At 38.9% G+C, this 71148-nt stretch overlaps 6 protein-coding genes across 9 annotated transcripts in view; 2 read left to right on the forward strand and 4 right to left on the reverse strand.

The window, feature by feature from the left end:
• The window catches only part of LOC143849761 (uncharacterized), a 12026-nt gene extending 2209 nt beyond the window's left edge, over window positions 1-9817 (reverse strand). For both annotated transcript variants that reach the window (XM_077359050.1, XM_077358970.1), the window contains exons 1-5: window positions 9316-9817; window positions 8377-8591; window positions 5820-6111; window positions 5646-5731; window positions 5432-5523 (exon numbers count right to left, since the gene is read on the reverse strand). In XM_077359050.1, coding sequence (XP_077215165.1) covers window positions 5432-5523; window positions 5646-5731; window positions 5820-6111; window positions 8377-8591; window positions 9316-9597 — 967 coding nt within the window. In that variant the 5' untranslated portion in view covers window positions 9598-9817. The remainder of the gene's footprint in view (window positions 1-5431; window positions 5524-5645; window positions 5732-5819; window positions 6112-8376; window positions 8592-9315) is intronic.
• Window positions 9818-13928: 4111 nt separating this feature from the next.
• Window positions 13929-27378, forward strand: LOC143849867 (ARM repeat superfamily protein). Of its 3 annotated transcripts, none has more exons than XM_077359175.1 (7): window positions 13929-14125; window positions 17200-17328; window positions 23832-23868; window positions 25559-25632; window positions 25729-25822; window positions 25953-26035; window positions 26873-27378. In XM_077359175.1, exons 2-7 carry the CDS (start codon window positions 17257-17259, stop codon window positions 27038-27040), a joined length of 528 nt encoding a protein of 175 aa, XP_077215290.1. In that variant the 5' UTR covers window positions 13929-14125; window positions 17200-17256; the 3' UTR covers window positions 27041-27378. The 3 variants fall into 3 exon arrangements, with proteins under 3 accessions (XP_077215290.1, XP_077215363.1, XP_077215438.1); XM_077359248.1 differs by lacking the exon at window positions 13929-14125 and adding an exon at window positions 14164-14412; XM_077359323.1 differs by lacking the exon at window positions 13929-14125 and adding an exon at window positions 14439-14748.
• A 3151-nt stretch (window positions 27379-30529) lies between these two features.
• On the reverse strand, window positions 30530-40509 carry LOC143850046 (RING/U-box protein). Its single transcript, XM_077359386.1, has 3 exons — window positions 38491-40509; window positions 35154-36075; window positions 30530-31037 (listed from the first exon to the last, which is right to left on the reverse strand). Exons 1-3 carry the CDS (start codon window positions 40270-40272, stop codon window positions 30805-30807), a joined length of 2937 nt encoding a protein of 978 aa, XP_077215501.1. The 5' UTR covers window positions 40273-40509; the 3' UTR covers window positions 30530-30804.
• A 4634-nt stretch (window positions 40510-45143) lies between these two features.
• LOC143850122 (nicotinamide adenine dinucleotide transporter 1, chloroplastic-like) lies at window positions 45144-61988 on the forward strand. The gene is made up of 9 exons (XM_077359440.1): window positions 45144-45468; window positions 45952-46047; window positions 49605-49711; window positions 52326-52374; window positions 52566-52675; window positions 59833-59927; window positions 60025-60113; window positions 60195-60289; window positions 61414-61988. Exons 1-9 carry the CDS (start codon window positions 45399-45401, stop codon window positions 61657-61659), a joined length of 957 nt encoding a protein of 318 aa, XP_077215555.1. The 5' UTR covers window positions 45144-45398; the 3' UTR covers window positions 61660-61988.
• Window positions 61829-64873, reverse strand: LOC143850209 (uncharacterized). Its single transcript, XM_077359494.1, has 3 exons — window positions 64727-64873; window positions 63182-63432; window positions 61829-62401 (listed from the first exon to the last, which is right to left on the reverse strand). The coding sequence occupies exons 1-3, from the start codon at window positions 64871-64873 to the stop codon at window positions 62155-62157; spliced, it is 645 nt and encodes a 214-aa protein (XP_077215609.1). The 3' UTR covers window positions 61829-62154.
• Window positions 64874-70286: 5413 nt separating this feature from the next.
• On the reverse strand, window positions 70287-71123 carry LOC143890094 (uncharacterized). The gene has a single exon (XM_077394648.1). It carries the CDS (start codon window positions 71121-71123, stop codon window positions 70287-70289), a length of 837 nt encoding a protein of 278 aa, XP_077250763.1.
• Between the last annotated feature and the right edge of the window lie 25 nt (window positions 71124-71148).

Below are 71148 nucleotides of genomic sequence, written 5' to 3' on the forward strand. Positions count from 1 at the left end.
TACGCTAATTTATCATTCCCTCCTATTTTCATAGGGAAATGATATCCAGATTTCCTTGTTTCAATAATGGCGCTCCTCACTTCGTTAAACACTTTTTCAATTAGATATTGATGGCTTTTGGAGAATCGTAACAGCTAATATATCATTCCTATTATTTTCATGTGGAAATGATATCTAGATTCCCTTGTTTCAATAATGGCGCTCCTCAATTTTTTAAAAACCTTTTTTTTTTTTGAAAGATGATAAATTTCATTAATAATTGAAGCATAGTCGGGACCAGAGGTCCCAGCCTGCTTTTACAAATATTAGATATAGGACACCGGACATATCCGATGGTTTACAAAAGAGACAAAGCATACTTCTAGAAAAAAAGGATAGAACTATCCTTTTCGTAATGGAATACGAACATTACAGATATGAAAATATTTCAAATTCCTCCCGTTCTGCTCCTGCTTTAGCCAAAGTGTCAGCCATCTCATTTGTCGATCGCCTCCGATGTTCAAGCCGCGGATTAAGTACTCACATTAGATCCAGTATTTCCGCTACTAGCTCCTGCAATCTCCAAGGACCCTTTGATGACTCAGAAGCCCAAGCCACTAAATTTGAGGAGTCCCCTTCCACTATTAAGGGACGTTGGTCGTGTTCAGATGCCCATTGTAGACCAAAGAGTAATGCTCTAACCCCGGCCTCATTAAAGTCACATATTCCACAAGGTCCTGAATATGACATAACAACTGATCCAGAAGAGTTTCTAATGACTCCTCCAATTCCCGCTCTGCCAAGATTGCCCAAAGAGCTGTCATCGAAATTCGGTTTCAACCATCCTGTTGGCGGGCATGCCCATTTTGGTTTAGGCTTAGAACGAATAGCTCTGTCCCATATTTTTGACCACCAGTTCCTTATGAGGTCACCCATTACATAAGTAGTTTGTTTCCTGACCTTTGTCCATGAAATCATTTCAATTTTGATATCCGAGGCAATACGAGCCACAATTCTACTTTTCTCCTGGAAGATGCGTCTATTGGGTTCTTTCCAGATATTCCATACTATGGCATATGGAGCTGTTGCCCACAGATATCTACCCATTTCTCCAAAGGGTACTGTGCACCATCCAGAAAGTAAGGAGCTGATAGACTGAGGGCACACTCAAGAGACCCCAAAGGCTCCGATTGCTTTTGTCTAGATGTGATAAGCGAAAGGGCAATGAGTGCAGCATTAGGTGATCCAGGGTTTCTTCATTTTGATGACAAAGGACACACATACTAGCCATACTGAAATGTCTTTTCTTTAGGCAATCGCATGTATTGATCCTCCTGTGTATCGGTGTCCATCCAAAAGCTACTACCCGTGGTGGAGCCAGCGATTTTCAAATACGCCTTACCGGAGAAAGATGACCTTCATTTAACAAAGAAAAGAAAGACTTGGCTGAGAAGTCCCCACTCGAAGAGGGGATCCAGATTCTTTCATCCTCCTTATGTTCTGAGCAATATGCCCATTCCAGGGAAAGAAGTAATCTCTGGAACTCTTGAATTTCATCGTCCTTGAGGTCTCGACGCAAGTGAATGTCCCAAAACCCTCTTCCACCCTGACCCTCTCTCACAAAGTATTCAGCAACAGTCCCTGGATTCGAAGCAAGTCTAAAAAACTCCGGAAATTCCAAGCAAAGTTTAGATTGACCACACCAGAGGTCCAGCCAAAATCTTACCTTAGTACCCTTTCCCACTTTGTATCGGATTGACCGGTCAAATTCCACTTTAACAGAGCAGATGGATTTCCAAGCACCTGAGCCCTTTCCAAGCACCTGAGCACTTTTTCAATTAGATATTGATGGCTTTTGGGGAATTGTAATAGCTAATTTATCATTCCTCCTATTTTCAAAGGGAAATGATATCCAGATTCCATTGTTTCAATAATGGCACTCCTCACTTTGTTAACTGTCAAGTATAGGCTTCTCATACCTAAGCTTAACGACAAGTTAGACATGTCAAGTTGTGTCTATTTATTTTCCAAGATCGATCTTAAAAGTGGGTATCATCATATTAGTATATCATATGACCGGCGATGAATGCAACACCACCTTCAAGACTCGTGAGGGTCTTTATAGCGGCTGGTCATGCCATACGGTTTCCCTAACACACCCAATACTTTTATGGGTGTGATGGGTCAATTGTTACGACGCTTCATAGGGGAGTTTGTCATCGTATATTTCGATGATTTACACATTTACAATGGGGACCCCAGAGAGAATTCCTCGTCTTGGAGGAGTCTTTTAAGTCATAAGAGAGAATAAATTGTTCATGAATCTCAAGAAGTGTGAATTCATGACAGATAGCCTGACCTTCTTAGATAATCATGTCAGTAAAGGGTATTGAAGTCGGCCCGATCAAAGATGAGGCCATAAGAAGTTGCCCTGTGCCGGCATCTATCAATGATGTGCGATGCTTTCATGTGCTCGCATTTATTCACAATTTTAGCTTTGTGATCGCACCAGTCACTGAGTGCCTAAAGCATGGTATATTCCACTAGACTTCTCAAGGCTGATCGGAGTTTCAACCTCGTTAAGACTAAGATAATGAGCGCTCCAATTCTAACAATTAAGAATTTTACTTAAGTCTTAGAGGTTGATTGTGATGCCACTCGTGTATGCATTAGAGCTATCCATAGTCAGGAGGGGCGCCCCATAGCCTTCTTCAGCGAAAAGCTGAACGACCCACTGTTGAGGTACTCGACGTACGACCTCGAATTTTATGTAGTCGTTCAAGCTGTCAAGTATTTGAGGCACTATCTAATACGTGAGTTCGTGCTTAATTTCGACCATGAAGGCTTACGCTACATAAATTCCTAGCATACCTTAAACAAGCGTCATGCTAAGTGTGTCACATTTCTACAGGAGTACACATTCAATCTTAAGGCACAAAGCAGGGGCTCAAAATTGCACACTCGATGCCTTGAGTAGGAGATTGTATTTAGTATTTACTTGGGACACTAAGGCGAGTCGTCTCATTTTGATTGGTGATAAGGATGGAGCCACCTCTAAAATCACTTTTTTTTAAAGGTAAGTGGATTTCATTAAAAAAGCGATCCCGAGGAGGACTCGAAAGTACATCAAGATAGCAAGCTAGGAGAAAACATATTGCACACCTCTAAAATCATTTAACCTCTATATAAGGAGGCCAAGAGGGGAGGAGAGCCCTAATTTTGGTTTGAGGTCGCACCCCCCCTCCTATTCCAGTTGCAAGCTTGGAGTTCCCTTTTGATGCAAAAGCGAGAAAATCTCCCACGTCAATAGGTGAGTATTCTCTCTTCTTCTTCCTTCCCCTAATCTTCCTTCTCCTCTTTTCTCCTTCTCCACTTCTTTCTTATCTTTTCTTTCCTCCTCCTCTACCTATCTTCCCTCATTTTCTCTCTTCTTTCTCCTTCTTTTCTCTCCTCTCTCTCTCCCCTATACCTCTCAACTACATGTGCACATGCACACAACTAGAAAGCAGTCCTCAATAGGTGAGTATTCTCTCTTCTTCTTCCTTCTCCCTCTTTTCTCCTTCTCCCTCTTTTCTCCTTCTCCAATTCTTTCTTTTCTTTTCTTTCCTCCTCTACCTATCTTCCCTCCTTTTCTCTCTTCCTTCTCCTTCTTTTGTCTCCTCTCTCTCTCCCCTATACCTCTCAACTACATGTGCACATGCACACAACTAGAAAGCAGTCTTCCTGCTCCCTCCTTATTTTCCTTTTATTCCTCCTTTTTCCCATCCTTTCCTCACCTCCCCTCTTTTTCCTTTCTCTTCTACGTTCCTCCCTACCCTTCTTGTTATCCATATCAAGGTTGCCAAAGCGGGAATCGAAAGCGGGAATCGAAACGGGAATCTAAAGCGGGAATCGAAACGGGAATCTAAAGCGGGAATCGAAGGCTCCGGGGGAAGAATCCTACTCAAGGTTGCCAGAGCGGGAATCGAAAGCGGGAATCGAAACGGGAATCGAAGCGAGAATCGAAGGCTCCCAGGGAAGAATCCTGCTTCCTTGATCCATATAGCCCAAAGGGATGTCGGCAAGCGGTGCACATGACTGCAAAACTGATAGTCCCCTTTCCTCCACTTCTATACCGCTTTGGGACTTCCCCTAGTCCTTTTCCCTTCCAGTTGAGAATCTTGCTGGTTACAACCTTCTTCGCCACTATTTCCCCATATATCTATACTTAGTCCCTATATCCATCAAGGGACTGTTCGGTTGTTCGGTGGACTGCATCACCGGGCCGTGCACGATCATACCTCCATCTTATCCCCCTCTTAGGCTCGACCTATCGGTGACGATTGGAGATACCTTGAGCGGATCGGGTATCCTGGTTTGGTGTGATTGTTATTGCAAACATGTTTGGAAATGTTTAAGTCCATTGATGAATTTTCTTAAAAGACTAACTCAAAAGTGAAACCCTCATTCAATTCGATTAACTTACTAACTCTTAATCTAAATTTTGGGACTGGCAGTGTTACTTGAGATTGACTCATCTAGCTCCCAACAAGTTCTCTAGAATAATTCGGGTTTGCACCAGATTCCTTTCATTTCGTTTATAGTAGGGTTTTCCGTCTGTGCATCAGTTCCCATCCCTTTGTCCAATTCCTTACATCCTATAATACTTCTATTCAAGCATGATGGATGTTGAAACCATTTCTAGATCTGCTAGGACGGGGCATTCTTTACCACGGACTTCGATTCTTTAAGAATTCTTTTGAGTGAAAAAGCTATCACTTTCAGACAGGTTTTGTTTCCTACACGCTTCCCCCCCAAAAGTTAGCTCGGGCAGTAGAATGAACATCTTTGAATTTTGCACGAAAAGAACCAAAGTATTTCTTGTTTGGTTCCCCTTGTGGCCATGCCATCCTCATCTAGTTACCTCTTTCTGGCCCTAGGAAACCTTTGCACGCCTCTGTTACCTTTTGGGAGGCCTACGCCACATAGAAACTGTCTACCTGAGACTGTCCCTTGGCCCATAGGTCCTGACACAAGGTTATAATTCTAGCTCTTCCAGAATTACCTCTTTCATCTAGCCTTAACAGATCAGTCCTCTGAATGCCCATTTCCTCTTCATTTAGGTTCTTTCTTTCCTCGCTCAAAGGTGTGCGGATGGTAGATTAAAGAAGAACTGGTGGTGGTGGCAGTTTTTTTTTTGGGTGGGGGTGGCGTGGGTTCTCTTTTAATCGGCGTGAAAAGAAACAAAGTGAAGTCATTACAAGACAATTTTGTGGAAATGCTTATATGATACTTATATAATTTCATTGTATTCTTTTATTCTAATTACGTTTATCTACATCATACGTATGAACTAGTGTTTATTACACACACATGTCAATCTGTCAGGTTTCCCAGGCTCATTGTGCTTGACACTTCAACCAACACACATTTTATGTTGAAGTTATATTATGAAGAAGGAGAAAATGTGTACCTCTGAAACGTGTTGAGAGAGTGTGAAATGTCAAAAAGGAAGCCTCCAAATCGCGCAGTGTTGGACCTGTGGGTATCCTGTAGATTGGATACCTAAACCAAAGTAAACAAAAAAAATAGAATTACTATAAAAAACAAAATCAATTATAAACTGCTCAAACATCTCACATAATAGTAAAAGCTTACGAATCCAAAAAAAAATAGTAAAAGCTTACCAAGCCACAGAAATCCAACTAGCTGGCAGCAGATCACAGCTCCTGTATGTCATAAGCTCGGGAAATTGGCATGCTAGGACTGAAATCTGTGATACAAAAGTTACCAAAAGAGGTTGTTATGCCAATGAAATTGCATTCCAAGTTTGACATAATCTGACGAAATAAAGAACTTGCCTTGTCTGCTAAAGGTTCACGGCTGTAGGGAGGATCCCGTTCCAAGTATTCAAATGCCATATGCCCATGGGGGCTGCAAACCTCACCATCATCGCTGGAGAAGCATTCTTGACCCACAAGAGTTCTATCTCTCAGGGATATTCTATTGATTCTTTGTGTGTTCGACTCTGTGAGGTTATGTTGATTCCTTACCCCCTCAGCAATAATTTTGGACTGCCTTTCAACTTCACAGTCACTGCTGCCATCGCTACTCGTGTCTCGGTATGAATCATCACTCTCATCGCCAGGTCGCCTGCAACAAGGTAGAGATAAAGTAAAATCAAGAAACTTACGCGAAGTGTGGTCCCAATCTCCAATGAGAAGTTATCAATCAAACTTGCAGTTGTTCAACCTTTTCAAGAATCACAAACGTTTTTATTACAATGTTTAACATTTATTTATGTAACAGACCCCAGACTTTCTAACCTTGACAGAGAAAAGGAATGAGCTAGACCAGTAAGTAACAACAATGTCCACAGTTTAAGACATAGTAAAATAAGTAATCGGCACCTAAGAATCTCACAATTTCGAAGTGGAAGCAGCCTCCTAAGCAAATAGTGACAAGTTGTTTAGGATCCTACATAGAGTGTATTTTATTAAGCATTTTCTACTGCAAGAATCGGCATGGCTTTAGATGAGTCAAATATTATAAATCGGCAGGAGGTCGCTGAATTTCCACTTATTGAAGGCAATCATGTTATTCAATGCCAAAGGTGAGATGAAGTAGTTGAATTTCCACTTATAGAAGGCAACACTGACTCAGTTTCGCAACCAGTAAAAATACCCAAGGCATATTCGTTTTTCTCTCAACCTTCTTTGGTGATTAATAGCCATTAATCTATGCACATGGAATAAGCAGATTCACATGCTTTGGAACACTCTTCAAACATTCATCCAAATTAACAGAAATCTGGAAATGCTCTCAGGGAATTCAATTCAACAAGATGGTCATTGAAGTGTTCGAGTTTCCAGAACTCAGTTCTTTTATAATTGAAATATCAACCCAGGTCCAATTTACGATTTGTGTACTTGGATCCCTAAATGAGAGATTTAAATGCTAGGTTGTAGAATCAAGAGACGAACCCACGAACCTCTTACTAATCTTGAACCGGGGTCGTTAAATCAGGCTTCAAAACTGAAATGAGACAAAAGGAATGAATTACCTTTTCTTTATTTCAGAGATGTTCTTATTGCAGAGATTTTCTTCGAGCAGTCTTCATCATATTCCAAAACATGGGGATGCTTTGAATTCCAGCCTCTTCTTTTATAATTTCTTCACCAATAAAACTCCCATTCGGCTCTTGGATGGGAATGCAAGAAACACTATTTTTTTCCCAAAATCTTGCATGTTTACAAGGTAGAGTAGAAGAAGAAGATGGAGCTTGATCACAAGGTCGGAAGTTCCTTCTTGGACGAAAAACACCTAGAAACCCTCTTTGCAAGAGCTTTTCCTACAGAAACCCTAGTTTGATTTCTTTCCCAAAATAAAAATCAAGAGCCCCCGGCGGCAGGCGGCTAAATGAGACACGACAGAGCTTTTATAAGGAAGCCCTAATGTAATGGCATTTCTTAAACTACCCCTATTTAGGAAGAGACCATTAAAGACATACACTAAATGCAAAATGGCATGCAAAGACAACTAAAATGATAGAAAGTGATTAAATATACCACTAATGCAACTACCTATTATCGAAGCTAGCAACTACCCTAAGGAGCCAGGTAAGGACTGATGTGTTGTCAGGGGGATGCGTCTGCATCAAACTGCCATGGAGAACACAAGATAGCTAACTAAAAGGAACAGCTATAATAGATTATAGCAATTAAATTAAACAATGGCGTGCCAAAGCTCACAAACTCCTTGCATTCTTCCTCATACAAACCCACATTAAATGTAAGATCGCAGAGGCTTAGAATAGAAAATGCCCATAAAACAAATGCATTCAAAAATCAATTGCCAAAACCAAGAACTCTCTACATTCTTTCCTGAACATCCCACACTCACATTAAATGCACAACACAGAGACAAAAAGCTTCGAATTGGAAATGCCATTAGAACGACACAACCATATAATTATATTATCATTCTACTCTTGAAATTCCCAACAAAGCACATGAATTATCCTCCAACAATTAGAAAGAGACACAAAACCAGAAGAAAGCAGCAGAATACTCCCTAATTCTATCCAAAATCAGTTTAAACCTATGATTTGTGGACACGGACACAAGTGTCGTGTGTCGACACGGACGCGGCGACACACGACACGGAGTGTCGGACACGGCAAACTCCAAAAAGTTAGAAAAGGGGACACGGCTAAAATAGAAAGTGCATACATAGTACATACATATAAAGTTACTAACAAGGCTTGCAGTACATTTAAAAGTGTCTAAAGGAGTGTCGACATGTGTAGACAAAGGTATCGTGTCGTGTCAACACGACACGTGTGTTGGCAATAAATTCGGAGTGTCGACCAAATCATAGGTTTAAACAAAACCGCATACAAATTCATCGGAAAATTACCTCGATCTCAAAGAAGGCTTCGACGAGTCCACGTAGAGCTGAATACCCGACAAATATGGCACGTAATATTGAACAACAGAGTCACTCCCATTCAACAGCAGCGGCACTCCGGCACCATACGCGCTCCACTCCTTGAATGACTCCCAAAGATCGCCCAAACTGAAATACGGATTCAACTCCGCATCATCGTAATTTCTGCATCCCCTCATACTCGTCTGCAAGCCCGAAATTCCAACAACTAAATGAAAAAACTAAAATAAAACAAAACAAAACCTAGAAACCCATTTTTAAGGAACCATATGCAAAAACTGGAATATGGATAGAACTCCGCATCGCAATTTCTGCATTCCCTTAGGCCCTGTTTAAATTGCAGGACTTCTCTAGAAAAGTTTGGAAAGGAAAAAATATTTCTAAAATCTTCTACCACACGAAAAAAGATAATTTAAAGTTTTAAACCAACCCTATTCAAATTTTATTCAGAGAGGGCTTCAATTTATCATGTTATCCCTTTAAATTAACCATAATATATCATTTCTCACTGGATTGCAGAAAGAAAAAAATATCCCATAAAAAATTTTCTCCCACAAATGCTTTTCTTGCAATCCAAACAGAGAGCTTCATGCTTGCCTGCAAGCCCCAAATTCCAGTAACTAAATGAAAAAAAAGAAACAACATGATATGATCATGGCTTATTTAGAGAAATATTATCATAAATTGAAGGCTCCTCTGAGTAAAAAATTGAATAAAGTCAGTTAAAGTAATCTTTTTTTTTTGTGTCTAAAAAAAGTAGAAATATTTAGACATATTTTTTCTTCCCAAACTTTTCTACAAAATTCCTGCAATCCAAACCTAACCTAAATGAAAAGACAAAAAAACCCTAAAAACCAATTTTTAAGAAACCATGAGCAAAAAAATCCCTAATTTTCCTTCTGTTAATACCTTGGAGAAATACTGTGCTGGTACAACAGGTGTCGTCGATTCAAGGAACCGATCCAAGTTACCGGACGGAATTCTCGCCTGAGAAGAACAAACCGAGGGTTTCTCCGGAGAATCACCAAAATCCGTTCGATTCTCCGGCAACTCGCCGGACTCAACGCGATTCTCCGGCACCTTCGGCTTTTCCGGCCGGTGAAGCTTTTCCAACTGTATCTGTTTTTGCCGTCTGATCGCCGGAGAACTGTAAAACCGATCTCCGGCGTGATTTCTACCAAACCCTAACATTTTAATAAAAATACAAAGGGAAATAGAAAATTTTGAGGGAATTATAAGAAGAAAAAAGTTTGATTTGTTGTTTTTAAACGTTCTGGAATGGAGAAATTCAGTAGAATTGTATGGGAATTTCAAATGGTTTTTTTAGGGTTTGGGATCTGAAAACTGAAGGTGAGAGAGCTTTGGAGAAAAGAAACCGTGTTTTCTCTCTCCCTCTCTCTCTGTTTTCTGTCTTTTCCCTTTTTCTTTTTAGAGGAGGATTGTCGCGTACGAGTTAAATACCGGAAATGCCCTTTGGGAGGATATGAGTTTTTGTACGGTGGAAGCGCTTATAGTCCCGTATTTTTCTACGGACCTCACTATAGGTATTGCTAAAAAAAAATCATTTCCATAGGATGATCCCAACCCTCCGATTTATAGAGGAACTTCATATTATGGAAGCCGACTATAGATAGATAGGAGGGCAAGGATCATCCTATGGAAATGATTTTTGGGAATAACCCTTTTAGGTTGTGGTCCATCACATGAATGGTCTGGGTCTGGACTATAAGGGCTTACACCATATAAAATCTCAAGCTTTTATACGGAGTTAATACTGTATTTTTCAAAAAGTATTGTATGGATAATGGATTGGGATGATCTAAACCGTCCATTTAACGACGACGTACAAAGGTTGTGCTCAAAAAATTGTCTGAATCTTTTTCTGGACACAAGGTTTGGACCATGGTTTAAAATTTCGACCGAAATCCGAAATTTCAGATACCGATGGGGACCGAAACCGGAATTTTCCGAAATTCTATTTTTCGCCCTTTACCAAATTTCGGATTTCGGTCCGAAATTTCGGTTTAATGACATTATTTATTTTTTAAAAAAAGTGTTACAAAATTTCAGAATTTCATTCCGAAATTTCGGTTTTTAGTGGGGTCCGAAACGGTTACCGAAACCGAAATTTTAAACCTTGGTTTGGACCATCTATGTCGTATGGTACTTTTTTAGACAACAATGGACTGTTTGGCTTACACCATAGGATGATCTAAACTGTTCATTTGATGGGCCACAACATATATAGGGTGTGCCCAAAAAATCATGTCTACAGGATGATCCCAACCCTCCGATCTATAGATGTTTTTATAATATGCATTTCCTCTAGATCAGAGGGCTGAGATCAAACTATGGAAATTATTTTTTTGGACACAAGCTGTTTACTTTGTAGCCCATCAAATGGACGGTTTGGATCATTCTATGGTGTGGGCCATACAATACTTTTTGAAAATGCTGGAGTGCATGGGTTTACACATAATAAAAAACTCGGAAAAAAAGATTGAGGTGGGGCTATGTTTGTCATTTAAAGGAAAGATGAAGGTTAGCTAAGTAATGTGTGTGTGTTTTCTTAATGAAGAGGATGAAGTAATGACGTGGAATACTTGAATAGTAAACTGACAGGTTTCATTTGTGGGGGCAGTTTTGTCATTTTAAAAAAGGAGAGGATTATTGGATAGCGTTCGATGCCGATTCTTAGAATCTTAGGTGGCAACTGATTGAGAGTTTTTAACCTCTTCGGATTAATAAATGCCACGTGGACGGATATGGATTAACTGGAAATTGTTAATCAGGTGGGCCCTTTAATGGAATAGTTGGCAAACATATGGTGGGGCCATTAAACCAATGGGTTTTGTAACAGGTGCCCTTCACGGGTTTTTGCTCTATGGTGGGGCCCATTAAATCTATTGGAAGGGTGTAGATCTATGGTGGGGCACCTGTTAACAAAGGGAAATTTTTGCCTGGACAATTGAATGGTTGAGATCATTAGATTGATTTTCGTGCCAATACCAGTGGTGGGGCCCACTTAGACTTGGACTAAAAGGTGACGTGGCATGGAAGTTCCAGGTTGGATAGCATTGAAGCTAAGAGATAAGAAAAGGATTCTTTTTAAGGCCAGTTAAGAATTTCTTGTCTGATGTGGCATCTGATGTGGCATCTGATGTGGCATAAAAAGGAATGCTCTGAAAGGCCTAATTTGGATTGCAAAAAAAAAAAAAAAAAACCATTTCTTGTGTAAATTTGGATTGCAAATGAAATCCGGTGTTTTTTTAACCCGGAATTTATCTAGGAACCTTGGGCGGCACCTTAAATTTTATTGATAAGAAAAAACTAGTTACAAGAGGAGGACATAGAACCTTGCCTCCAACCAACAAGACACAAGAAAGGGGGAAAATAGACATAGAACCTTGCCTTCTACTAGAGGTTTTGGGGAGAGTAGCCCAATCCTAGTCAACGGAATTAATGTTGGTATCACAAGCATAATTGGCCAAGCTGTCCGCAATAAGGTTTCCTTCCTAGAAAATGTGAGGAATAACAAGATCCGTAGCGAATAATATATTTCTTATCTCTTTAAGAATATAGTAAATGTGTCATGGTGTTCTGTTTTTACGTTTGATGATGTTGATAGGGACATGACTATCAGATTCAATCCAGGTTCTATTAATCCCTAAAATAGCACGGTATCGTAGACCATCTCTCGTAGCTCTAGCTTTAGCCAACATATTAGTGTTTACATCGTAGAAAAATTAGCGAAACCCCAATTTGGAAGTGTTTCGCTTATTATAAATTGAAGGTCTGAAAAGAAAAGAAAATGAAAAAGGTATTCCTTTCCAAACTTTTTCCAAAAAAATCCTTCAATCCAAACAGGGCCTACTGGACGACCCCATTACGACATGGTGGTCCAACCATTAAATGATCTGAATCGTCCAATTGACAGGGATTTGGATATCTAAGGGCAAAAAAATAGACAAAGGGCCTAGTTGATTACACGATGATTTTTTGGGGGCATAACTTATTTGAGAATAAGATATTATTCACCATTTGTTGAAGAATCGCCCAGGAGAAAAAACAATCCAACTTCTAACTTTAACCTAGAAAATGAGTGCAATTGAAATCCTAGATGAAAGATGGAATTTCACTTACCAGGGACGAAAAATGAAAACTATAAACTAAAATTAAAAAAAATTCCAATTAAAAATGAAAAGACAAGCTGATTTAGTGCAGTTATCAAAACATGGTAATGCCAACATCGTTAGCCCATTTTTTCGATCCAAAATGCTCTTAACCCGAATAAAAAAAATAGAGGTTGTTTCACATGCGTTGCGACGAAGGCGAATACCCTTCGTCGCCCACCTCATAGCCTTTTGATATAACGAGAGGTAAAGATTAGTTGGGGTGAAAAACCTATCCAACATTTCCATCTCCCTTGTTAAAGTATAAAAGATAAGATAACACCTTCTCCAACATCTTAAGTTTTTGGAGTAACTGGTAGGTTTCAAATGGTATCAGAGCAAATGCTTGGGTTCAAACCTCCTTGATAGTAGAAATCCACATGCAGTGGAGTAGCTGGTAGATTAACACCTCTCTTTCTCTACTTCACCAAACGGAAACAAGATTTTTCTTCCTTGTTTTCCAGCAATGTTATAGGCACTCATGGGAAATACACTGGTTTGCTCCCTATCTAAAATATTTATCCTTATTCTTTAATTCCACCATCAATTAAGATAAAAGACATGATCTGGTGCTCACTCCTATATCTCTCTTTCAAATCTTAAGTAAAACAATGGGAAGGGTTTATGTGCTACCAATTTATTGTCTCTTCCTTATATGTTCTTTCAGGGGCAAAGACAAGCTTACTCCTATATCTCTTCTTCAAATATTAAGTCTCTCGTACCATGCTCTAGTAAGCGATTTAATAAAAAATGGGCATTGGAACCTTGCTCCTAGCCACAGAATGACTGGACACAGTGTCTAACGCAAGAGATTGCCCTGTATGAACTCCCGCAGCTCCCTATTGAAGACGGGATCATTTTGAAACACAGTGGTCTCTGACCAGGACCAGGATCCAATTCGAATTCAGATCTTGACATGTCGGTGGTTTTTAACCGTATCATTTTGAAACAAAGTGGTCTCTGATAAGGACCAGGGACCAATTCGAATTTGGATCTTGACATGTCCGTGGTTTTTTACCGTATCATTTTGAAACAAAGTGGTCTCTGATAAGGACTAGGAACCAATTCGAATTTGGATCTTGACATGTCGGTGGTTTTTAACCGTATCATTTTGAAACAAAGTGGTCTCTGATAAGGACTAGGAACCAATTCGAATTTGGATCTTGACTAGGGACTAGGAACCAATTCGAATTTGGATCTTGACATGTCGGTGGTTTTTAACCGTAGGCATCTCGCCAGGAAGTTGGTGGGCTCATCATGAATTACAATTGTAAGGGTGGAGCCAGGAATTTACAATTGAGGGGGCCGGATTGGTCATTGGGGGACCCACTTTCAGAAAAAAAAATAAAAAATAAAAAATAAATTTGGTTGCCACACTTATCAACCATCAAAGATTTCAGCACCCTCGGACCACAAAGACCTTTTGCAGCCAAAATCATAAAACCCCTCGCACGCTTGTCTCTGTTTCCCATTGGATCTCTTGCTTCTCCAAATAACAGCCGTTGATTCTCCCATCCGACGGTCCGATCGTCTCCCTCTAATCTAAGGTAAGCCCAAGCTCTCTACGCCTTCTCTCTTACTCTCCATCTCTATTTTACAACTAAAAGAAAAAACCCTAGTTTGAAACTCTTTAGTTCCTCTATGAATCTCTGTTCTGCAACAAAATCAGAGATCCCAAACTCCCATTTTTCCCATCCTGTCTAGGGTTTATACCTATGATTGTTTTCTCCTTCCCCTTTTCCTCATCCAAACGAAATTAGGGTTTCTGGAACCCTATTCGTTTTTTTATTCCAATATATCTCTTTGATTTATTCGTTTGAATGGAGATCAAGGGGTGAGATTTTTTTAGCAGTGTCCATAGATGCTCTAAATTTCGGAAGTAAGATTTTAAATTTCGGTTTCGGCTATAATTTTGGTCTTCATCGAAACCGAAATTTCGGGATTTTGGACGAAATGTCGTATTTTTCTCCTGAAATTTCAGCCGAAATTACCGAATTCTGTAAAGAAATGAAAAAAGAAGAAGAAGATTTTGTTGAAATTTCTACAGAAATATGAAATTTCGGTCGAAATTTAAAACCTTGGAGGGAAAGGGTTAAGGCATCTGTCCAAAAATTATTTGCAGATTACATGCAATTTATATGGAAGTCAACATTATTATTTTCAAATAATGGTAATTTCTAATTTCTTTTCCATTGCATCTTTTTCGTCTGTAATCAGATTTTCTTTCAGTTGTTCAAGGACAAAGAAACTGCATGTGGTCTTAGTCCCACATTGGTTACACTATCATGTGTCGCCAAGTTCTTAGTTAAGGAGCATAGCCTCCTTATTTATGCTAAACTCTCTTTTTTTTATCGCTTTCTGGGTCTCTTACACATGGTATGCAAATTTGGATAGGACCCTTTTTCTGTTGTAGTCTTAGTTTCAAAACTCCCCCTCCCCCCCGCATCATGGTTGACTCCCTTTTGCCTTGGCCGTGTTCCTCATCTTGCCTTGCAAAGTCAGTAAAAACTCTTTTGACTCTCCAAAGTTAGGACTCCGCGTCAACCAAGTACTCAGCCGTGTCAACCGAGTACTCGACCACATCATGCCGAGTTGACTAGGATTTTCTTTGGCCGCCGTTTGACCTGCATCCGCATTTTGAAACTAATCAATTGCAGGGATGTTCACGTATAATCTCTTTTCGAGCATTGTTTGTTAATTTTATAGGAAATGGCATCCTCCTTGTTTCATTATTGATTGGTATCAGTTATTTCATGTTCATCTTATTCCAGGCTCCAGCTTCGTCATTTCAAGAGTTTCTTGCTTGATCTGATGATGGTTCTTAACTTCATATATTTATTAGGTTAACCATTGCCATTATGTTTGTTAGGAATCCACTTGACAAAGTTTCTACAGCATACTTGTGAGTCATGTCTTCTGTGCTCTGACACATAGTTTTAAAACTCATTTGTGTCATTGTGGACTCCCATGAGTCGACTACCTTTTACCTTGGCCATGTTCCGCATTTTGCCATACATAGTCAATAAAAACTCCTTTGACTCTCATGAATTATGATTGCATCAACTGAGTACTCGACCACGTCATGGCGAGTCAACTAAGATTTTCTTCGGCCGTGTTTTGACCCGCATCCGCATTTTTTTTTGAAAGGTAATCAAAGCAAATGTATTAAGACGGGAAGACCAAGGAGGTCACCCTAGGAAGAAACAAGAGAAAGAAAAAGAAAAAGACAAAATACAAGGGCCTCAAGGAGGGAAGAACTCAAAAAACTCCAATACATCCTTATTAACACCCTCCCGAGCAAAAACATCTGCCTCACCATTCGCAGATCTTCGCACATGATTGAAAGCTATGGAAGAGCCACGAACTATATCGTGAATCTCATCGAGGATTGACCAAAATCTCCATGGAGGCGACGCAGATCCCCGAAGCCATCTGATGACATTGAGAGTCTCCTTCTACAATAAACGAGTTCAAAGAACCCGATCGATGTGTTTGAACCCTTCAAACGCCGCAAGAACCTCAACTTCACTAGAATCACAGACCCCCAGGGGATCAGAATAAAGACCGGCTCACCACTAGAAGAACGGCATAAGCCCCCCACCCCAGCCGGCCCCGGATTACCAATGCTAGAACCATCAAAATTAATTTTCAGATAGCCAGGAGGGGGTGGACTCCACTTTTGAATTACCTTGGGGCAATGGGACCCTTCCATACAAATCACGCTCCACCCTTCCGTTAAATCAAATGCAGAGACGAAACGGAAAGAGGGAAGACATCGAGCCCTTTCTATCACAGAAGCAATGATATTGATGAAAACCCTCTGAGCAGATTTATGTACACCCTAAAAAATTCTCGCATTCCTCTCCTTCCAGATTTGCCAAAATGTATAAAATACGCGCATCTTCCAAAGCATTATCCCTTTTTTCTTCCAAGGCACTCCCTCCCAGCACTTCAATGAATCCAAAATAGAACTAGAGAACACCCAGCAAAGACCAAATCTCGACAAGATTAAACCCCAAACAACTGACGCAAAGCTGCAATGGATAAAGAGGTGATTGGCCGACTCACCGGCCTTAAAGCAGAGAGGGCAATAATCAACTAGAATCATTCCCCTCTTCCTGAGAAAATTAATGGTCTGAATCCTATCCCTGCAAACTGCCCACCCGAAAAAACACACCTGAGAAGAGCATGAAGAATTCCACACCTTAGCCAAAATAGGATGAGGCGAGCCAGGGATAAGATGAGAATAGAAAGACCTAACAGAGAAAAATCCAGATTTATCCCAAATCCATACTCTCTTATCAGCCCCGGACATCTTAATATAGCAGGATTCTAACAGCTGAAAGAGACTCGCCAAAATATCCATCTCTCTCTCAAAGAAATTCCTGCGAAAAGCTGGCATCCACAACACTCCCACTTTCCCGAACGAAGCAATCTTTAACCAACACTGCCTTATCAGGAGCTATTTGAAACACTGCTCTAACATAATCATTGAGCGGTAGCCTTGTATTTGCACTCTGCATCTGTCGTCCCCATTAAATTATCCAATTATTTAAACTTTTATCATGACTTAAGAATTGGAAAATTAGACTGATTACACCATTGCTATCAATAATTGCAGAAACCCTTTCATCTAAGATTTATGGAGCAGTGGACTTGCATCTCCATATAAGCTGCCATGTTTACGAACAATCAAAGGCAAGTAGAGCGCACAGGGAAATACGGCACGCCAAGAGTGCAATACCTTCAGGTGCTATTCATCTTCCTCTCTGTTTCTCTATTATAGGAGAGTTTGTCATGGTCATTTTCTTTTTCTCACTGTTGTCATTTGACCTGCGGGTTTTCATTTTACCGGATATGAAGCTTTTCATTTCCCACTATTTGAAATATTCTTTCCAACGTATTCATGTTGGCTAATGAAATTTAATACCCATGATTACTTTAATACTTCATCTCGGTTCAAGCTCAGTTTTACTAGAAAACTGACATTCTAAAAGAGCAAATGACTTTCCAATGTTCTCATTCATGAGTTAGCTTATTAGTTATTTCATATTATTATTATTATTATTATAACAAATTGTTATTATTGGATTGGTACGCTATGTTTAAGGATACTGATAGCCTAATGATGCTTCGCATTGAGAAGATTTGAACTCAATATGCTTCCCTATTATTAGATATGGACGCAACATTTTTTTTTCTGCTTTACTGGCTGTATATATTCCAAAGTAGTCAAACTCCAAAAGGTTAAATGTTCCATTCACTGAATTTTTGGCAACATATGTCACTATAGGAAATTATCGCAGAAAAATGACATCCTCTTCAACGTACTTGTTTGCTCATAAATGATTGGGTTTCAAAGAAATTTTGATTGCACTAGCATTATCTACATGACATGGAGTTGGGGTAGAAGAGACAGCAAGATTACAACATAGTACATGTAACCAGTATTTCAGAACTCAACATTTCCTAGCCCTTCTAGATCTCCTTTACTGGTTGTGTGTATTATGTTGTAATCTCCTCGCATGCCGGGAAATGTTGTTGTGACCCTCTATCTCGTCCAAGATTTCTTCAATCTCATATGCAAATCTCCATGGGAATGGGCTCACCTTTCTTGTCCACGGTATAAAATTTAATGAATCTCCTTCTACTACCATTATATCCAGATCTATGTCGTCCACTAACCGGATCCCTTGAAGCAAGTCAAGCACTTCCACTCCATTTGGATCTTTAAACCCAATTGAGCCAGAGAAAACCCATTTAGTAACTCCAGGATTATCTCTCGAAAGGCTTCCTACTCCTACTGGGCCTGGGTTTCCAATGCTCTGAACCATCAACGTTTAGTTTCACTTGATTTGGGCTCGGAGGTCTCCATCTGGGGTTGGACCACTCCCCGCCTCTTTGCCATTGCAAACCTCTTTCCAGGACCTATGGATGGTGGACTCCGAGATGCTTCTAAAGCAAGAAAGCTCACACGTCTATCAAATGATCAAAGAGACTACACGATGATAAATGACATTTGGGATTTTTGATACACCCTTGAAAATCCGCTTGTTTCATGCTTTTCCACACGGCTAGGAGGGCAACAAAACCATAGGTTTCTTCCTTTCACAGGCCAAGGAGCAAAGAACCACCTCTGCTTGATGATAATATAATTGATTGGGAAGATCCATGACATCCCGAACAAGATTCGAATTTTGCTCCAGATTATGTTGGCCATCCTACCGTGAATAAAAATATGATCTACAGCCACACCACCTAGAGTCATAGTGCACAATGATCTACAATGAAAAAACTTACAGTTACGAAGATCATCTACGATCAGAATTTTATTGAGGATCACAGTCCATCCAAACACAACTTTTTCTTTTTCTTTTTCTTTTTCTTTGTGTGTGTGTGTGTTGTGGGGGGGGGGGGGGGGGGGGGGGGAGAGGTGGATCCTTCCAAATTTTGGCAACTGGCGAGGTCGGAAAAGCTGGTATGAGGTGGCGGTAGAAAGAATGGAGGAGCAGCTCTCATCCCAAGCCCGTAGCCAAACCTTTTGTCTTTGCTATCTCTTTTGAGGTGTGACAGAGCCCAAGGTTTCTAAGAGTGCTGCTCCTCTATCAATCTCTCTATCTAAGAAGTTACTTCAAAACTCGGTTTTCCACGGCCTTGCCGTCATACCACACAAAGAAACTGCACAAAAGAATTTTTCACACTGACCTCTCTCCTGCTAGAAGTGACAAACAGGTATTAAGAACATAGATTCCAAATGATTCTCACTGCACCAAGTAACATGCTAAAATTGAGCCATGTCTCCTTTAGACACCCTGAATCTAATTCCACAGTCAAACGTACATTTTATCTTTAGTATATCTCTCCAAAATGCTACCCCGGGTTTCCTTTACTTGTCAAGAGGAATTTATCCACCAAAACCAGCTCCATACTTAGCTACATTCACTTTTCCCCACAAGCTGTTTCTTTCCTCTCTAAATCTCCACAGCTATTTACCCCGGAGAGCTCTGTTCATGAACTTTAGGCTATGTATGCCAAGAACCCCAGTTTTCTTTGGCTACATTGTTTTAACAAATTTTGAATCTGAGACATATCTTCTGATACTATAGTAGGAATTAGATGGAAGCAATCTGTGGCCAACCATATCATTTTCTAAAGGAAACCTCTGTAAAATTACTTTATCCCATTCCATTAAGGACCAGATGTTGGTGGTGCCTTTTATGTGGAATGATGCAACTTAACAATAGTAATTTCTAGGTTATTTGTTTTCATAGATGCATACTTAAAACTAAATGTGATCCTTCCATTTCATTTTAGATGTCATCTGGTTCACATGATTCATCACTTCAAATCCTTTGGCTCACACTAATATTATGCAATAATGCATCATTGCCTGGTCATCGACACCTAATGAAATAAAAAAGCCACCAACAAAACTTTCAAAGGGATTTTTCTATGACTTAATATTTCAGATTTCTATCTGACTATCAACTTCTAGCTAAACCTAATAATCTGATTCATTATCTCTTGGTCTAAACTGTAAAGATATGCATGCATATTACTTATCTTGATTCTATATACTTGGGCCCTTCCATACATGTAAGCGTGTATACATTTTTAATCTAGGTTATTTGTTTTCATAGATGCATACTTAAAACTAAATGTGATCCTTCCATTTCATTTTAGATGTCATCTGGTTCACATGATTCATCACTTCAAATCCTCTGGCTCGCACTAATATTATGCAATAATGCATCATTGCCTGGTCATCGACACCTAATGAAATAAAAAAAAGCCACCAACAAAACTTTCAAAGGGATTTTTCTATGACTTAATATTTCAGATTTCTATCTGACTATCAACTTCTAGCTAAACCTAATAATCTGATTCATTATCTCTTGGTCTAAACTGTAAAGATATGCATGCATATTACTTATCTTGACTCTATATACTTGGGCCCTTCCATACATGTAAGCGTGTATACATTTTTAATGCATGATGCTCATTCTTTGATCTGATCCCTACGCTCTATTGGGAATTTTACCGAAGACTTGAAGGGCGCTAGAGGAACTTACCTACAGCATTTAATTAAGGGAGACTCAAACTGGACTTTTGTTGAGCACTTGGGAGGCTGAAAATGAATGAGCCAAGAGGAAGAGAGGGAAAGGAAATAAGAAATCAAGATCAATAAAAGGGAATCAAGACTAAGAGAAGAGATCAAGATCAAGAAAAGAGATTAAGATCATGAAGAGGAGAAAGACAGATAGAAAGAAGAGCGGTTTATAAACCCAACCGCGAAGGGTGAGAAAAGTGATGGGAGAAAAGAGAACATGAAGAAAGAGAGAAAGATGAGTCTAGGGATAGAAAACTGACCTAAGCATCACACTTCAAAAGACATAACATCCACATGAGAGAGAGAGAGAGAGAGAGAGAGAGAGAGAGAGACTTCAAATCTTTTTATTCCATTGCTTCGCCTTCCAGAAAAGTGCCATGAGACTACATATTTATAATAATGTAAAGAAAACTAGAAAGTTCTAAAATCCTAAACAAAAGCCTTATACTTTGGAATAAAATACTCTCTAAAGACTTAATGACTTAAAATTTTCGTAATACATATGTGGGCCCTCTTTAAAACAGTCATAACTCAAAGAACATAAGTAATTTTGATGGAAAAAGACCGTGATACACCTCCTATAACTTAAAGGACTTGAAAAACCTAAAAGACACATGAAAAATTAGAATATGGGCCCAAGGATGGTCCCCATCATTCTTATATCATGTAAATGTTTGCGTTCATGTTTTCTTTCGTGGATGTACAGTATAAGACCAAGTAATTGCTCAGCTGCTTACCCCAACTCATATAACTTGTCTTCGCTCTAGCATAGACTCGCTCTTATGTCATGACTTTCCTTGCTCCACCGCAACTATAAGCTGCCATGATGTAGGATCTTTAGGCCTCTATCCTCTATTTTCTTCTGATCTTCTAGCTAGATCTTCATTGCACTGCATGTAAGTTCAGCAATGAAGATCCCTCAAAAGCATTCAATGATGGTTTGAGTGTTTGGTAAGGAAGATGTCATACCGGTCGTTGCTGATTCTGTCAAGAATGGGCATAACCTATGGCTTAAGAACCTTTTGCTGGTTGTCGTTTTAAACTGAACCACCTCTATCCTCCAAACTCGTTGCTTGCTACTTGAGATATTATTATAGTATGAGTACGTCAACAGTTACAGGGTATCAAGTTAGAAAGTAACGTATTAAGTGGGCATGGAAGGATTTGCGTGTGTTAATTTATCTGCAAAGAATGCTTGTAGACTTCAGTTCATTTTATTAACAATTCTAGACATCTCATGAGAAACATGTATTCATGACATAGACTAAGCAACTATAGTTACAAACATTCTTTCCCATTAAACATATTGGTAAGCTGCCCCTTTAATAACTAATTTGATGACTTAACTGATTATTATCATAGTTGATGTTGCTCATTTATTTTCTTCTTCTTTTTTTTGAATGATCACCAATTTATTAAAAAGAGAGACCGAGTTGGTCAAAATACAAATGAGGGAAGTACAATAAAAATAAAATAGAAGGACACAAGGGAGAATTATGCGGGGAGAGAATCAAATAGGGCCAAAGCTTCTTTTGACACCCCGATCTAGCCAAGCTACTGGCCACCTCATTTGCCGATCTTCGAACATGCTTGAAGGATAGAGCCATAGATCTAGAGCAATCTAACATCTCATCAAAGTATGTATCAAACCTCTAAGGGTTCTTTTGGGATCCATTAAGCCACATGATAATGTTTGAGGAATCGCCCTCTACCACCACGTTGTTAACCCCTTTTCAAGCCAAGAGTATGATACCCTGATGAGCTGTTCGGACCTCAACTTCCGTAGCATCCGCTACCCCAATAGGACCCGTGAATGCCCTAACAACGTCCCCTTGATCATTTATGAGAACCCCACCTATTCCGGCCGCCCATGGATTTCCCAAGCTAGATCTATTGAAGTTTAACTTAAGATAGCCAATAGGCGGAGGTCCCAATTTTTGTTCTACCTTTTGATTCATTTCCGTGCTCATGCACACTTCCTTCCATCATTCCCAAAGGTCATACGCTGATACAAATGCAAAACTTGGAAGAGCTTTCACCCATGATATAGTAAGTGCTATCACTTTGATGAATAGAAATGCGGGGCTTTTCGCATATCCCTTAAAAATCTCACATTTCTTTCTTCCATAATACCCACATCGTGGTTTGAAGGGAGACCTCACACAAGATTTCCCCTTTTTTCCTCCAAGGGGCAAAAGACCAAGCTTGTAAGAGCTACATGAGTGTTTCAGGGATCACCCAATGGATGCCAAATCGGTTAAGTAATTTGCCCCACACCATCCTCACCACTTTACAATGGATGAGAAGATGACTCCCTCTGTTCTGCCTCAATACTTAATGCACAGTGATTGACAATAATCATCTTCCTTTTTCTCAAGAAGTCCCTCCCAAGACATGCCACCCATCCAAAAACACCAATTCTTGGAGGTGCTTGGATTGTCCACACTCTAGTGATTTTCGCAGACGCGGGGGCATACAACTAGTTGAAGATAAAAACTTTTTACAGTGAAGTCTCCTGATGAATTCAAGAACCAAGCCCTCTTGTCTTCTCCATCTTGCTTAACATATGCTTCTTCTAGAACTTCCAACAATCTGATCATAGATGCGATCTCCTATTCGTACAGATTTCTCCCTAAGAGCGGTGTCTATACTACCTGTTTTCTCTCTTTTCCATGAAGTCCTTTACTACCCCATCTCTATTCACAGCCATAGAATACAACTCCGGAAAACTATCTTTAAGATGTTGATTAAAGCACCACTTATCCAACTAAAACGAATCTTGCCCTCCTCATATACCCTAAATTTTATGCCGGCCTCAACTAGATGATTTAAATCTAGAATATCCCTCCATATTGTTCTACCCTAACATCTGAATCTGTCCTCTGACACCCAATGACCCAGCGAAGCCCCATACTTAGCCCCAATGACTTTCACCCATAGGTGGTTTTCCCCATATTTACATTTCTTACCGGTGTTATAATTAGATGATTGAAGAAATTCCATCAGACTAGTATGTGGCATGTGCTGGCCTCCTTCACTTTTGTCATTGTTTTTATGTTAAAAAAGTGCTTTGAGTGTTAGCTATTGTTTTGCAATTACTGATTGGCAATGCATTCATCTCACGCTTTCCCTTTTTAATGCAGGAACTGGTGACTGAGTTCCAAAATACAACTGATGAAGGTGTGTTTGGATTAATCCACTTTATCTGTTCTTTCGAATTCTGACCTTGCTTGTCCCGCTCAAGCTAGTGAAAGAGTTCCAAAATAAGGCAGCTTGGCCACTCAAGCTTCAATTATCATGCCTTCTTATATAGACTCTCTAATGAGTTGTCATTAGCACATAGTATGCTTAACCTTGCGCTCCAGGTGCATTTTATTAAATGAATGTCTTAGGCTGAAACGTATTTTCTTTTAAAAACTGATATACTAGTCCAATTGTTGTGCTAATATTCATGGAATTAATTGAATAACTTAACTGATTCTTTTTCATTTATTAATTAATGAGCGAAAGTCAATTTGTGAACCAAATTGGTGGCTTTTCCATGGTAGGGATAACAATCTGGCATTGGACTATTTGTAGAAGAGTTTTTCTAATGCCTGAGAAGTGTATTACGTGCAACAAGTGGGCAAAAAATTACATGTTGATTTTCATATCTATATATAGAGTTTTTATATGGTGGCCGACCGTCAAACAACAAGGGCAGAGAGAGAAAAACCCTCCCCCTTGATTTTTGATCCAAGTCAAACTCCCTTTTTTGACTTTTACCTTCTTCAAAAATCAACGTGGTTGATTTTTTTCTCTCTCCTGTATATAGCGTGCATTGACCTAGACTAAAACACTGTAGTTTATTAGTAAGGGTATTCTGTATAATGCTGCATAGTTGTGTGTTCATGGAGTCTGCCAGGATCAAGCTGTCCTTGATTGATTAAGTCATACTTATTCTATAATACTTGATCCTTATTTTATAATTGTTGATCTTTAACAATCTTGACAGGTATTGGAGTCTTATTAGGTTTCAAATGTTGGATACATAGGCAAGAACAGCATAGGCAAGAACAGTTTATTTATAAAACATATATATTATCTGCCAATTATATCTTATAATGTCAATTTATCACGATACTTTTCAAAATGATACTATCTCAATGCGCTTAATTTACTGCAGTACAATTATTATTTATTTATTTATTTTTGAATGGTATTATTATTTATTTTTTGTATTTATGATCTAACTATATTTGTTATGTCATCATAAATTCCTTTACATTCCTTTTATAATTTTTATTTACTTATTGAATTTATATATTTTAACTTTTTAGCTACTTTTATTTTCTGCAATAATTTTCTGATATTATCTGTTAAAATGTCACATTTAGAAATCATCTCAATGCATACTGTGCTTTTTCTTATATTATCTGTTCACATTTAGAAATTATCTCAATACAGACCGTGCTGATAAATTGTCTAGAATATTATATACAGTAAGATACCAGAAAATTGCATGATATGCTGATAACTCTGTAGATTATGTTATCATGCATTTGCTATGCAACTTTGTGTTGCATTTGATAGATTAAAAAAAAGAAAAAGAAAAAAAACTTTGTGTTGCATTTGAAAAAATTGGAGAAAAGAGAGGTCCTGGGAAGGGCTATTGGAAAGTGATTGCCCGCTCCCTCCATATTTGAAAAGTGATTGAGTGGTTGCCAGCTAGCATTCTGGGGTTGAAAAAGTGACTCAAACCACCATTTATTTTGTTTTTGTTTTATTCTTGGCAAGTCAAAAATCATTGCATCCTAACTTCTTAATCACTTTAATAATCACCCTTGAAATTTTATTTCTGCTTGTTGCGGACTGCTCCATCGTGTTGCAGAATCAAAGGAGAGACTTGTTGCTAATTTGGCTAACTTTGCTTATGATCCTTACAATTATACTTTCCTACGGCAGGTATTACACTGAACTTTTTTGGATATCAAACTAAGTTTTCTATATTGCATTGTTGAATACATCATAAGTACTTCAAGTTTTGGGGTTTAAACACAGCTCAACGTTTTGGAACTGTTCCTAGACTGCATAACAGAGCCAAATGAAAAACTAGTTGAATTTGGTGTTGGTGGGATCTGTAACTCTTGTGTTGGTGAGCCACGTAATCTGAATTCCTGTTTAATCCTGTAACATTCCTGAATTATTTGAGATTAATCAAAAGCAGCCATTTATATTTGTAGCTTCCATTAACTTAATAAGATATTTTGTTATGTTACTTACAGACCCGGCAAATGCTGCGATCATTACTGAGTGTGGCGGGATTCCTTTGATCATACAGTGCTTGTCTAGCCCGGTTAGAAACACTGTAAGTATTTGGATTTGCATATACATTCCAATGACTCTGAGTCTTTTTGGATGCCACCAAAGTTTTTATTTACAAATGGAACATTAAGGCATTTCTGGAAGTCATTAACCATATGATTTATAAAACTACTATAATATTTATTTGTAGATAATCATATTTAACTTCAAAACGATTTTCATATAATATTATTAGCAAATAATTTTTAGTCGTATCCAACGGGGCCCTAAATTATCTCAAAGTACACTGATTTTTGAAAAAATCAGGAACTACCTCCATTCAACTACTCAAAAGCTTCAAACTACTGTTTAAAATCTCCCGAGTTGGCTTTGTTTTACTTTGTCTGAGTTTTCGATCCAGTCCAAGTTTTGCCCTATCAAGTCGATCAAAAAACTCATTTGACTCATCCGAGTTAATCAAAAGTTGACCCGCCTCCGAGTTAATCAAAAGTTGACCCGCCTCAATCATTGACTGCCCAAGTTGACTCTTTATTATCTTGGCCCAGGTCTCAGCCGAGTCCGAGCTTTTAAACACTGCCTCAAACTTCTTGCTGCAAATTTGTAAATGCTAAATCCTGTGGTTTTTAGTTTGGACTGATTTTTCAAGATCAACACGAAAATTGAAAAGTCTACCGATGAAGCATGTGATTTGCACTGCTTGAAATATTTAAAAAACCCCAAACCCTAACCCTATCCATGTGATTTGCACTACTGCTTGCGAACCCTTTCTGGCATTCCAGAAACATTTTAAACCATTCCAAGCATCCCTCTCACAACGTTTTCCTAATTCTCCATTTATTAGTTATGATTTCACAACTCGGTCTGTATGGTTTATTGACAGGTGAATTCTGCTCTTGGAGCTCTGTACTATCTGTGTAATCCATCAACGGAACAAGAAATCTTGAAATCGGAAGTGGTAGAACTTATCAGAGAGTACGCTGCAGCCGAAGCTGTTAGTGTTAGCTTCAGCAACCTGGCCAAGGCATTTCTTGAAAAGCACACAGGCTAATCCTACATGAGGTATGAGTTTGAGGCTTTGAGCTATATATGGAACATGCAATTTGTTATTTGGAGCCCCGTATTTCACTCGCCACATTTGGTTGCGAGTATTTACCTTGGAGAGTGGTGGCTACGTTGTCAACAGAGAGGATACAGCATTGGATTTACCTGGAACTTACCTCGGAGAATAGTGGTTTGTAGTGTTTGGTTGTTAATCTCGAAGAATAGTGGTAGGGGTTGTCAATATCAGTAGAGAGAATTATCTTATTTTCCACACTGCCCACATGAAATGCAGTTTTGTATCATGATCTATTACCATAATTCAAAGCTCTAACACAAATTTTTGCACATGATTTCAAAATTAAAGCTGTCATCGGCGACCCGACTGGGCGCGACAAAAGGACAATTTGTGTCCTTTTTTCCATATTTCTACTATCTTTTCTCTTTTTATGGAATTTATTTTACACGGAATTCTGTTTCATTATTAATGCCATGGAGTCTCTCCTTTTTCAGTAATGCAAACAAGTAGGGTGTTATTAATGCAAATAATATCACCATCATCTGTCCATTTTCATTTTTCTTTCCAACAAGGGGTCTGTCTGCTTGCTTTCCTCCCTGGAAAAGTTGATATAAATTAGCTATAATTTCACACTGACTTTATTTTGGGGCATCTAGTTTCATCTTCCCTATTTTCACATTTTCTCTTGACAGCTCTTGTTGTCCTGTGGAGAGGGAAAATGAGGGAGAAAAGTGCAACTTTTCTAGGATTTCATACTCTTCACCTTTAATAACCAAGCAATATAGAAAATAGAGAGGGTGGGGTTTCAGCAAATTTGGCCCTGTTTGGATTGCAAGAAAACATTTCTGTTGGATTTTTTTTTTCTTTCTACAATTTTATTGGAAAATTATATGGTTATGGTTAATTTAGAGGGATATTTTCATAAATTGAAAGTCTTCGAAGTAAAAACTGAATAGGGTTGATTGATATTATCATAAATTGGAAGTCCTTAGGTAAAAATTCACCTGGGCTTGTGTAAGAAAGTGAGAAAAAAAAGGATGACGGTGAGAACTGCGACTAATCTCCTTCATGTCCTGTGGGCATAAAATGCCCTCCCCACCATCCCGCTACTCATCACCTTTGTTAATAACCTAAATCAATTCGCAACGTGATTGATCTTCTCAGAAGAAAGATCAGCCTCTCGACCCACTTTGAAGTAAGGGTCAGCCAGTGATTGATCTTCTTAGAGGAAAGATCAGCCTCTCGACCCAATTCGATGGAAGGGTCGAGCCTCTCTAATTTGGGTTCGTAACAATTTTCTGTCATTTGCAGTTCTCATTTTCGAAACTGTGCATTGAGGGAGATGCTGTCATGGGTGATAAGGACAAAAAGGATGTAGGGCTGAATTTGATGGCGGGGGTGGGTTTCTTGAATAAGATATGATCCAGGGATAGAGATTGATGAAAAGAAATCTTAGGTTTGATAGGATGTCCTCGTTTCAGGGTCCATTTGGATGTAACATTGTAGAAGTATAGAGATTCCCTTTTCCTTGTGATTTGAAGGAAACTTCAAACGGTGAAAAATGGCTAGCATTTGGAAATTTTGCAGCCTACATTAAGGCCACGTTTGGATACCAGCAAGATTTAGATTTAGTTGATATTTTTAACTGGATCAGATCCTTAGATTTCCAAATCAGCTACAGCAGTGCAAAAAATTCCAATTTTCAAATCTTTTCTGCGGGACATTATTTGGAAATCAATATTTGTGGCAGCTTCCGTCACCATCGCTGCTCCTCGACGTTGCTCCGGCAGCAGCGAGACATCCCTCCCTCCCTCCCTCTCTCTTAAAACATGATCATGAAGATGATTGATGTGTTTTGTATCCAAAACTCAAATCCAAATCAAAATACAAATGCATGAGGTATCCAAACTGGCCCCAAGTGTAAGTGAAAAGCATGGTTTTAAATTTCGGTTTCAGAATAATTTTCGGTGTTGACCAAAACAAAAATTTCGGCCGAAATCCAGTAATAATATAAAAAAATTATTTAACGATTTATGAAATTTCAGAATATTTCTATTTTAAAAAAACAATTCGATTTCTCGAAATTTCGGCGGAAATGCCCGAAATTCGGATTCGGTCTCAACCGAAAGATTTCGGTTTTCAGCCAGAATGTAAAACCATGGTGGAAAGTAAGTAGCAACCAAACAGCATTAGGAAAAGGAAAAATGTGCTTCTATTTTCCTATCAGAAATACAATTTTTGGTGCAACCAAACCGACCGCCCTGCTCCTTTTAGATTTTGACAATTGGTGGTGTCCAAAACCGATTATGGGACTCAAAATTAAAATGATTATGAGTCCACTCACTCCACTTCATTTCACTTTCCCTCCTAGGGAAAGAACCTAACAAATTTAATGGCTAGGACAGAAAAAAACAAGCGAGAAAAGTAGGATACTAAAAAAACCACACTGAATTTACCCTTCTGTTCTCCCTTCTCTCTTCGTGACTAACCCCATCAACGAATTTTGCCTACACCAACTAGAATCAGATTGGATTGAGGTTTTAGTGACCCCATTTAGGCCCTGTTCATTTAAGAGATTGTGACTGCCAAACCGATTATTGGACTCAAAATTACAACCGATTGTGACTGCCAAACCGACTATTGGACTCAAAATTACATTTATATTGGGGTCCAATGATCAGTTTGGCACTCACTATTGGTTGTCATAATCTTAAACACACAGGACCTTAATTTGTCGGATGAGGTTAGTATAACTTGATAATTAGAAAAATATATAGAGAAATGTGTTTCAGCTCAGTCGCCAAAAACACAATGGGCCCACATTGTTTGGATGATCCAAAGCATTCATTTGATGGCCCTGACATAGATAGGGTGTGCCAATAAAATCAAGTCCATAGGATCATCCCAACCCATCGATTTGTAGAAGTTAAAAATGGACAGATTTGTGGAGGTTAAAATCAAATCCATCGGATCATCCCGCCCATTTTAACCTCCACAAATCAAGGGTTGGGATGATCCTATGGAGTTAATTTTTTGGGCACACCCTATCTATGTCAAGGGCCCATCAAATGAATGGTTTGCATCACCCAAACAATGTGGGCCCACTATGGTTTTGGCCGACCGAGCAGATAACTGCTCGATCAAGCGGAAACACTTTTCTGTATTTATATATATACACCCAAATATCTAATAATCTTCTCGTAAACATGTATATAAAATGAATCATTAATGATTTTGATGTATTACATAATCCATAAACAAAAAAAGAGAAAGAAATAAAAATTTACCTCAACCGGAAAATCCTAAAATTTTGTAATCCAACTCTGACCCATCACTTCATGCTTCTTTGTTTATTTTTTCGTGGTTGAATCTGATACATCTATGTTGATTTTAGTCATACAATCTTAAATCAAGAAAAACTCTGAAAATGATAAAAAAAAAAAAATCAGGATATTGATAACACAATACATACTGTGTCAGTAGAGATTGAATTGGCCCTTGTATTGGTCGTATAGGCCGCGACACCATCCAGTGTGTGAATACATAAAGATACAACATTCCTCATGTTTCACAATATGATACAGAAATAAATATACCTCTTTATAAACAACATCACTAGGGTATGATATTGTTCATTCTGTATAATCTAATTATTGATTAATGCAATGTCCATGAATTTTTCGGTTTTTCCAAAAGGAAAAAACAAAAAGGAAATTGCCCAAAGAGAAATGGTTGAATAAATTTGCAGCCTAACCTTATTGTTGCAGCTTCGTCTTCATAATCTGTACCACCACATTTCTCACAAAGGATTTGAAGCAAGACCTGCAACAACTCTTCAATAGATTCGCTGGTTCCTCACCTTTTTCTAGATGGAAACAGTCGGATGGTGGCGGAATGGGAAAGGTCACACTCCTGTTGTGCTTGATTCCGCATGCTGCTAAAATGGTGTAGGTAGAATGTCTGGCGATGGATTTAAAAGTAGTTCGGTCTTCATTGAAACAATAGAGAGGAGTCAGTTTCTCTCTATATTCTCTATAACCATATTATTATTAGGCCATATTAGCTAGCAAATCAGTATGTTGGAGAACTAGTGGTTAACAAACATAGTAGTGTCAAATGAAGTAAGAGCTAAAAACAGAAAAGGAGCAAATAACAGCAAGATTTATTTGTGGATGGTGAAAACACTATACTGAATGTGAAGAACACTCTCACTTGAAAAAAAACGCCCATACTCGGTCCACATTACACACACACACACACACACACATACACTGCCATTGGTTGGAAACATCAAGTGATGCACATGATGACAGTGAACCTTAAGTGCCCATCAGGCTGCCTTTTTGTGCCTTAATCCACGCGTGGCGCCTTTTGCATTGCGTCTTAGGGCATTTTCCTTATGCCTCACCTTGAGGTGTGCCTTGAGGCATACGCCTTACATGCTTTTGAAAACATTGGGTACCGGATGTCCACTTTTGCAAATAAGGTTTCATAAATAAACTGCATAATAGTAGAAAACACACCAATGACTAAGACTAAATAAACTTACTTATTTGTTTTAATGGTCATAAATTACATCAAAATGGACCGAGATGGTCAAAATAATACAGAAGATAAAAAGATCAGCAATATGCAAACAACAACACAAATGATCAAGGAAGGAGGAAGTCGTATTGCTCCAACGATTCTAAATACACTCCACCTTTTGCTAGTCTGTCTGCCTCTCCACTAGCTGATCTTCTTACATGGCGATAAGAAACCCTACAAGAGCCAACAATGTCTTTGATTTCATTGAAAAAATCCGCAAACCGCCAAGGAAAAATGTGAGAGCCGGAAAGCCACCAAATCAAATTGAGGGAATCTCCTTCCACTACAATGCAATTGAAATCCGCTCCCCCAAATAATTTTATCCCATGATGAACCACATGAACTTCCGCATCACTAGAGTCGGCGATACCAAGAGGACCCACAAAAGCCCACCTCACCACACCATTTTCATCCCTGAGCAGACCTCCCATGACAGCCCGACCCTGATTTCTAAAGCTAGATCCGTCGAAGTTAAGCTTTAGGAAACCCTTCTCCGGCGGAGCCCGTGCTTGAACAAAGGGAATAGTAAATTCGGAACTATAACATACTTCTCTCCACCAATGCCAAAGATCAAAGGTGGATACAAAATTGAAGCTTGGAAGGGATTTTGCCCAAAAGACCGTTAGCGCCACCACCTATGAAGATAAGTAAGGTGCACTTTTCACCAACCTCTTAAAGATTCTAGCATTCCTTTGCTTCCAAAGTACCCAAATTACCGCAAGGAGAGAGATAAGCCATAAAATTTTGCCCTTCCTTCTCCAAGGGGAGAAAAACCAACCCTCCAAGGCCTGAATGAATACCCTTGGGGAAGACCCAAGAAATACCAAATCTCTTCAGCACACTACCCCATACATCCCTAGCCACCTTACAATGAATAAAAAAGTGGTTAAATGATTCACCATCCTCAAGGCATAGAGCACAGTGATTAACAATCAACATATTCCTATCCCTCAAGAAGTCCACTGTTTGAATACGCTCCTGAATGGCGGCCCATCCAAAAAGACCAACCCTAGGGGGAGCATGAATAGACCAAACTCGAGCGATCCTAGGGGAAGCAGGACAAGATACAAGGTGCAGGTAGAAAGACTTGACTGAGAACTCCCCTGAAGGATCCCAGATCCACACTCTAACATCAGAGCCGTCCCGCTTTATATAGAACCTCGAAAAGTCTGACCACCGAAGGGAGCTCCCTATCGAAGAAATGCCTCCTAAAAGCAAGTACCCAAACAACCTTGTTCTCAATGCGTAATAAACAATCTTTAACCAAAGCCTCCTTTGAAGAGGACACCACAAACGGGTCTGGAAACATCTCCTTCAGAGGGGAGTGAGCACACCATTTACCATACCAAAATTTCACGTGATCACCCGAGGGCACTCTAAATCTAAATCTAGTGCCGACACGAAACCAATGAGAGCAACTCAGAATGTCCCGCCAAACAGTACATCCGTTCTGAGCAAATCTATCCTCAGATTCCCAATGTCCTGCTGACAACTCATACTTGCCATCAATGACCTCCGCCCATTGTGCATTTTCCTTACAAGACTACCACCACTTCAAGGGAGTGACCTCCTTTAGGTATAGATTTGTCTATGCCTCACATTCTACCCCAGAACCCTTATTTATTATGTTCTAGCACCTATGATAGAAAGATCTAAAGTGATTCATATCCAAATCAATTCACCAACCAATCAAATCCCTGATCCTTATCCTAATTCAACCTCCTAATCTAATAATACTTTGTTGAATGAACTTTCCTCGGAAGGGATCATTACAACTCTCTCTCATCTTTGCAACAAACCCAAAACTATGATATATAACTAAAACTAAATCTGAATTTGTTAGTAACATAAACACGCTATTTTTCTAGGTGTGTGTTGGTATGGATTTCATTATTGGTCTTTCAATAATACATTTGATAATACAAATGGCACTATTACAGATTGCATGGGCATTATCAGAGCAGGCAACCGAGATGATTTTGGAATGTGAAAACATAAAGAACAAAAAAATGGGTGAAAATCCTCATGCTGAGAAAGAGATGGCACATTGTTAACACAGGAGGAGAATGATAAAGTGCTTAATTGAAGTGCAAAATCTAGGTCAAGCCAAACCCAAGCTGAAGGGACATGAATGTGAAAAATGGGAAAGGGGGGCTGAATTTATGAAGGAAAAAAAATTCTTATTGACCTTATGAATATAATAAATTGTAGTGATTTTTGCAGGATTTAATGGGCTCTCTTTGATCTATTTGAAAATTGCAGAATATATTCATGGAAAAAGAAGGAATAGTAACATGAGAAGTCTACATTAGATTATATTTGCTGTTTCAAGTCTGCTTAAGAAATTAATATGGGTTAATTCACCTCTCACAGGATCATTATAAAAATAAAATAAAAAAATCACCTCCCATACAGGTTGAACTTTGACTGAAGTGTATGGTTGAGAAGTAAGATTTATGGTTGTTTTGGGGGGAATATATGTTTGATTTGAGAGCTCCATAGTTGATCATATATAACACCTCCTGCTGATTCTTCTTGATCTTTTACTTTTTTGAAGTCTACTTTAGATTATATTTGCTGTTTCAAGTCTGCTTAAGTAATTAATATGGGTTAATTCACCTCTCATGGGACCATTATAAAAAAATAATAATTCACCTCTCATAGGGGTTGAACTTTGACTGAAGTGTACGGTTGAGAAGTAAGATTTATGGTTGTTTTGGGGGGAATATATGTTTGATTTGAGAGCTCCATAGTTGATCATATATAACACCTTCTGCTGATTCTTCTTGATCTTTTACTTTTTTTTCTGCCCTAGAAGCATCCAACTCTGCATTAGATTAACAAGGGCATATTTCCAATCTTCCAAAACTACTCTAAAATTGAACTAGGAAAGTAATACAGACATCGAATAAAGTTGGCATCAAGTAGTTCTGCCATGCTACAGATAACTTCTAATGTTTGATATATCAATTAACAATTTGACATATATTACTGAATTGAATATTCTAAAAATTGATAATGATTTCTGCTTGTATTTTGGGGCTAAGTGAATCATGTGATCTCATTCCGATTTCATGGATGGTTATGTGATCTCATTCCCTACATATACACAAATCATTGTGCACTAATATATGTCAGTTAATCACATCATAACTTTTCTCAAGATTTCTTTTATACTCTTTCAGTTATCTGAAATGTGGAATAAAATCTCAATGATACATCTAGAATCACAGAAATATATTCATAATTCAATACAGAAAGCAACCCATTTTCAGTTATAAATGGAGTAGCATATGCACCATCCCCTTAGTGAAAACATGATTTTAACTCCTGAAGTTAAAGATTTTAAAAAATTAGGTTCCAGCTATGAATCCTAAGAGTAAGAACCACCCATAACGGAGCTATTTGCCAATTAGCTTAAACAGAGAAAGAAAAGATAGCAAATAAGAATGTATTAACTTAGGATGGATCAGCTCATAGAAGTTGAATAAGTATACAACCACAAAGTTTGACATACCTAACTCAGTATCTCTGGACAAGCGTTTCAAATGGCTTTTCACCATTGCCCGCACTTGTTCCTTGGCACCTTCAAGCATGCTGAAACCGCACTCCTCATTTTGTGTGCGTAGAGAAATATTAGCACTAGTCCCAGCAACAGCCCCACTAGATTGGTCGTAGTCCAATACAGTAGGTGATGGATTGATCCCTTCTAGGTAGCGACTAGAAGAGGCAGTACATGGGGCCGGAATTACTTGCTTTCTTGAATAGCTCAATCTTGCATCAACAGGATCCCCATTAGGTACCGTGAAGGAGGGACTCAGTCCCAAAATAGCTGGTGACCCACCACTTTGTGTTCTAGCCTGTTGAGATGCAGTCATATCCTGGTCGACGTCAGAAACAAAAATACCACTTTCTAAACTAGCATGTGGGGGCCCACCAGTTTGGTTGGTCATTTCAAAGATAGGTCTCATTCTACTACTGGAAAGCAATCTATGTATCCTAAAACGTAACATTCGTCTCCCTGAGACTGTTGATGCTGTTGAGGAGACAAACATATTCATTTCACGGGAATTGGATTGTCCTAGTGAATCTATAGGACGGGGTGAGTGAGTAGACATATGAATATCAGAACCTTCAGCATCAATTCCCCCAGCAGAGTGCTCCATGCCTAAGCCACTATTGCTAGCACTCTGATTGGGCAAGGTATCCGGACCTAGCGGATTTGAGGGTCCAGGATCGGCAACCCTACAACCTTCACAATACCAATTACCTTCAGGTACTTCCCTCCCTAGGCCAACACAATAGGTATGTGCAGATGAATCACATATATCGCACAGTAACATAAGGCTGTCATCTCCAAGCTGTCCGCATTCTATACAAGGCATATTTGCATACGGATCAAGATAGGCCCTCAGTTCTTCTTCTGAAGGTTGATGAACCTGCATAGAACATCTGGTTCAGATCAATAGGCAGGAACAATGCTAGGAAACTGTCGGCCAGCAAGGATAAACGTAACACATTTTAAGCCTAGATTTTATATGATATGTGGACATGTAAACCCGTATTTTTCAAAAAGTACAGTACGTCCCACTCCATGGGATGATACAAACTGTCCATTTGTTGGGCCACAACATAAATAGGTTGTGCCTCAAAAGTCATTTCCATAGGATGATTCTAACCCTCCGATCTATAGAGGAACTAGGGGGGATTGCACATTATGGAAACTTCTATAGATCAGAGGGGTTAGGATCATCCTAGGGAATTGATTTTTTGGGCACAACCTATTTACGTTGTGGGCCAACAAATGGGCGGTTTGGAATTTTGGATCATCCTGTGATGTTGGATGTACCCTACTTTTTGAAAAGCACGGGTTTATACGGCCACACATCATATAAAATCTCTATTAAGCCAATATCATGCTTAGTCTAGACAAAACCATATCACTGACTTTCATTTTTCAGGACTGGAACGTCGGCATAACTAAGAACTAAAATACTTAGGGAGATGAAGCTTACAATATTAAAATTACAATTTGCATGAAAATTTCGGCACCTCATGCTTCAATGATTTCCTGTCCAGAAAAAAGTCGCTTTTTGTAGGGTAGAAAAACACGGTCAAACCTGAGCATGTCTAACATCTAAAGGGAACACGTTGCACATTTCCAAGGCGAAATGGTTATATCCAGCTAACATGGCACTTTATGGATCTTATAAACAACGTAGGAAGATCCAGGTGCAAGATTCTCCTGAAGAAGATCATTTATTGCTGCTGTGCCCATTCTCCTACAGACTTTGGCAGGCTATTATGAAGCTCTTCGGTGTATCATGGGTGTTTCAGAGATCAATAAAAAAAAAGTATTGCTTCGGTGGGTAGGGGAAACTTTTGGTGGTGGAGGATTGACCTTGTGGAAATTAGTACCATATGCACTGATTTGGCACATATGAAAGGAAAGAAATAATAGAATTTTTAAACAATAGACATCATAGCTAGGGAAGAGAACAAGTGGATTCTAGCTACAGTATGGAGATATATTAATGAATTGGAATACGGTGACGGAGAAAGAAAAATAAAGAAAAAGCTACCCCAAATTGGTCTACACCACCGGTTGGATGGCTCAAATTGAACTTTGATGGCAGCTCCAAAGGAAACCCGGGTCGAGCGGGCATTGGAGGTTTGATTCGTGATTCTAGTGATAGATTAGTGATGCCATGCTCGGGCCCTGCAGGTTTCTGTGACGCAAATGAGGCAAAAGCAAGAGCACTACTTTGGGGACTTAAATGGTTTACGTCTCATAGGTTGGATCCTTTAATAATTGAAGGGGACTCTGCAAATGCATTGGCTTGGGCCTCAAACAAAGGTAGAGAGGTCCGTGGAAACTTGAAGACATTACAGCAGAAATTAGAGATCTTGTGTGCAGAATTGGACCCGAAATTCAGCACAAGAGGAGATCAGGAAAATGAAAAAGTTGATCTCTTGGCAAAGGAAGGTGTGGAGAAGGAGGTCGTAGAAGTAGTTCAAGGCGCTATAGAAGATGGTGGTTAGCATTCGACCAGCTTTCAGATTCCATTCGGGCCATTGCTGATAATTGCCGTTGCTAGCTCCTTGGGTGAGGTTTGCAGTCAAAACGGAAAAGGAAAAACTGTGTTTTCTTCAGGTGGGTAGTTGGATGCTCCAGGGTGTTATTATGCTTGGCTGCTTATGTCTTTTACTTTCAGGGGGACCACATAAAAGAAAATCCACAAAATTTGTGAACCAAGCCATTCGTGCCCTCCTCGGAATTTGAAAGTTGATACTCATTCAAGGCAGAAGATATGGGTTGACAATATTTCTTTTTCATTATATTCTTAAAAGGATGCATATAAAACAAGCATAAAATTAAAATGAATTTTAAGGCAACTAAAATTCCTAAATGCTCAACCATAATCGTCATAGTTGCTGAAGGAAATTGTACCCAACTGCTAATTTTGATCACTAATTGATATGTGGAATTTAATACACATGCAAGCTAGCAATTTGAATATAGACCCCTCACAAGAAAGGCCGCAATCATGCATATTTTTTAGAAGGAACTCAATAATCAGTGATTGCAGCCTTTCTTGTGAGGGGTCTATATTCAAATTGCTAGCTTGAATGTGTATTAAATTCCACATATCAATTAGTGATCAAGTTTAGGAAAACATGTTATACTTCACAAATTTTCAAATGTAAACTGTATGAAGAGGAAGACAAACAATAAGCATATAGGCAGAAGCTTTGTTTGTTGGTTCTCTGACCGGGACGTGTACCTAACCATCAGCATCAAATAATGTATCTAAATGTGTCGATGGATAAGAGACACGAGTATAATGAGATACCTGGTCACGTTTTGGGATCCTTGTTACCGCCTCCCTCAGGCCAATCCCTACGTCTGATCTTGCAGGCTTACTGACAGTCACAAACCGCTGTTTGCATAACGGACAACGAGATTCCACCTTCGCCCACTCCATTATACAAGTGAAGCAGAAAAAATGCAAGCAGCAATTTAGGGTGCCACGAATAGTCCCTTTCTGTTCTTCTGACAAACAGATTCCACACACTTCCTTCCCCGAATCAAGCTTGGGGTTAATGACCTTCTCTTTTCCCTTTATTCCCAGCATTTTCTGTTGATGATGTTTCAAAGCTCCATCAACTCCCAATCCCTTAGACAATGATGAATTTCTTAAGCGATTTGTTTGGTTCCCACTATTCCCGGATTCTCTTATCAGATCTCTCTCCTCCTCAGAGATGGTGTATTCAAAATCCGAAGACTCAGAATCCACAAAATCTGAATCCAAATTCACAACTGTTCTCTTCTTTCTTCTCTTGGTATTCTTTCTAACCTTCTTTTTCACAACCCGATCCTCAACAACGAAATCTTCATCAGAGCTCATCGCCACCCGTCTCCTTGAAACTAATCTCCCTCTCCTCTTGTTCAAGCAAGTAGTTAGGTTCCCACTATTCCCAGATTCTCCTATCAGATCTCTCTCCTCCTCAGAGATGGCATATTCAAAATCCGAAGACTCAGAATCCACAAATTCTGAATCCAAATTCACTACTGTTCTCTTCTTTCTTCTCTTGGTATTCTTTCTAACCTTCTTTTTCACAACCCGATCCTCAACAACGAAATCGTCATCAGAACTCATAGCTACCCGTCTCTTCGAAACTAATCTCCCTCGCCTCTTGTTCAAGCAAGTTGTTAGGTTCCCACTATTCCCGGATTCTCCTATCAGATCTCTCTCCTCCTCAGAGATGGTGTATTCAAAATCCGAAGACTCAGAGTCCACAAAATCTGAATCCGAATTCACAACTGTTCTCTTCTTCCTTGTCTTGGTATTCTTTATAACCTTCTTTTTCACACCCCGATCCTCAACATCAAAATCTTCATCAGAGCTCATCGCTACCCGTCTCTTTGAAACTAATCTCCCTCCCCTCTTTCTCATTCCCTTTCCCAAACCATTCGATTTCCGCTTCCTCTTTCGACTCTTGATAGATCCTTTTTTCCGTACTACGCCCTTCCGCGCCCAATTCTGCTTTCGGGCTCGATTGGATCGATCTTCTTCTTCTTCATTGATACAATCATCCGCATCCGGCACGAATTCCTCATCATCATCATCATCATCCCCTTCTTCATCCGAAACCCTATCTTTCCTACGTGACCTCTTAACCCTAGATATGAATTCCTCATCATCTCCCTCTTCCTCATCACCAGAAACCCTAATTTTCCCGTGAGCCCGCTCAACCCTAGATATGAATTCCTCCTCCTCCTCATCATCAGAAACCCTAGCTTTCCTGCGCGAACGTTTAGCCCTAGATATGAATTCATCATCATTAGAAACCCTAATTTTCCTGCGTGACTGTTTAGCCCTAGATCTATTCCAATCAGAAACACGCTTCTTTGGCTTCGATCTAACAACCTTCTGATCTTCCTCATCAGATTCAAAACTCATCGAGGCAAAATCAAAGCTTTCATCAGAGGGAAACCCTAACGAGGCCTCCGAATTTTCAGATTCCTCTTCTTCTAACACATAATCATCATCAGAATCATCCGATCCCTTATCTCTCAATCGAATCCTTCTCTTTCTATCCTTTCTACACACTAATTTCCCTCCTCCAGCCATCTACCTTTAAAAAAAGGGGCAAAAAAAAAAAAAAAACCCTAGAATCTCAATAATCTCTGCATAAATGATCTCTCATAACTAAAAACATGATGAAATCCAAGAGATAGAGGGATTGTTTACAGATTACCCGATCTGAAAATGCGATTTGTAATTTGAAACCCTAAAATTCAGGTATCGAATCTCAGAAAATGACCGTTATTACTGTTTTTTAAAGGAGCTTGGTTCTTAGTTCTTACGTTGTCGGTTTTAAACGAGAAATTACCACTGCTCGTACTTTAGATGTAATACAAGTAGAGAGATTTTATATGGTGAAGGCCTTGTAGTCCCTTATTTTTCAAGAAGTATTGTACGGACCACACTAGGATGATCCAAACCGTCCATGTGATGGGCCATAACGTAAATAGGTTGTGCCCAAAAAATCATTTCCATAGGATGATCCTAGCCCTCCGATCTACAGAGGTTTATGGATCTATGGAAACACTCCGATCTATGGAAACCTCTATAGATCGGAGGGCTAGGATCATCCTATGGAGATGATTTTTTGGTCACAACCTATTTACGTTATGACCCTTCACATGGACGGTTTGGATCGTTCTATAGTGTGGTCTGTACAATACTTCTTGAAAAATAAGGGACTATAAGGGCTCACACAGTATATAATCTCGACAAGTAGATTGTCACTTCATGAGTTTTCGAAAGGCCTTATTGTCCATGATTTTTCAAAAAGTGCCAGCACGCACCATAGGATGATCCAAACCGTCCATTTGAAGGGGTTTGGTATTACCAAAATTTCAATTATATTGGAAGGTATACTGTGCTTGTCTAACATTTATTCGGTTTGGTATGGGATTTGCTAGGCAATTTCACGGAAAGCAAGCAATTTTGCGGTCTACTTTTGCAGGATAGAACAGCAATGTAGGCTCACTTTTTAGTAGATTTTGTCTTATTAATTTAATTCATCCGAGGTGGCTGTTCTCTCATGCATAATAAGTAAGCCCCAAAATGGCTTTCCGCGAAATTGCCTAGCAAATCCAGTTTGGTATAAAAACCCCAATTTGCCTCATTATGTGATCAGATCATTTGAAACAAATTGCAACTATAAATCTAGCCAATGCCAATGAGAACATAGGATGATCCAAACCGTCCATTAGATGGGCCACATTCTAAATAGGTTATTCCCCAAAAATCATTTCCATAGGTTGATCCTAACCCTCCGATCTGAATGTCAGAGGGTTGATCCTAACCCCTATAGATCGGAGGGTTAGGATCAAGCTATGGAAATGATTTTTAGGGCACTACCTATGTAGGCTGTGTCCCGCCTAATGGACTGTTTGGATCATCCTATGGTGCGGGCCATACCGTACATTTAATAAAGTGAGGAGTGCCCTCATCAAAATACAGTAGTGCTGATAACATTTCCTGTCCATTATCTTAAGCCTGTGATGCCTATTCAAGACAGGACTAACATCGTGTAAGTCACCCTATGATGCTCTCCAAAATCAACGGCCGGGATTTCACATGCGTGCTCTTACCAAGACTCTAAGACCCTGTTTGGATTACAGGAAATTTTTTTTTTTTTTTGGGAAAAGTTTGAAAAGGAAAAATATTTCCAAATTTTGCTACTTTATACATAAAAAAATCACTTGAACCAACCCTATTCAATTTTTATTTAGAGGGACCTTCAATTTATGATAGATATCCCTCAAAACTTATGACCATAGATAGCGGAGGTATTCTAAAATGAAGGCCGCCCTTGTAGCAATGGGGTGACAAGGTGCCCCATTGGCTGCAAGGAGCAATTGTGCACTTATAATGGCTGAAAGTTTAGTGTATTAAATGAATAACTGCTCCTTGCAGCAAATTGGGGCGTCCTTTCACCTCTTTTTCTGCAAGGGCGCCCTTCAGTTTAGAATAACTCTAACTCTAGTTAGCAAAACTTGATTTGGCAAAAAAATAAGATTGGAAAAATTCGAGTTTAATACGGCTTTGGTTTAAAAAGATGTAGGGCACGTCTGGCTGCCAGGAAATATTTTTCCTGACAAATCATCATCTCCAAGTGTAAATTGGAGAGAAAGCAGGAAATAAAATCCCGGATACGACGTCTCAAGTGAAGGGAAGATCTGCTACTTTTGCTGTCAACTGTATCAATTTAGTTTGCCCTCCCTCCTTGGAGGAAGTTGCCATTGATCCGAAATACTTGGAAGGATTTGAAAGACACGGATTGGAGAATCACACAGATTTGGAGAGAAGGAAATATGGTAGCGGATTACTTATCCAAAAGAGACTGCATATGCAAAGGCAAAAAGTCCCAATTTCAAAATTTCCCACTTATCTGCTGAGATTACTGGAAAGTGACAAGAGATGGATGATTTACTTTCGAAAGCCTCAGTGAATTTGCTGTCTGCACAATCATCTTTTATGTATTTCTCTGTTTAGGATTGGTGATCTCCTGTAGCTTGTATATTGTTGTTTTTCATTAGCCCTTAGTGGCTTGTAGCAGCATGCTAAGTTAGGTCCTTGGTGGCCCGTTCTCTGTATTTCTCATTTTCTTTTAATATATCTGGTGGGGGTCTTGCCTCACCCCAGCTTAATCATTAAAAAAAAAAAAAAAAAAGAGTGAAGGGAAGATGCAAAAAAATCCGGTAATTGAAATCTATACTCAAAACTGAATCAATCCGTTTCTGGTTTATAGCAACTTGTCAACGCCAGACTCATCGGTTTTGGGAATTTGTTTGCAGATTTTAAGCAACCTTCACCCTAATCTCCACTTGGAGATGGTGATTTGTCATGAAAAACATTACCTGGCAGCCATACATGCCCGTAGTGAAAAAATGAAAACACAAAAAAATGTTGTTAAAGTTTTGTCATTTACAAAATATAGCAAGGTGAAGTTGGAAAGTTGGCAAAAAAGGTGTTTAATATGTTTAAAATGCATTTTAAACTTTTTGCTTAAAGAAAAAAACTTGTAAACGTTTTAAACGGCAAACCCACAAAACGTTTTGCTAGCTATGGTTATGACCAAGGTGTCAAATTTCGGTTTCGTAATGCGTTTCGGTCCTCACCGACACCGAAATTTCAAAATTTCGATCGAAATCCAACGAAATCTTTTTCACGGCTATTTTTTCTCAAACTTTATTTCGATCGAAGTTTCCAAAATTTCAGGATAATATTAAGTAGTTATTAAAAATTCAGTTTTTTGGGTGAAAATCCCTAAAATTTCAGGATAAACGAAATTTCGACCGATTTCGGTTTCTTTATCAACCGAAACCCGAAATTTCGGATTTCGGTCGAAATTTAAAACCTTGGTTATGACTACTCTTTTACACTATAAGGGGGTGGCCTGGGGAAGCAAAAGGGGAGAATATGTCATTTCTCAAATAAAGTACTCTCTTTGCTGGACTGCAACCCACACAACATCAACTATTTTGGAAAGGGAAATGATATCAGGCAAACCATGATTTAATAAGTGAAATGATTTCAGCGCTCCAATGTTTTGATAAACATGCACTCACTTGTTTGTTGTGTAGTATTTAAAGGGCTTTAAGAGCTTTTTGAGAATCGTAACATCCTTTAAATACTACACGACAAACAAGTGGAGCGCATGTTTATCAAAACACTTGAGCGCAGAAATCATTTCCTTTTAATAATTGCACAAACCGAGCTTTTTGGGAACTGTAATAACCCTTTGAAACCTCTTTAAATAATAGAAGACAAGCTGGTTCAGTGCACTTAACCAAAGAGAATGGCTCGCTGCAAACGGGATTCCGTTTTGGGAAACAAGACAAGCTACATTTGTGCAATTATTAAAGCATTGTTGTGCTAGTTTCTCAAAAGTTAAAAATTGTAGTAGCTGAAGAAACTAGTGAAATAGCACCACACGTTTCTCTTTTTTCTATTAACAAAAGGCACCACGTGTTTCAGCCTCTTTAAATATCACCAAACCCCACTATAAGACAGTAAACAGTATAATACGCCGCGGGCTATTAGTCCAGGGCGATAATTTTTTCGCCCCCCTGTAGGATTATCCGCGCTCCTGTAACGTGATCCGACGTCAAAAAGCGTTAATGTCTGGCTGTCTGCTCACAATTGACCTTAACGAGTGGGGCGTATTATCCTACAAGGGGGCGAAAAAAATCATCTCCGTATGTCTATCACTCCTTTTCTGACATTCGACCATTTCTCTACCCAATGGTCAAAATCCATATGAGGCGTGTAGCTTAGAATGATTCCGCGTCTTTTCTCGATGTCACATATGTTAATTATAATTTTTTCGCCCCGTTGTAAGATAATGCGCCCCGCTTTTAACGTGATTTGCCGTCAAAAGCGTTAATGTCTGCCCACAATTGGCCTTAAAGAGTGGGGCGCATTATCCTACAAGGGGGCGAAAAAAAATCATTTCCCTAAGTCTATCACTCCTTTTCTGACATCCAACATGGTCAAAATGCATATGCGGCGTGTAGCTTAGAAGGATTCCGCGTCTTTTCTCGATGTCACATATGTTAATTATAATGTTTTCGCCCCGTTGTAAGATAATGCGCCTCCCTGTTAACGTGATTTGCCATAAAAAAGCGTTACAGTCTGCCCCAATTCACGTTACAAGTGGTGCGAATTATCCTACAAGGGGCGCGAATTTATCATCTCCCTAAGTCTGTCTTAGAAGGATTCCGCGTCTTGATGTCACACATACTAACGATGATTTCTTCGCCCCGAACAGGATAATGCGCCCCCTGGTAAAGTGATTTGAGGTAAAAAGCGTTCACCATTCACGTTACCAAGGGGGTGCATTATCCTACAGTGGGGCGAAAAAATCATCCCTCTTAAAAAATTCCCTTCTCGAGCCCAGTTTCGGACTTTCGGTCGTGTGATTTAGTCAACAGCGAGGAGGGAACGAAGAAAGCGAAATCCAAAACAAGTATATTTTCTCCTCCACCTGATGAAACTTCCATGGCGTTTCATCAAAACCCTAACCCTAATTTCTACTAACCTTCTCTGCTGTCAGTGAAATTCTTCACTATATCTTTTTGCCATGCGACTCTGGTTGTATTCGATCTTCCTCTCCAGAGAGGAAACCCTAGAATTCTCCAAAAATCAGTGTTTTTCTAGATTTTTCGAGTCTTTTTTCTTTAATGGCGGTCGAATCTCATCTCCTTAGCAAAAGAGGCCTTCTCTGCAATGCCGGCGCTGGCGCAGCTGCAGGTATAGTGAAATCTTTGATTTGTTTGTGGATCGTTGGGTTTAGGTCTTTAAATTTCGTGAATTTGAGTGTTTTTGTAGATACTTTTGATTTATGTGTGGATCGTTATGTTTTAGGTCTTTAATTTTCGTGAATTTGAGTGTTTTTGTAGGTACTTTTGATTTATGTGTGGATCGTTGGTTTTAGGTCTTTAATTTTCGTGAATTCGAGTGTTTTTATAGGAACTTTTCATTTATGTGTGGATCGTTGGTTTTAGGTCTTTAATTTACTAGATATTGAGTGTTTTTGTGGGAAATTTTGATGTATTTGTGGATTTTTGGTTGGAGGTCTTTAATTTTCGTGATTTTGAGTGTTTTTGTAGGCACTTTTGATTTTTGTGTGGATCTTTGGTTTTAGGTCTTTAATTTTCATGAATCTGAGTGTTTTTGAGTGGGTCGTTGGATTTAGGTCTTTAGTTTTCGTGAATTTGAGTGTTTTTTTTGTAGGCGCTATCGCAGCTACTTTTGTTTGTCCTTTGGATGTTATCAAGACAAGGTTTCAGGTCCATGGGCTGCCGAAGCTCGGTAATGACAGTGTTAAAGGTCTGGTTTATTTTGACCCTTTTGTTTTGTTTTATTTTTTCTTTTAAATTTGCTTGTTTCAATTAAGAAAATTTATCATTACTTGTTTCATGGTGATGCTTAGATGAGTGCATGGTGTCATGCTCTGTACTGGGGAGTCGTGGGTTAGAATTGCTGTGTCTTTTTAGCTGGATGATGTCTGATTTTATTTTTCTTTGTTGCTCCCTCAATGCAATTCAATAATTTATAATTTTATGCAAGAAATATGATGTTGGTTCCATTGCATGTTGGAATTCTGAAAAACTCTGTTTTACTTCATAGATTTGCCTTTTCACTTCTAGTTTTTCTTTAATTGCATGATCGGAATACCAATATTTGGAGCATGTGGCATGGAGTTGAGTGGAAATCTCCTGGATAAAAAATTGATTGGTCCATCAAAAGAAAGAAAGAAAGCGTAGTTTAAAAAATAGTGTGATTACTTGATTTAGTGACTTATACACTGGAAATTGGTTAATTAGCTTTACTTCATTGAGTTGCTATTTTATTCTACTTTTTCTTTAATTGTATGATTGGAATATGAATATCAATATTTGGACTCTGATAAAAAAAAAATTAATGGCTACTTGATTTCAGTGTTTAAAAATGCGGATTCGACGCGGAACGCGGCCGAAGAAAATCCTTGTCGACTCGGCGCGGACACGGTTGACGCGGCCAAGAACGCGGTTGACGCGGCCGAGTCGTTATTTTTTATTAAAAAATAAATGAAAAAAATACAAAAATCCAAACCCATTTAAGTAGGGCCCAACAAATGAATAGTTTAGATCATCTAACCAAGTGCAAGCCCGCTAATTTTTAAAAAAAATACATGCAAGAAAAACATTTTTGATGAGAAATTTTTCTTGGAAAATTTGAGTATAATGATATGATTATGATTTAATTGGAGGCATATTCTCATAAATTGAAGGTCCATCTAAGTAAATGTTGAATAGGTTTAGTTTAAGTTATCTTTTTGTTTTTCAGGTGTTAAAAATGTAAGAAAATTTAGAAATATTTTTTAATAACCAAAAGAAAGAGGTTATATATATCAAAAAAGGAGATTTTATATGGTGTAAGCCCTTAAAGTCCCTTATTTTTCTAGAAGTAGTGTACGGACCACACTAGAGGATGATCTAAACCGTCCATATGATCCAAACAGTCCATGGCCCATCACATGGACGGTTTGGATCATCCTCTAGTGTGGTCCGTACAGTACTTCTAGAAAAGTAAGGAACTATAAAGGCTTACACCATAAAAAAGAATTATATCCTTGTCTTCTTAAATGGCTGTCACCGACACCCAGAATGAGGTAGAGAATAAGACAAGCAAAGCTGCAAAAGTCAGGCTGGAATTGACAACTTCACTGTGTACTGCACTGCTCAAAAAAATAATAAATTATATTTGCCCCTTTGTTTTATTCAAATCAGCCCTTGGTTTTACTCGGGACAGCCCTCTCTAGTGTATTTATGACTACTATTTTACATTGGAGGGGCTGTCTCAGGTAATGAAAGGGGGCGTATTTATCATTTCACAAAATCATATAATCAGATCCAGTAAAAAACGAACTACTTCTTCTTCTTCTTCATGAGTTAGGTTATTACAGAGGGTTTTCTCTGCGGCTTTAGGTATGTTTCTCTCCTGTAAATCTGATCTTTTTTTTTTTGAATGGTTGAAGTTAGGATGGAATATGAGTTCAAAATGGCCACGACTCGGCCAGGACTCGCCGAGTCCGGGACTCCAAAACGCAGCCACCGCAAATCCGCGTCGACTCGGCCGAGTTCCGAGCCGAGTTGCCGAGTTTTAAAACACTGCTTGATTTAGTGACTCATACACTGGAAATTGGTTAATTATCTCAGACATGACATATGACCTTGTGATGATGGTTATGGAAAGAGACCCTGGCATTTAAACAGTATCCAGACAACAATAATTTGAATTTGAGAGTCATGGTTTTAAATTTCCAAGAAATGACCGAAGTATTTCCCTTTCCATCCCCACCAAAATGAAATCTACATGATTTCTTTTCACGTCATTATTTCCCCGAAAATTTGACAGAAATCCCTCAAATTTGACCGAAATTCTCGAAATTATACTGAAATGGTCGGGACGACAAAAAATAGGAAGTTGTTATTATTTGCATTCCATTCCATTTCATTAATGTAGAGAACGATATTTGGTAGGCAACATTACTCCACATCAAAGTAATTGTATTTTATGCATGGGATGTCAGATCGGAACGAGATCAATAATACCTTGAAACTTTATAGTGGGATTTACAGAGAGTTGGGGTCCTTAAAGGGGAGACTGGTCATTGTACTTTCTTATACTTCTTTACATTGTTCTTCTTTATTGACTTCACTCTTTTATACATGCTCGACAACTCATGTCACTAGTTGTTCGATATGATTTAGCTATTATGGATGGTTTTTTTTGCTTATGTGATGGTTTATAAGTATGTAGTGTTTATTCTAGCATTTCCCAAAGTTTCATCTTAAAAATTTGTCATTTGCACATGTTTTTTGAAAAGATTAAAAAATTTCATCATTTGCAACTGTTTCCATACTTTTTTGTGATTTTACAAGATTTCCACCGAAACCGAAATGTTTCCGTTTCTGTGCGACCGAAACTGAAATAAGAGACGTACTCGATGGTCACTGCTAACCGTTTTTGGTACCAAATCTTTGCATCCAAAGGTGCATGTGCGGTTCCTAAGGGATACAATTTTGTCCCAATCGACCGACTTCATCAAGATTACCTTTTTTAGGACAAGAGGTTGATAGCGAGATCTTGAATCGACTTATGGGAGTTCATGGGGTTAAATCTGCAAATATGGCTTTCCTATCTTGTAAAAAGATTTCCTTGCAGGGATTCCCACTACCGCTGGCACGCATGCCAGGCCGTGAGCGAAGTGGGAACGGGCTTCCCAAAAAGCCAGCCCGAGCCGGGGTCAGCATAGAAAGAAGGGGACAGCCCTAATGTTGTGTTGGCAAAGCCAACAAGCATAACTTACTAATAGGGCGTTTAGGAGCCTCCCATTAGCCCTATTAGTAAGTGAACAAGTCAAGTCCCCTAAACTGAAATTTAAAACCTTGTTGAGAGTTTATGATCAGTTCAGGTGCTATTGTGATTTGAACACAGGTTGTTAGATATAAATCATAGCAATTAAAAAAGCACGGGTTGTCAAATAGCGTGGAGGTTGTCAGGGTCTTACATTAAATCTGTAAATTTGAGAGTGGCCTTTACAGTGTTTCTATTGCTTCACGTGTGTGAGCTTCTTGAGATCATGGATATTCATGCAACTTGATGCTGAAAACAGGGGGATGCATCCCTTCAAACAATCATATTGTTTATGTAACCTAGCATCATTTTGCTAAATAAAGAAGATTAAAAGAAAAATCACTTGTTTCTTACTCTTGGCACAATTGGCTTGAACAATAATAATATGCACAGCTTTGTAGATGTGTAATTGTATCGATTTTGATTTTCCTTTCCAAACTTGGAAGTTGTATTTATATGATTTATAATTATCTATATCTAACTAGGTAGTCTCATAGTTGGGAGTTTGAAACAAATAGCCAAAAAGGAGGGTGTACGTGGCATGTATCGTGGGCTTACACCAACTGTGATTGCGTTACTTCCGAACTGGGCTGTAAGTTTTCCCTCCTCTTCTAAGTTGCTATTCATTAATGAAGTTCTTAGTTTGTATTACTTAAATTGTTAGTCTGTTTCTCATTACTTTGAGAAAATGCAGTAAATAGAAGGTTAGCTTTAGACTGATACTGGAGATATTGGTACCAATACTAGTAAGAAGACAACAAAGGTATTCCTGCAATTTCAAGGTTTATTTTTCTTTAACTTTGCCTGACCTAAAATCAATTTTGTAAATAAAGAAACTGTACATAAAGGTCCTAACAAGCAGTGATATAACAGTATGCAGATTTATAATCTCATTACAGTAACACCACAGTTAGAAAGATCCCTTGCCACATTTTTTCCTTCTCTATAGAGATGAGAAATGAATCTATCCTTGAGCTTAGAGATGAAATAGTTCATTTCCATACTACAGGTGAATCTCCAAGGTGGGGAAGATGAGACCTGGAACTATCATGCTTTTTATTTACCATTTCATCTGTACATTATGTAGTGGTATTTCTTAACCATCTTGTTGGCCTCTCTTTTGTGTTAGAAACATGATTTTTAAGTTATTTTCTATATGTGGGTGCAAAAAGAAATTGCATATGATAGCTAGATTTTCTATATGTGGAATAGCCTATGGGATAATTCCTGCCATGTCTAACATGAATCTGTTACCGAATCCATGTTGACACTTGATCTGACACTAAGATCCGAAGATTTCGAGCAGCACAAGACAAGAACCATCAATCCGATATTTCTTGCTGTTTTCACGGAGTCAGAGCTAAGTTTCAGGCAACTTGTAAGCAAAGGATCCAGGAAGTAGATTACAAGATGTAAAATGGTACTTCTAGCGGCTCAATAGCAGGGTGATAGGGACATTGTAATCCTGCTAAAGAAACACAGGCACGTTCTCCTCTTTGGCATCTGCCAATATCCAGTTATTCATGTCTTGGCATTTGCTACGTATTGTGATGTCTATTCCTTCTGCACTCGTCTTATTAAGAGCAAGAATTTGTCCTTCCAATATCCAGTTATTCATATCCTTCTGCACTCCTCATACAAGAGCAAGAATTTGTCCTATCCAGTTATTCATATCCTTCTTTTGAAGAAAAGAAGAAGGGTTTATTTATCAGTTACTCTTATCTTGGCATTTACTACTTTAACCATGACGACCTTTCCTTCTGCACTCCTCATACAAGAGCAAGAATTTGTCAAAGCCCTCGGCATACTTGCTTCGTGATATCCTTGCAACAGTTCAAGTGGCATGAGTGATTAAGGGGCCGTTTGGATACGCGGATTTTAGAATCCTGGATTTCCTCAAAATTGTACATGGGAGACGAGAGTAGATAGAGACCAGCCGTCGTTTTTTGATCTCTCGCCATTCTTTCCGGTAGCAAGAGAGTAGTAGATCACCCCATGTTTCCAGGTTGTAGAAATCTCAGGATGCGGGAGAGATTTCTAAAACCCGGTTTTCTTACTAAAAATCCAAGAAACGCTGTCAGCACAGCATGCAACAGCTTGATCATGAACTCTCGTTTACACTTTTTTCAAACTAAAACCTGGTTTCAAAAATTCGCGTGTCCAAACGGCCCCTAAATGTATACCTTAGTTCCAGTAAGTTTGTGATATGTTTAGTTCTGTTATTTCTTGGAATTGATTTGTTTTTTAAAATCTTAGTCTTTTAATGAACATAATTTATTCAATAAATTTTTTCTTCATTTTATTAAATAAGTCGATACCATTCAAAAAAATTTAAAAAGTCTTAATGAACACAATTAATAAATAGATATTTTTCTGTATTTAATTAAATAGTGTACTATAAATGTTTTTTTCTTTTTTGGGAATGGTTATAAATGTTTGTTCATACATCCACTCTCCATTACCAACTTTTGCAGGCACTCATCTTCTCCTAGATCAGCTTTAGTCTGCTACTAAGCTTTCGTTACCTTTTCCCACTTGGCACTATGCTCAATATGAAACCCATCTTATGTACCGAACTTACTGAAAATTTGTCTGCTACTCAAGGTGGGTGCAAAATTAGTCATATTGACCACTGTACGGTTGAATTTTCTTCACTCAGGGCCATTTCTTTATTTCTTGCCTTGAAACTTGACCAAACTATGGCAACTCTAAAACTTGACCAAACTATGGCAACTCTGAATTTTGATGATCCAATGAGACAGTTGAAATCTCATTTCAAGCCTCCTGAAAAGTTTTCTCTGCTTGGTTATTGGTTAGTCTGCTCCAGTTCAACACTGTCCCTAAAAATTGCATTTCCCAGTTCTATGATATGCCGATTTCCGATGTCCTTGAAAGGATTTGATCTCGAATTAACTCCCATCCAAGGATTAATTTGTGAGGTATATTGTGGCTGTGATCCGTATCTTCTTCATTTTCTATTAAACATCACATTTTTCTCCTTCAACGCATGAAGTACAATGTCAATAAAGAAACTACAATTGGTAGAAGAGGTTTCTGTTGCGCCATGGAATGGATTAATGTTTATTTTAACTGGTTAATGGCTTGCTGCTGGGTTTCTTGTCACTTGACAGTTGAAGGAATATTTTCTTCAAGAAAGCTTCACAACCCTTTATTAATCCAATGTCAATTTGTCATCGATTGTGCAGGTGTATTTCAGTATGTATGATCAACTTAAGAGCCTGCTTTCTTCGGATGGTCAGTTTCATATCACTGTACTCTACTCATAGACTATGTAAAGAAATATTAAATTTTGGTTGTGATTTCTTTCATACCACTTTTTTTTTTCTTTTGAATGTAAATGATTCAAGTCACTTGTGTGTTTTTTTTTTTTTTGCCTTTTCTGTTTGAGTGTCTCTAATGTGTTCAAGGTTGCATACATTGAATAGATGGGAAGCATCAACTTTCAATTGGCGCGAACATGATTGCTGCATCAGGTGCTGGAGCTGCCACAGCCATTGCCACTAATCCACTCTGGGTTGTCAAGACAAGATTTCAGGTATGTCACACATAGGAGTCCTGGCATTCTTACGGTACTGGCAGAAAAGATCCCTTTGAAAATTCAAGTAATCATATGAAATAATTAGAATTACATTGTAAATTCCAATCTTCTTCATCTTTCTCTACACTTCTGCAGTTCTGCCCTTGCAATATTTCGTATGAATATTGTTTTTTTTTTTCGAAAATGGTATCGTATGAATATTGTTCTAAGGCTGAAAACAAAATCTCCTTTGGAACAGTGGTTATACTTTGTATAGCTCCATATGGCTGGGCCCTTGCAGATATTTGTTTCTTCTGTTTTAACTATAATTAATATTCAATTCAACTTACAAATCATTGTCTATTTATAACTAATCTGTAAGATAGAGTGTTAACAAATGGGCCCTATTCAACTTGTGAAGGGCTTCTGTATTACATTCTACCTTATTGGTGCCTCATTGTCTTGCATTATTTCTATGAATATTGTTCTAAGGGCCATTTGCTCAGACAGATGCTCTGTTGGACAGTTTTTCAATAGCTACTAACAAGGTTTAAATTTCGGCCGAAATCCGAAATTTCGGGTTTCGGTTGAGAATGAAAGCGAAATTGGAAATACCCAAAGGATAAGTATATATCCGTAAATTTCGGACAGGTATTTCACCAATCTGGATTTTTGATATTTATTTAATATTATCCTGAAACTTCGGCGAAATTACTGAAATTTCAGAAATTTCGATGGAAATAAAATAGGAGAAAAAATAGCCATTGACTAGATTTCGTTGGATTTTGACCAAAATTTTGGTTTCGGTCAGGACGAAACGCATTCCAAAACCGAAATTTGAAGCCTTGGCTACTAAAGCTGAATCATATCTAGCCATTTTGCATCAATAGTTGCTAAATCATGAGCATCACTGCCATGTCTAAGAGCAATGGAAGTCACTGTCACGCAAGGGAAAAGCGTCTCAACTCAACTTAACTCAACTCAACAAAGCCTTTGTCCCAAACTAGTTGGGGTCGGCTAAATGAATCCTTTAGAAAAATTTCATGACGAATGTGAAAGGAATCTATCCGGCTCTAATCCTGACTCTAGTTGGGTTCTTGTACGTGGATCATTTTCTTCCATTCTATCCTATCCAAGGTCATGTTCTCTGTTGTGTTCCTAGCTATCAATTCTTTCCTCACTGTTTCTACCCAAGTTGTTTTCGGTCTGCCCCTACCTCTTTTTACTCCTTCAATTTGGCACGAGTCTCCTCTTCTCACCGGAGCATCCGAAGGCCCACGTTGGATATGTCCAAACCATCTTAAGCGGTGCTATCTCATCTTCTCCTCAATTGATGCCACCCCCACCTTTTTACGAATGTCTTCATTTTTAATTCTATCTAACCTTGTGTGGCCGCACATCCATCTAAGCATTCGCATCTCCGCTACACTCATCTTATGCACATGCTGCTTCTTGGTGGCCCAACATTCTGACCCGTACATCATGATTGGCCTCACAACTGTCTTATAAAACTTTCCGTTCAACTTGGTAGGGATTTTACGGTCGCACAGAACTCTTGAGGCAAGCTTCCACTTCAACCAACCTGCTCTTATTCTATGGTTAACATCCTCTTCAATCTCTCCTTCCTTATGTAGAATTGAACCAAGATAGCGAAAGATTTCCCTCTTAGGTACCTCCTGTCCAGTCATATTTACTACATCCTCATCCCGCCTCCTTACATTACTAAAGTTGCATTCCATATATTTTGTCTTAATCCTACTCATTCTAAAACCTTTGGATTCCAAAGTATTTCTCCATAACTCTAACTTAGCATTTACTTCTGCTTTAGTTTCGTCGATTAATACTATGTCATCTGCAAATAACATACACCACGGCAAATCACTTATTCATTCATTCATTATATCCATCGCAAAGGACATTTCGCGGCTGGCCTGTCGCATGTCAATCCAGCCACCTCATGAATGAAGATAACAGCTTTTGTCTCCCTTCACGAGGTGGCTGGTTTGATATGCGACAGACCAGCCGCGAAATGCCTTTTGCGATGGACGCTAGCAATTCCCTACACAACATATATATATATATATATATATATATATATATATATATATATATATATATGAGAAAAGGGTTGCTGTGCTCGAGCGCAGCTAGTCTTAGCTGCGCTCGAGCACAGAAACAGGGGCGTGGGGCCATTGCGGGGGTGATCCTAAGCATTCATTTGGAAGGCCCCATCATGGGGGGGCCTACCAAAAATTAGCTCCATTGGATCACTAATGGGTGCTGTCCATTTTTGGCCCCACAAATGGACACCCTAAGGTGATCCAATGGAGCTGATTTTTGGTGGACACCCTACCCATGAAAGGGCCCATCAATGAATGCTTTGGATCCCACCCAAAATGTGGCCCCACCCTGTTTCTGTGCTCGAGCGCAACTAAGCTTAGCTGCGCTCGAGCGCAGCAAATGCTTGCTCTCTCTCTCTCTCTCTCTCTCTCTATATATATATATATATATATATATATATATATATATATATATATATAGAGAAAACGGTTCCTACACATATGTGTAGAGAGTTCTCTACACACTAGCTTAAAATACAGTGGGGGCCCACATTATTTGGGTGATCCAAGCCATCCATTTTAAAGGCCCTCACATAGATAGGGTGTCTACAAAAAATCAGATCCATAGGATCATCCCAACCCTACGATTTGTGGAGGTAAAATGGATGTCTTTAAACCTTCACAAATTAGTCGATTTTTTGCCTCCACAGTTCGAATGGTTAGGATGATCCTATGGATCTGATTTTTTGTGGACACCCTATCTATGTGAGGGCCTTAAAAATGAATGGTTTGGATCATCCAAATAATGTGGCCCCCACTGTATTTTAAGCTAGTGTGTAGATAACTTATCTACACATATGTGTAGGAACCGTTTTCTCATATATATATATATATATATATATATATATATATATATATATATATGAGGAAACTGTTGGTGCGCTTAAGCTCACCAAGCTTATGGTGTGCTTAAGCGCCCAATCACATGGGGGCCCACTTTGTTAGGATGATCCAAAGCATTCATTTGAAAGGCCCTTACATAGATGGGGGGTGTACCAAAAATCAGCTCCATAGAATCATCCTAACCCATCCATTTGTGGAGGTCAAAATGGACATACCTTGTTTGTCCACAAATCTGCCCATTTTTGTCCTCCACAAATGGAGGGTTAGGATGATCCTATGGAGCTGATTTTTGGTACATCCCCTATCTACGATAGGGTCTTGCAAATGAATGGTTTGGATAACCACAGAAAATGTGGGACCCATGTGATTGGGCGCTTAAGCTCACCATAAGCTTGGTGAGCTTAAGCGCACCAACAGTTTCCTCTATATATATATATATATATATATATGAGAATAAGGTTTCTGCGCTCGAGTAATAACAAGTGTTTTATTGGTTCGTAGACGTGGGGCCGCTGAAACCCGTATACTTTAAAGAATATTAAAAAAAGACAGTTGAGCCCTTCCTTCATTCACGTGGAAAAAAGAAAGGACACTCGAGTCCCTCGTAAAAGATCATTACGATAAAAAACAATAGCGCTTTTTTTTCTTTCTCGTCTCCGGCTCTCGCTCTCTCCCTTCTCCCTTCTCCCTTATCTGGTTAAAAAAAGAGACGACATTCGAGGCTCGATCTCTTCGCAATGTAATCTGAAATAAATCTACATTGAAATAAATCAGTGGCTGAACTAAATGAAATAGCAAATGAAAACCACAAGCTTAGACATAAATCGAGCAAATGAAAGACCTAATATTATACCATGGTTTTAAATTTCGACCGAAATTTCGGACCAAAATTTCGGATTTCGGTCAAGACCAAAACCGAAATAGCCGAAGTTTACAAAATTTCGTTAATTTCGGCGAAATTTGTTAAAAGATATTACTTTTTTATTCTTTTACAAAGTTTCGATCGAAATCATTGAAATTTCGACCCAAAAAAAAAAACGGTATTTCGAGCGCGTGTACCAAATTTCGACTGAAATTTCGGGATTTCGGCTAAAATTTCAGTTTCGGATAAGTCCGAAATTTTAGCTGAAACCGAAATTTAAAACCATGTATTATACAAAGCCCTAATCATTAACAAAACCACAAGCTTACACAAAACCCTAATAGGATGAAAAAGGAGGAAAAAAAACGAAAAAATCCCACTCCTTTTCTTCAAAAAACAAATGAATTCAAAACCCCCAAAAAATTAGTGAGATTAATAGATTTAAAAAAGAAAAACCCTAGCTTTCAACAATCAAAATTTTCACCAAAAAAATGCATGTAACTAACAGATTTTCCACACAGAAACCTTGAAAGAAATCATAACGAGCATAAACCCTAACAAGTAGCCCATTCGTAAGCACAAACCCTAGCTTCTTCAAGAGAATTGATATGAGAAAAGGGGAGGAGGTAGAGATTAACAAGATTTTCAAAAATCTTACCAGATTCTGGAAGTCGATTTGGATGTGGAGACGAAGAAGGGGAAGCACGGACGGGTTAGAGTTCTTCAGACGAGGTTAGGGATTTTTTTTCTACTCTATCGTTTTTCTACTCTAGAAATGGGACTCGACTAGAATTTCTCTTTCCTCCTTCGAAGTCGTGAGGGCTCGATTGTCTTTTTTGAATATTCTTTAAAGTATACGTGTTTCAGCGGCCCCACGTCTACGAACCAATAGAAACACTCGTTATTACTCGAGCGCAGATAGCCCATTTGCGCTCGAGTGCAGAAACCTTATTCTCTTATATATATATATATATATATATATACAGAGAGAGAGAGAGAGAGAGAGAGAGAGAGAGAGAGAGAGAGAGAGAGAGAGAGAGAGAGAGAGAGAGAAGCGTTGCTGCTAATGTTAGCAGCTAGCTTAGCTGCTATCGTTAGCATAAAACAAGGGTGGGGCCACATTGTTGGGGTGATCCTAAACATTCATTTGAAAGGCCCCATCATTGATGGGGTGTATACCAAAAATCAGCTTCATCGGATCATCATAGGATGTCCATTTGTGGGGGTAAAAATGGACAGATACTGTGTGTACCAAAAATCAGCTTCATTGGATCATCATAGGATGTCCATTTGTGGGGGTGAAAATGGACAGATACTGTTTGCCCACTAATCTGCCCATTTTTTCGCCCCACAAATGGACACCCTAAGATGATCTAATGGAGCTGATTTTTGGTGAACACCCTATCCATGAAAGGCAGGGCTGCACAAAAAAGGGCCAAACTGATAAACCGAACTGAACTGGGCCTTTCGGTTCGATTCGGTTTTTCTAGGCATTGGTTCGGTCACGGTTTAGAATTTTACCGAACCGATCCCATCGGTTCGGTTCATGGTTTTTGAGTTTTAATATGAAAATTAACAGAACCGAACCGAGAAATGGAGGAAAAAATGAACTGATTTTATGTCATAATCAAATCTAAGGTGAGTTAATACTTAATATCATTTGCAAAGAGAAGAGGGGTGATTTAAACAAGGGAGGTGTGCCTCTATCAATTCCCTGTATTCAAAAGTAATGATACATTGATACATTCACCCCTTCCCCTTAGACCACCCTTTAGAAGTGTAAAATAATAGTCATAAATACTTAGAGGAGTTGTCCAAGAGAAGAAAAGGGCGGGGGCGCGAATATGGATTGAGTTACTTTGTTTGTATTAAAATGATTTATGACTATATGTTTGTGTTGATGACTTGTGTATTTGTGTTGATGACTTGATATGTTCTAAAGTTGATGGTTGGATTAATGGCTGACTTGGATATATAAACCTTTTTTTTAGATAAACGTATTTAACTACTTGATTTGGATCTGTATCGGATAAACCGTGAACCGAAGTGAACCGAACCAGTCAAAATCGGTTCGGTTGTATCCCCCATCGGTTTGGTTACGGTTTGGATTTTCTCCAAACCGATGGGATCGGTTCGGTTAAAAAAAACTCCCTAAACCGAACCGAACCGAACCGTGTGCAGCCCTAATGAAAGGGCCTTCCAAATGAATGCTTTGGATCCCCCCAACAATGTGGGCCCACCTTGTTTTATGCTAACATTAGCAGCAACCCTTATATATATATATAAGGAATAAAACCCCACGAAAATTGGCAAGGACTCTTGTCGCCTAAAGACTTTTTAACTCTGGAGATCTAAAATACTAACTCTCATAATTAAGTAAATAAAAATGTCCTGATCTGCTCAATCTATTAAATAAAAACAAGGACTCTATTTAAGACATTTTGAAAGACATTGCTTGGAAATAGAAATCTAACTTAAAAAAGAATCCGTCACTTCAAAGAAATCTTACTTCTGTAAGACAATGTACACATCATAGCTCTATTACCAAAATGGTCACGGCATTTCTTGGGAAGGAAAGCTCAGAAGGATCGAATGTCGGGTTGGGGATTGATTCTAGTTGTATACTAGATGAAATTTAATTCGCGAATTTTAATAAAAACCACTTACATTTTTTCGGATTTAGAAAAGTAACTAAATTTAACAACTGTCCCAAAGGAACGGCAATGACCGATCATAGTATTTCTATTAACATTTAGTACGTGGTAGGAAAACAATTTTTGGTGACTGAAAATTTGAGATTAGTAGGATAAAAAAAACTCAATTCTAGATGGTTTCTCTAAATCTGCAGAATTTTAAAATTTTATATATGGAATTGATCATAGATCACAATCTGATTGTTGGATCATGCTTAGATTTGATTATGTTTGTTCGACTGTGGTCTAAGAAAATACCTCAAAGTTTCATGCTGATCCGACCATTAACGGCTGTAATCAATCAATTGAAATTAATTGCATGAATCGACAAGTCCCATGATTGCAAGTGTAGTAATTGTAACAATAAGAAGCAATGAATAGATTACAGGGTAGAGAAGATTGTATGCTTGAAGTGGCAAAAAAGAAGTGGTTGCAAGAGAAAATAGGGAAAAAACGTAAAAAAAAAAAAGGACGTGAGTTTTAAGTGGTTTACATGAGTTTTTCTAGAGAAAATAGAACGAACCCCAAAGTTTCTCTCCATTACGTTTTAATTTGGTTCACTTGAGTTTTTTATTCTCTTCACTTGGACTTTTCTGATCAATTTATGTTTGTGACAGTTGAAACTTGGGATTTTACCTTCCGCTCTTATTTTTGTAGACTCAAGGAATGAGAGTTGGAGTTGTACCATATAGGAGTACGCTGTCTGCTTTAAGGAGAATAGCCCATGAGGAGGGTATTCGTGGTCTCTACAGGTTTGTTATCCCCTATCCACAATACCAGATGATAGTAGACAAATTTGTCCTTTCTAACAGTGATTCCATGATGTACAAATTGTTATGTGATGAACAGTGGTCTTGTGCCCGCATTAGCTGGAATTAGTCATGTTGCTATCCAATTCCCAACTTACGAAAAGATCAAAATTTACTTGGCTAATCGGGGTAATCTTTCCCACTCTTCACTCTATTCAACTTTCTTCATGAAGATTTAGTGCTCTTGTTGATCACATGTGGTTTTATCAGATAACACAACTGCTGATACACTCAGCGCAGCTGATGTTGCTATTGCCTCATCAGTCTCTAAAATAGCCGCATCAACATTGACATATCCACATGAGGTAATGGACCTTTACAACCTCAATAAATTATTCTGGAAACTAATCTCTATCTATGGTGAGATATGATGAATTTTCTCAGTAATCATTCACAACTTGTATGATATATATATATATATATATATATATATATATATATATAAAACTTGATCTTTTTCTTCCTGGGTCTTTTAATTGATTTGGATATAAGCTGCGGAACAAGGAAAGAAAGAGACAATTGTAATTCACTGTTTCTTACTTGATTACACTCTGACACTATGTCACAAATATCTCCAATATTTTCAAAATACAGAGATTTTATCGCGATATTTAATATTTTGTTAAAACAACAAAACCCCAAAATAATCCCAAGAATTTGAAAAATATAGAGTTATTTTCGTGGGAAAAGTGTTTGTGAGCTAGAGCTCATATAAGCTTATATGAGCTAGAGCTCACAAACACAGGGGTCCGCACATTGTTTGGATGATCCAAAGCATTCATTTGATTAGGCCCTCATATAGATAAGGTGTGCCAAAAAAATCAGCTTCATAGGATCATCCTAACCCCCTTCCATTTGTGGAGGTTAAAAATGGGCAGATTTATAGAGGTTTATACCCGTCCATTTAACCTCGACAAATGGAAGGATTAAGATGATCCTATGAAGCTGGTTTTTTGGGCACACCCTATCTATATGAGGGCCTATCAAATGAATGCTTTGGATCATCCAAACAATGTGGGCCCCCCTGTGTTTGTCTAGCTCACAAACAGTTTTCCTATTTTCTTTTATTGTGATAATATCACGATATTTTATTTTTTTTCCTTAGTTTATATATTTTTTGTATTTTTTAAGGAATTTGCTAGGTACCATCGCAGAAGGCAATTTTGCGGGCCAGCTGTTGCATGAGAGAGCAGCCACCTCAGACAAAATCTGTTGAAAAGTGAACCTATGTGGCTGCTCTCTCATGCAACAGCCGGCCTGCGAAATGCCTTCTGCGATGGTCCCTAGCAAATCCCATTTTTTAAATAGTTTTATTTTTTCATTTTTCCCACTATAAACCGGAAAAAGAAAAAAAAAAGAAAAAATTAATATATCCTGAGATCTTCCCTTGCCGAGAAATTCCTGACATAGGACATAACTTTACATGCAGGTGGTGCGTTCAAGGCTTCAAGAACAAGGGCACCATTCCGAGAAGCGCTATAAGGGTGTAGCCGACTGTGTTAAGAAAGTATTTCAAAAAGATGGTATCCCTGGATTTTACCGCGGCTGTGCCACCAACCTGCTCAGGACCACCCCTGCTGCTGTTATTACATTCACCAGCTTTGAGATGATTCATAGATTTTTGGTCACCCTATTTCCTCCCGAGCCACACCCTCACGTCGTGACTATGGACTAGACAAACCACTCCAACTTGGGTCCTTAGACATTGAAAAATGTGTTCGGAAAAGTACAGATGTTCCATTCTTCAGGCTTCAGTGCTTCACATTCTTTGGCTGGAGACAGGTCATTTGGCCTGGCTAGCCTCCTTTGTTTTGTTGTCTAAATGGGTGAGAGGGGGTGGGAGATATCAAAACTAGGGGATTTGATTTTGGGCTACCAAAAAAAAAAAAAAAAAGGAAAATAGGAATAACAGGTGAGCAATCTCAACCATTGTTTTATGATCCTTGATTATCAGACTGGATTACTTCTCCACAATCTCAATGAGCAATCCCAGCCATTGCTTTATGATCTTGGCCATCAAATTAGTCATTGGCTTGTTTTCTCTCTTTAAATACATAAGGTCAAAAAAGAAGGGAAAAAAAAAAACAAAAAACAAAGGCGTAATTTAATAAAGTCACGAGACTTTTTTGTCTTATATACAAATTTACACCAACTTTCTTCATTCTTACGGCTAGTTTGATGTGGGCCCACCTTCAATTTCTTGCCTGAGATGTGGGCCTTCATCTTGGCATAGCCGTTGTGCTCGTAATATTGTAAGATATAGGCCGGCGGCGAGGAAAACAGTTGCTAAGCCGAAAACTCCGGCGGCCACGAATAAGCCTGGTTGGATGATGAGGCAACTCGGCCTTGATCTCAGGTGACCGGATTCCACTATAATTCCGATCGTAAGAAGCACCTCACTTATAGCAAAGGAGACCCTACACGAGGGTCGGAGAAATAAGGCCCTTCATCATAGAATTTCTCTATTAAGCGATATTCTAAACTGAAGGGCGCCCCTGCAGAAATTGGGGTGCTCTTCAGTTTAGAATACCCCCAAAAGTAAACAACCCCATAGTTTTTTGCTTAAGGTCGTAGGTCCCACCTTTGATTTGATCCGAACTGTTCATTTGGTAGGCATACACGTTTGGATCTCTTAAAACCCGAAAATCAATCCAAACATGCAATCCTATCACCCCCTAAGAACTTGGGGAAGTGATATGTTTGCCTTCTTTTCTTCCCTGGCCACCCCCTTCTAATGTATTTATGACCACTCTTTTTACTTACACATACATTGTTGAGTGATTAGCTTGATTTTTGTGCCGTAAGTGATCCCAAGGAAGGCCCATCAGATGAGGTGGGACCTACTGTGCTGGCATTCCCCTAGAAAGCCTTATTAATTCAGTTGTTTATACTAATTATTAGAAGTAAAATATCCACCCCCTTTTCTCCCTGGGGCCACCCCCTCCAATAAATCTAAGTGTAGTGCTTGGTGTCTTGATCTTTTTTGGAGAGGGAGTGTGTGCGAGTTGTGTATTTTAAGAATAGGCTGGATCCAACCAGGTTAGTGGGGTGACCCTGGGAAGAAAAGCGGGCAAATATATCATCTCCCCTAATTATAGTAAATTCTAGTGGGGCCCACCAGATGAACGGTCTGATCAAGCTTTCACCATGATATGAGGGTCCCATATAATTACCAAAAAAAGGGTAGTGGCTCTCACCAGGTGGTAAGAAAGAAAAAACAAGCTTGCCAGGTGAGAGCTTTGGAGGAGATTGAGTTTGGAGTCCAAGCAATTAAAGAAGGATTTGGGTTGGCAAGAGCCACTAAAATGTAGCCATGTTTCATCACCATAGCCATGGCAAGGGCCACAAATGCACCCACGGCGCACAATAGCGCTGTCCTCCCACTCCCACTATAAACACATTCATATTTCCCCCCTTCACTCTCACTAGTCATCAATAACCATGTCAGCTGCAAAGAAGAGATTGGTATTAATCAGAAACATTGATGATCTATGCATTAACTGGTAGAGATAACTGTATAATCTTACATGTGAACCACTGATCTCAGATCAACGGTCTGAATTGAAGAGTGAGAATAAGTGTGAAATTATTGGATTTACTCATTGACTCAATAATCGATTAAGCGTATGAGGATAATCAGTGCATCATATTCTAGTTAGACATGGATGTCTATGTTAATTACATCAGTATTAGTATTTAATTAACTTGATCATTCGGTGAGATCTGATGATCTAAAGTGACAGTAGAAGATCCAGACCAGATTAATCATCCGTCATGATCAATCAAGATAGGTACTGCCATTAGATCGTCTCCGTCGAATACGAGGAAGGATCTTCAATCGTTGATCGATGTACATAACATCGTTTTTCTGATTATGATTGTATACTAATGCCCTGTTTGTTTCAGATTATGAGAACCGATTGTAAGTACAAAATCTATTATTGGACTCAAAATTACATTTAAATTTGAGTCCAATTATAGGTTTAGGGCTGGCAATTGGTTGTCATAATTTGAAACGAACAGGGCCTAAATGTCTGTATGCTTTTACAATTGATATTACATTAATTAATCTCACGACAATCAGACCAGCACTGTGAAGGTAGGCTTAGGAATTGGTTGCAACTTGCAAGTATTTACCTCGTAGGTTAATGGTGTAAGTAGTCAATAGGGAGGAGACAAGCATTTGATTGACTTGAAACTTACTTGTAGAATAGTGGTAAGCATGGTTTTAAATTTTGGTTTCGGCTAAAATTTCGGACTTATCCGAAACCGAAATTTTAGCTGAAATCCTGAAATTTCGGGCGAAATTCCATACGGCTAACAAAATGCCACTTTTTTTTGGGACGAAATTTCAAACGAAATTTGGTAAATTTGGGGAATTTCAGTTTCAGTCCTCACCGACAGTTGAAATTTAAAACCCGGGGGCTGGAGGGGAAGTGGGGGTGAAGGCGTCATTCCCAAGAAATCCAAGAAAAAATTCACCTTTTTATGGGTTTCATAGGGATGGGACAAGGGGGACACATCAGCAGACAAGTAATGATTAACCAGGAGACATCCCTGGTAGTCTCCTAGGATGTCAATGCTATATTGGCAACCAAACAAGGGTGTTTGCTGACATGGCACCCAAATGCCAAGCAAAACCCCTAAGCTATCCAAGCTTTTGTACAACCAAACACATACAAGGATTACTAAAATAAACCATAATGCAAACTATTGTGCATTTGATGTATGTACACATGTACCTCTGATCTCATGGCTTCCGCGATAAGACATAAAATGAAACAAGCGAGGCCACAAAGTATGGAGGAGATCATGAGGAAGACACCCAATTGACTAGCGAAATCGGTTTTCTGGTGGCCAGGTGAAAGATCTGCGTGTGTGACCGCCATTTTTGCTATGAGTATGGCAAAAAATGGCAACCATGTTGGTTGGTCTAGAGGTTGAGAAGAGAAGGAAGAATCGGGTTTGCTTGTATGTTTGTTTGCTTAAAGGGGGAGAGATTCTTTGAGGCTTTATTTGTACATTTTTTTTTGATACATGGACGTGTGTGTAGGTGTACATACACGAAAAGAAGGTGCATTTATTAAAAGTTATGTGGATCATGAATCTAAGGTCACTAGATAAATGTTCACTTTACGCCTGAGTTCAATGTTCTTCCTAGGTTACCCTCCTATGCTCTCAATCCAAACATTTCAGGTGTATTAATGGAGGGAAATGATATTTACACCCCACACGAGCCCTGACCATGAGGGCAGAGGCCATCCGGACCCTGGCAGTCCTCTCTTTAGGCCCTCGAAGATCATTTTCTTCAAAGGAAAATGCTAAGAAGAAAGTCACTTTTACGCGTCTTTCTAAAAGATACACCGAATGTATAACCAGAACGAATGGTTTTCTGCCTATTACCAATTCCTCCTCTGGTGATAAATCAATGAGTTCGGATATAAATGAACTCAATTGAAGAATCAACTATTGGAACAATATTCCTACCTGTTGGGAAAGTTGCTTTATTTCCCACCCACCGAGTGTTACTTGGGTGGGAAGCCAAAGGCACAAAGATAGAAGCTCTTTCTTTGGTTTTTTGGAAACAACCAAAGAAGGGAAGTGAAAATCTCTTTTCTCATGCGTGGAGAGAGGTGTGGCAAGTTTGGGTTTCTCCTTGGTGTGTCAGCTGCCAAGAGGAGGAAAGATAGAGAAGAGAAGAGAGAGAAAGAAACAGCAAGAGGGAGAAAAAGAACGAAGAAGAAATTAGGTTTTTCTTGGGCTCCTCTTTTGGGTTTCTTCTTGAGGTTTCTCTTGTGGGTTTTTCTTAGATTACTCTCTTCTACGGTCTTGGGTTGAGAAGCAAAGAAAGGGTTGCGGGTTTTGGGTTTGGGTTTAATCCATTGTAATCCTTGTATATTGTTTTTCTCATAGTGGAAGATTGTGTTTCTTGGCCGTGGAGTAGGCTTGGCCGAACCACGTAAAATCTCGGTGTTCGTCTTATGGCGTGCTTGTGTTGAATTTACTTTTCCGTTTAATTTGTGCACGATCGGATCGGATTGCCCGGCGGATTTTCTCAACACTACCGATCCATTAACAACAAGTAGATCTAGGCCAGGGGAATCAATAATGTGCCTGGGTAAATGGGTAAAAGAAGCCATGGATACTGTTATGTGTATGTTCTTATGTTGTATGTGGGGTTAGTTAGTGCTTAGTAGGGGGTATGTGTTTTAGTGTAATGACCACCATTAGTTGTGGCTAATGTAGTTAGCGTAGTGGGAGTTAGTTACTTATGATGTGTCTTGTTAGTGGGTAAGTGTGCTTGTGATGTGGCACTCCCTCTTGCTTGTATTTATGTAGTAGCAATTCAATGAAAAAAAAAAGAGAATAATTTCACAGCACAAAGGAGACTTTGTTCTAGGAGAGTCATGGTTCCTCTCGAATTGAGCCATTAGGAGGTTCGGTTACCTCGAATCAACCTCTTTTTCTTCTCTATTTCTATCTTTTTCTTGTTTATTTGTGTTACGGCCAATTAGGCACGTAACAAATTGGTATCAGAGCGGTAGATCCTACGCCATGGCTGCGCCTTCAGAGATTTTGGAATCCATACGCGATGATTTTCAACAAATCAAAGTGCTTTTTTTGAAAATGATGGAAGAACACCGGCGATTTGCGGAAAGCTTGGAAAAAATCAGTAAAGAGATCAAAGAAATGCGTAAAGACTGAGAAAAGTTAAATCTTGAAAGTGTTGATGTTCATGTGAAGAAAAATGCGAGAATTGATGGAGACAAGAATAGTTTTGTTGAAGACACCATAAAGGATCATCATGATCATTTCATCATTTTGAAGCGGCTTCATGAAAAATCTTATTTCATCCCAACTTTGATCATGATGGATTTTGAAAGCGAGGTTCAACTGATCGAGACCATTAAAATTTGGGACCCTTGTGGAATAAGTTTTTCTCCAATAATTCAACCTTGAGGACAAGGTCGTTTTTAAGGGGGAAGGAATGTTATGTGTATTTTCTTGTGTTGCATGTGGGGTTAGTTAGTGCATAGCAGTGGGTATGTGTTTTAGTGCAATGGCCATTAGTTGTGGCTAATGTGTTTAGAGTAGTGGGGACCTAGTTGTTGGGGGTTCCATGTGAAAGCAAAAATAGTCCCACACCGGAAAAGTCAATGGATGTGGATTTGCTTATTAGGGATGGGCACCCTTCCTCTAATAGCTAGCTTTTAGGGGCGAGTTCTACCCTGTTAAGAGTCCCAACAAGTGGTATCGAAGCTAGGGCGTGGTAACCCCGGTTTGCTTCCGAGGGTGGGAATGTCCCTCGGGGAAGATCTCAGTAACCCCGATAATGCCTGCTAGGACGGAATAATCCCTCGGGTAGATCTCGTAGTTCCCACGTTGCACCCGCGTGGATGGGCGAGATTGTCCACGTTGCTTCCACGTGGAGGGGGAGATTGTTGGGGGTTCCACGTGAAAGCAAAAATAGTCCCACATCGGAAAAGTCAATGGATGTGGATTTGCTTATTAGGGATGGGCACCCTCCCTCTAACAGCTAGCTTTTAGGGGCGAGTTCTACCCTGTTAAGAGTCCCAACACTAGTTACTTATGATGTGTCTTGTTAGTGGGTAAGTGTGCTTGTGACGTTGCACTCCCTCTTGCTTGTATTTATGTAGTAGCAATTCAATGAAAAGAAAAAAGAGAATAATTTTACAGCACCAACGAGACTTTGTTCAAGGAGAGTCATTGTTCCTCTCGAATCGAGCCATTAGGAGGTCCAGTTGCCTCGAATCAACCTCTTTTCCTTCTCTATTTCTATCTTTTTCTTGTTTATTTGTGTTACGGCCAATTAGGCACGTAACAAATACACTTCTTGATAATGGGATCCGTGGGCAACCAATAAGAGACTGTCATAATAAAGTTTATAAGAAGTTTTCCAATGTAAATGGAGGCAAATAGGGGAGATTTTGTGAGAATCTACTTTGTAAACAGGTTGATCCATCACTGTCGTGGGCCTTTCGTTTTCATCCAATCCTATCAGATACAGTTACTATGGTTATGACTGATTCCTAACAAGGCTAAGTGCCTAAAGCAATAACTTAAATAATAAAGGGAACTGTTAACAGCACTACTGTATTTTAATGAGGGCACTCCTCACTTTATTAAAAGTACGGCATGGCACGTACCATAGGATGATCCAAACCGTCCATTAGATGGGCCAAAACCTACATAGGTTGTGCCCCAAAAAATCATTTCCATAGTTTGATCCTAACCCTCCGTAACCTCCTATAGATCGGAGAGATAGGTTCAACCTATGGAAATGATTTTTGGGGCACAACCTATTTAGGCTGTCGTCCATCCAATGGACGGTTTGGATCATCCTATGGTGCGGGCCATACCGTACTTTTAATAAAGTGAGGAGTGCCCTCATCAAAATACAGTAGTGCTGATAACATTTACCATAATAAAATATTGTTGATAGAGATCGAGTTGGATTACAAATTGCAGTTTGCAGTGATAGTACGAGTTCAATTTCCAATGGCAATAGAAGGTTAGCAGGATCTTTTTTCTTGTACATATGTACAATAGATGTATCAAGTAGTTTGAGTTCAAATTGGATCTAAGTGGTAGTTGCAGAAATAAACTCTATTTATTTGGTTTTTCTCTTTATTTTACTTCTCAGATTAGAGCTCTATATATATATATATATTTTTTTTTTGGAATTGTAATAATCTTTTAACGGCATACTAGGAAAGTATAAAATAATTTTGAGGGGTGTAATTATCAACACGAGAATGCGGATAGCATCTCCTAAAGGGGATGATAATCATGATATTGCCACCCAATTTAAAACTTTTGGCTTGGTTCATGCAACTAATTGGAATATATTTTATAATTAGAGATTTATAGGCCAAAAACTCTTCCTTCTATTAGATTGTGATTGGACCATTCTTGGTAAGACTAGTCATAAAGATTCCTAGGATAGGATTATGTAAGGGGGCTGTCCCAAGTAAAAACAAGGGTGAATATATCATTTCTCTTATGTGATTACAACAATATGGACCCAATAAGCTACAATTTGATGGGCCCTTGGCAAATAACATTAGGGCAAAATTGCACTATCACTATTCTAATTACAGGGTTATCTTATAAACATTGTATGAAAGCTAAAAAAGATAACTCCAAGTTTTGTAGAGTCGACTCATGTCAATTGAAAAATGAGTTAAGCCGCCGCTGTAGTTTTGGGGCAATTCTTAATGAAAATATAAGAAATATATACAATTTATTATAAAGAGAAAAGTGTTTCTAGTCCGGCCGACTAGAGATCATTCTCTAGTCCGCCACGCAAAAACACATGGGTCCCACATATTTTGTGGTGATCTATAGCATTCATTTGATAGGACTCATCATAGATAGGATGTCCACAAAAATTCAGCTTCATAGGATCTTCTTAACCCTTCGATTTGTGGAGTTAAAAAATGGACAGATTTGTGGCGGTTTATAGCCGTCCATTTTAAGCTCCACAAATCATAGGGTTGGGATGATCCTATGAAGCTAATTTCTTGTGGACACCGTCTCTATGTCAGGGCCCATCAAATGAATGCTTTGCATCACCCATGTGGGACCCATGTGTTTTTGGGTGGCGGACTAGAGAATGATCTCTAGTCGGCCGGACTAGAAACACTTTCCTCTTTTATAAAACTTATGTATTTTAAACTATAATTGGTAACCACTTAGGTCCTGTTTGTTTCGGATTTTGAATACCAATTGTGATTCCAAAACTGATTATTGGACTCAAAATCATGTTTAAGCCATTTTCATTTAAGATTGTGAGAGCCGATTGTGAGTACAGTACCCGATTATTGGACTCGAATTTATGGATAAAGTGGTGTCGAATAATTGGTATTGTACTCACAATCGGTTCTCACAATCTTAAACGAACGGCACCTTAGGTCCTGTTCGTTTCAGATTGCGAGAACAGTTGGTGAGGGCCCCAACTGATTATTGGCCCAAAATTTTGTTTAATTTTGGGCCGATAATCGGTTGGGGCCCTCACCATGACAATATGAAACGAACAGGGCCTTAGTTTTGAGTAAAACAATTAGGTTTTGGACAGTATCGGTTCCCAAAATCCAAACAAGCAAAAAAGGGGGCCTTACTTTTTTTTTTTTTTTTTTTTTTTTTTTGGGTAAGCTGGGGTTAGGCAAGACCCCTACCAGGTTCATAGATGAGTAATCAAGTACAACAGAAGGGCCTTAAGAGCCAAAGCACAGGGATGAAAATCCCAACACTGAAAAAAATGAAAAAGGCAGCCATTGCCTACAATCTCAAAAACAGAGTTCCATTTCGGTCGTCGTCAACTGCCGAGAGGAGAAGGGGAGGAGCAAACAGCACTTGAACTGGGCAACCTTTCCATGGAAATGATCTTTTGGAGAGGATGTCAGCAACAGAGTTACCTTCTCGCCATATATGGGTGATGCGCCATTTTTTGAAGTGCGAAAGGAGGTCCCGGATATGAGTAATCACATTTATCTTCTTCCAGGGGGGAGGTATGGATCCTTGAACAACATCCACCGCGAATTTTGAATCAGATTCTATCCAGATGTTGGAGTGGTCCAGGCTCATAGCAAGGCGAATTCCTCTTTCGATAGCCAGAATTTCAAGTTCAAAAATCTCTTCTTTGTCAACATTTTCTGAGAACATAGAGTGAATCATTCCTTTTGAGTCCCGAATGAGGCCTCCCAAACCTCCTCCCTCTGCTTCCAAAGAAGCATCAGTATTGAGTTTGAGTTCCGACTCTTCCGGCGGAATCCATGAGCAAGATTTGTTGGTGCATGTTTCTGGATTGAACTTATATTTAAAGTTAATCGCCGACGCAATGTTCCAAGGAGAAGCTTTGTCCTTGATCATCAGGGCATTTAACCTGATACTGATATCTGATAGAATGGCTTGCAGCAGAATACGCTTGTGTCTAGATTTGTTCTCAAATGTTCTCTGGTTTCTTTCTAGCCACAGGTTGTGAATTAAGGAACTAAAACAGAGCTTTAAGGCTGTGGAGGCTTGACCTTTACCTTTAGAGTGGAGACGGATCCATTCTTCTTCATCTACAAGAGATCGCAGGAGGTGTCTGTGATACCCGCTTCTCCAAAGAATCATCTTCCATAGCCAAGCAGAGTAGCTA

Source organism: Tasmannia lanceolata, unplaced genomic scaffold, assembly GCF_043159265.1.
Source record: "Tasmannia lanceolata isolate RefF3 unplaced genomic scaffold, GAP_Taslan_0.1 ptg000002l, whole genome shotgun sequence".
NCBI lineage: Eukaryota > Viridiplantae > Streptophyta > Magnoliopsida > Canellales > Winteraceae > Tasmannia > Tasmannia lanceolata.

Excerpts from the sequence above, each read along its gene's own strand:
- LOC143849867 (XM_077359175.1), top strand. The coding sequence starts at position 17,257 with ATGTTTACGAACAATCAAAGGCAAGTAGAGCGCACAGGGAAATACGGC. Across the intron at positions 17,329-23,831 it reads CAAGAGTGCAATACCTTCAG|GAACTGGTGACTGAGTTCCA; the intron begins GTGCTATTCATC and ends TTTTTAATGCAG. Across the intron at positions 26,036-26,872 it reads CTAGCCCGGTTAGAAACACT|GTGAATTCTGCTCTTGGAGC; the intron begins GTAAGTATTTGG and ends GTTTATTGACAG.
- LOC143850046 (XM_077359386.1), bottom strand. The coding sequence starts at position 40,272 with ATGGCTGGAGGAGGGAAATTAGTGTGTAGAAAGGATAGAAAGAGAAGG. Across the intron at positions 36,076-38,490 it reads GGATCCCAAAACGTGACCAG|GTTCATCAACCTTCAGAAGA; the intron begins GTATCTCATTAT and ends TGTTCTATGCAG. Across the intron at positions 31,038-35,153 it reads GTCCAGAGATACTGAGTTAG|ACCGAACTACTTTTAAATCC; the intron begins GTATGTCAAACT and ends GTTTCAATGAAG.
- LOC143850122 (XM_077359440.1), top strand. The coding sequence starts at position 45,399 with ATGGCGGTCGAATCTCATCTCCTTAGCAAAAGAGGCCTTCTCTGCAAT. Across the intron at positions 45,469-45,951 it reads CGGCGCTGGCGCAGCTGCAG|GCGCTATCGCAGCTACTTTT; the intron begins GTATAGTGAAAT and ends TTTTTTTTGTAG. Across the intron at positions 60,114-60,194 it reads AATTTACTTGGCTAATCGGG|ATAACACAACTGCTGATACA; the intron begins GTAATCTTTCCC and ends TGGTTTTATCAG.
- LOC143850209 (XM_077359494.1), bottom strand. The coding sequence starts at position 64,873 with ATGGCGGTCACACACGCAGATCTTTCACCTGGCCACCAGAAAACCGAT. Across the intron at positions 63,433-64,726 it reads CGGAAGCCATGAGATCAGAG|CTGACATGGTTATTGATGAC; the intron begins GTACATGTGTAC and ends TCTTCTTTGCAG. Across the intron at positions 62,402-63,181 it reads TTTTTCTTTCTTACCACCTG|GGTCTCCTTTGCTATAAGTG; the intron begins GTGAGAGCCACT and ends ACCCTCGTGTAG.
- LOC143890094 (XM_077394648.1), bottom strand. The coding sequence starts at position 71,123 with ATGATTCTTTGGAGAAGCGGGTATCACAGACACCTCCTGCGATCTCTT.